We start from the raw sequence: 61762 nt of genomic DNA, 5'->3' as shown, positions 1-61762 counted from the left end.
TGAGAGTGCAGAGCAGAACAAAATCTGTTTGTGAGCTATTGTGAACTGTCGAAACAGGCAATAAAGAAGAAAAAAGCTGTCGCATGGTGGCCTAGTGGTTATGGCACTCGGCTGCTGACCCGAAAGACGTGGGTTCGATCTCGGCCACGGCGATCGAATTTCGATGGAAGCGAAATTCTTCGGAGCCGTGCACTGTGCGATGTCAGTGCACGTTAAAGAACCACAGGTGGTTGAAAATTCTGGAGCCCTTCACTTCGACGTCCCTCATAGCCTGGATCGCTTTGGGATGTTAAACTGCCGTAAAACAAATCAAACCATAGGCCGCACAGTCGCGCACTAAAACATACCAACACCATTACATTAGGGACTGATTTGGAGAGCGAAAAACGGGGGAGGCAGCGGTTTCATGATCGCTTGGCTTGGTTTGGTCGGTTTGGTTTGGTGGGGTTTAACGTCCCAAAGCGACTCAAGCTATGAGGGACGCCGTAGTGAAGGGCCCCGGAAATTTCGACCACCTGGTGTTCTTTAACGTGCACTGACATCGCACAGCACACGGGCCGCTAGAATTTCGCCTTCATCGAAATTCAGCCGCCGCGGCCGGGATCGAACCGGCGTCTTTCGGGCCATCAGCCGAGTGCCATGACCACTGAGCCACCGCGGCGGTGTAGTACTCGGCTTGAGAAGGCTGGTTACGTGACGTCACGCTCTCTCCTGGTTTTTTTTTTTTTCCCCCCGCTTCTTGTTATTGCCGATCGCTCCCTCCTGAGAACGAAGCCATACACTTCGATCTGCGATATGTCCAGTTCGTTGCTTGCGAACACGCCGAAGGGGTTCACTTCTGGCGTCGGAAAAACTGCAATGAATAAAGAAGAACAGTGAAACAATTCGCCGTAAATGCAAATCCAAACAAGAACGACAGCGTGAGAACCGCACTGAAGAGCATCAGGTAAGCACGTACTGTCAACGAGCAGCAAACTGCTATGTCGCCTGGGACGTGCAGGGATATGGTGGGCTGTTAATACACAGCCTGGTGTTTTTTTTTTCCATTTTTGACACTATTTCATGCAATAAAGAAACAGAGAAGCTGTGGCATAATAAAAAAAAGTGGCATGGTCTAGGGGTTAGCTCTCGCTCAGGAGGCCGGGGTTCAAGCCCCGGTGTGAGAGCTGTGCTTTTCTTTTTTTTCTAACGACGTGGCATTGCATTAAGCTCAATATAAGGATATGCTACTTCCTCTCGATACAAGGGGGTTGGCTAGCGGTCTGAGGCGTTCCTTCCTCATTCCGCGCTATGCGCGCTATGCCGTATTACTGCCCAGCCACATGAACATCGCACAGAGGTAATTTCTCCTACTGCGAAGTTGTCGAAAATAATCTAGGGATTCTACGTTCGCAGTGCATCGACACTGCACACGGTAGCACTTACTTTGGATGGCTTATGCTCGGTTTGTATGTACACGATTGAACGGGTACAGATACGAAATTTCGAACGCAAACGTCGAAGTGCACTTGCCCTCGCGTTGACAATATCCGCAAAAGAGAGAGAGAGGTTTAGTAATAGCGACGGTTAGCGAAGGGTGTCAAGGTGTAGTGACCGCTGTTGTTTCACAATAGAAGACGTCTGCAACGCCCTGATCACTCGTTTTTTCTTGTTCCGGGATCACCACATAGTGATGGCTTAAACTGCCATCTGAGTTTATCTGAGAGTAGGGTGCCTGGATGTCCGCTCCCCTCCGACGTTGGCCATCGAGGCAGCCTACCCTTTGGCATACAAACGCGCCATCTGGTAACTGAGGACGTCATCCGTGAGCGCGAAGCCTGTGCGCATCTTCAGACAAACACCTGCTCTATACGGAACAATCCTGCAGGTAACGAGTAAGGGTTCTCGGGAACCGATTCTTTCTGTCGCCTGTAACATGTCCTGCTGTTTTGTCCTTAACGTTCCGCAGCGTTCAGCCGTTTCTCTGATTCGTGCTGGGCAGCGCGCTAACCCACCCTCATTGCTTGACGCGTAGTAGACTCTGCCCGCTTTTCTTCAACCTTACCGGCAAATTCGGCTGCCTTAGCCGCTTTCTCACCTCTGTGGGTCAGCGACAAGTTCGGCTGCCCTGGCCGCTTTCTCACCTCTGTGGGCCAGCGACACGTTCGGCTGCCTTGGCCGCTTTCTCACCTCTGTGGGCCAGCGACAAGTTCGGCTGCCTTGGCCGCTTTCTCACCTCTGTGGGCCAGCGACAAGTTCGGCTGCCTTAGCCGCTTTCTCACCTCTGTGGGTCAGCGACAAGTTCGGCTGCCCTGGCCGCTTTCTCACCTCTGTGGGCCAGCGACACGTTCGGCTGCCTTGGCCGCTTTCTCACCTCTGTGGGCCAGCGACAAGTTCGGCTGCCTTGGCCGCTTTCTCACCTCTGTGGGCCAGCGACAAGTTCGGCTGCCTTAGCCGCTTTCTCACCTCTGTGGGCCAGCGACAAGTTCGGCTGCCCTGGCCGCTTTCTCACCTCTGTGGGCCAGCGACACGTTCGGCTGCCTTGGCCGCTTTCTCACCTCTGTGGGCCAGCGACAAGTTCGGCTGCCCTGGCCGCTTTCTCACCTCTGTGGGCCAGCGACACGTTCGGCTGCCTTGGCCGCTTTCTCACCTCTGTGGGCCAGCGACAAGTTCGGCTGCCTTGGCCGCTTTCTCACCTCTGTGGGCCAGCGACAAGTTCGGCTGCCTTAGCCGCTTTCTCACCTCTGTGGGCCAGCGACAAGTTCGGCTGCCCTGGCCGCTTTCTCACCTCTGTGGGCCAGCGACACGTTCGGCTGCATTGGCTGCTTTCTCACCTCTGTGGGCCAGCGACAAGTTCGGCTGCCTTGGCCGCTTTCTCACCTCTGTGGGCCAGCGACAAGTTCGGCTGCCTTAGCCGCTTTCTCACCTCTGTGGGCCAGCGACAAGTTCGGCTGCCCTGGCCGCTTTCTCACCTCTGTGGGCCAGCGACACGTTCGGCTGCCTTGGCCGCTTTCTCACCTCTGTGGGCCAGCGACAAGTTCGGCTGCCTTGGCCGCTTTCTCACCTCTGTGGGCCAGCGACAATTTCGGCTGCCTTGGCCGCTTTCTCACCTCTGTGGGCCCGCTGCAATGCAAAGGCCGCCACTGAGGCAGCACTACTGCCGCCGAGCACTAAGAAGCGTTGAACAAACGGATGAAATGCTATGAGGTCGCTAGCAAGCTTTATTTACTAAATACAACACATGGCACAAGCCGCTGCGCCAGTTGTCGTCCAGTGGCCTGGGTCGTCCGGTAACGAAGCTGCTCGATTTCCGGCGACGTTGATTGGAACGCCCCTCGCGGCACTGGAATGAAAAAGTCGCATATTTCTGCCAACTATACTATTCGGACAGAAAACTGCGGAATGGTTCGAAAAGCATCGACTTCACTTTCCCCTCCAGTTTTAAGACTCGTGCAAGCGTCGACGTCGGTGCGCTTTCTAGGCGACGTCCTCCCGAGTTTGTCGAAAACGAGCTACAAGCTTTAACGTTTAAAATAGGCGGTCTAATCTGTGCTACGTTTGGGTTACTCCAGTGCAGGGATGCGAGCACGCTGCACTGTACTTTGCTGCCGTGCATACACAGTACCGTTGTCATAAACACTCTTTTATGCTCTCGTTTCTTTGCGCCTGTCTTTAATGCTGTCGTGGAGGACGGTGACGAATTCAAAGTCAGATCGTATTAAAATATGCCCTACCCAACAAATGCGACTGAAACTTGCTACAAGGCATCTCCCTACGTCCGTGAAACAAATCACATCACTGAATGTCGCAGTTCAAACTCGACAGTTTGACCACGACGTTCACTGCAGGCTTGTGATAACAATGAACTAACACAGAATGATCCCTGTATTACGCTGCATAAAAGAGCCACTCCATTCCACAGAAGCATCACACTGCTTACTTCTTAACTAGGCGACCGACCTAGCATGATTGAGACCTCGCGTCTCCGACGCGAAAGGGGGCTTCTCTACGGAACCACCAAACGAACTGCAAAGCCTGCTTTCCAGGAGCGGGAGGATGACTATTACATTTTCAGAACGACTTTGATGGCAGAAAAGCGGACAAGCAAGCTGGTTGGTGTCATTTGTCGCCAACCTTCTCCTCCAGCCCGCACAAAGAAGAAAGAAAAGAATAGACGATGCCGACTGCAGCTATTCCTCCGGTGCATTCCACCCCCCCCCCCTCCCCTGCGTTGCGAAATAAACAGAAGTTGAAGCTAGTAGTTGGGGGGGGGGGGGGGGGGGATTGCACAAAGAAATCTATTTCCCTTGCAGACATTGAACGCGATGATTGTAGGATTGAAAAAAAATGTACCTCGTCGTTTCCTTGCCCAATTCCACGCCGTTTTCATTGTTGTTGGACTCACAAACACAGTCTCGCCTCGTTGCTTGGACGAAGAAGACGCGATAGCTTGAACGCGAACAAAACAGCTCAGTGCCATGTAAAGCAAGCAGTATTCAAGCAATACACACACGATCGATTCATTAAATTTTTATTTTTGTTTTAACAAATGTTCAGGTCGTCACTGAAGACCACTGCGTGGTCAGTTTGGCATCAAACATGAAAACTAAAACAATGTGCTACAGCGACAGCCCGTTAAATTAAAAGCACAAGGAAGAAAAAAAATCCTATAAAGATAACTACGTGAGCCATTTAAATATCAGATGGGGCGTTGTCATCGCCCCTTTAAAGCACAATGTTCATAACTAGCAGGTCCCCGAAAGAGAGTGTAATGAAAAAAATAAAAAATAAACGACACAGAACCGAAAACACAAATCTCGTGATCGCCTGCCCAGAGGAACGCAGGCGTTCATTTACAGAGAAAAATAGAGGAACTCTCTTGCATTGCCGGCCCGTGGTCTCGAGAAATGGCCCCGCCTCTGGACGGACTGAGTTTCATCAGCAAAATTGCTGCTGGTCTGAAGCAAGTAGCTCGTCGTTTTTGCTAAAATACGCGGTAGGAAGAGCTATCACACGAATCCTTCAGTGGAAAGAAAAGGCCTATACACAACACGAGCACAGTGCTGTCCGAATGAAAACTGCGAGGACGGATAAACTGCGCTAAATTTAGAGAACCACGCATTTACAAGAAGCCGTGAGGAAAGAACTGTACACTGTAAACAAAAGTATACCCAAAAGGGAGTAAAAATGGTGGCGGCCACCCTTTTTACTCCATTTGTGAAAACATTCGCTACATGAGTGGGGAGTAAAAGGTGGACTGTCCTTCATTTTACTCCTATAAGGGAATAAGGAAGTAAAAACGAGAATTTACCAGCATTTACTCCAGTCTAGAAAGGGAGTTAATTGTGCCAAATACTCCATCAGTGCCGAAATGGAGTAAAAAACACCATTTTGAGCAATCCGCCCCGCCGCCTAGCGTCTCGTCTGCTTCTGGTCATTTGTCGGATAATGGCGGTGAGTGACGACCGCTTGGTCACCATCGTCGCTGGATCTCTGCTGACTTCTGCTCTTTCACGGGCGCCTGTCGCGGTACAAGATATCGACTTGTCATCGTTTTCCGCTACAGTACGTTACATAATTGAATTGCTCCTGTGAAGCCTCCAGTGCTCTAACGATGCCTGACTTTCCTTTGTTTGTGTCGCCACCCCGTTACAGCCAACACTTAGGCCTAATTCTCACAGGCTTTTTACAGTGTTTTTCTCGCAATGTGTTGCAGCAGATTATGTGTTGCATGAACTGGAACTGTGATAGAACATATTGTCAACGCTGAGCTCTTGGTAGAGCTCATGAGGCTACATTTTTCCTTAGTCATTATGAAAATTCAAGCCTTAATGAAGTGAATATGAGAGAAAACACTGCCATTCCAAACTACCATCAGGTGTATTTTCATCTTTTCTGCTCTGGTATTGGGTTAAAAAATTACGAGGAACTTTAGCGGCTAAAGTGGTGAAAGGCGAAAGCCTGAGTGCTGCATTCTGCTACGCGATTGTTCACTTCCAATTTTGTTGGTGCATTAATTAACTGCTCATTTGTGACGCTTAAGCTTCGCCTTTAGGAGTGGAACGTGACAGCATGTTGCAGCGCTGCCAGGGAGTCCACGGAACGCCACCATCCGTTCGGCGCGATGCCTTGCCCTTTGAACGCAACGCTTTTTGAGGGAAATGGCGCTGTAATTCTCTGTCATCTCGGTGGACACCTGAGCCGCACCGTACAGGAAGGGAGGAAGTGTGAGTGGAAGAAGAAAGAGGGGCCGTAGTGAAGAAAATGAAAATTGTATTTGAGGAAAGGAAATTACGCATTAACTGTCTCACATATCTCAGTAGACACTAGTCGAAAATTGTATTTGAGGAAAAGAAGTTGCGCAGTAACTGTCTCACATATTTTGGTGTACACCCGTCAAAATTCGCGCGTGGTGACGTCACGAATATTTGGACCAATCAGAATCGCGGACAAATACGACTTGCTCGTCGGTAAATTGGTTTTTGAGGAAAGGAAATGTGTCTCGCATATCTCGGTGGACACCTAAACTTCGCCGTAACGGGAAGGGAGGAAGATGGGAGTGAACGAAGATACCGTATTCACTAGACGCACCTTTGTTCATTCCAAACCATCGAGCTGGCATGGCCGAGTGGTAGCGTGCTCGACTCGCACTGTGGAGACCGGGGTTCGATTCCCAAGCTCGACCGATTTCTTACTCAGTTTTATTTATTTATGTGGTCTGACTAGAAAGGTTAATTGGACTAATTGGTTACGTAAGCAATTAACTAAACTCAAACTTACTTGGAGCATCACTATACGATCCCTTTAATTGGTTGCATGGTTAGTAGCCGAAGTACAATTGGCCCCGTTTGAAATTCGCGCACTGTCTCGTCACGACCGTTTCGACCAACTGAAAAGCGTGACATTTCTGTCGACAGCTCCTGCTTACAACGATGAGGCATTAAAGGCTTCCGCCTTAATATAGCGTGGTGCATGACCGTGAAAACTACCCAGCGTCTCCTTTTCAGTTTGAACTACTGATTATAATGTTACATCCCTTTATCTACGAACATGGCCAACCAAACGAGCTCGTACAGCAAAAAGAGACGACAAGCAGACGACTCCTGCTGCGTACGCCGCCGCTGGGCTAGCAGACGGCGGAAAGAATGCGTCACGCGGGGTCACATTAGGGCAGCGCAGTTTCACAAGTTGGGTTGCCGGCGGCCCGCAGAGCTACTGCCCGTTTCCGCCAATGTCACTGCTGTAAGAATGAGCCTGAATGAGGATAAATAAACATGACGCCATTTTTGGGCTCCATCTCTGTGGGTAGTAAAAAATTTACTCCCTTTTCACTCCAAAATAACTCTCTTTATACTCCATAATAACTCCCTTATATAAGGGAGTAAATAAAAAGCACCATACATATGGAGTAAAAAAACCTCCTTTTCGGTGTGCATTAGAGGACAAGCCATTTACTCCCTTTTGGGTGTTTTTTTGCTAACAGTGTAGGAGGGAGTGAAAAGAGGAAAAGAGAGGAGCCCTGTAGTGTACGACTCCGGAATAATTTCAACCACCTAAGGTTTAACGTGCACTGATGTCAAACTTTTTTTCTTTCGTGACGTCTCAGACACGTGTCTCGCTGTACGTGGCCCATCTGCCACCTACACTGCATCTCTGGTGATTTTTGGTGAGTTTTTCAGTCACGCCCAACGACGCCGACACAGACGACTCCGCCGGCATTTCTGCAACACGGGCCCTTCGCGCTAATGCGGTATAATTCACAATTATTTTACCCGCGCCCAAGAACGATTGACATACGCACTATGCTCAGGTGCCTAGCAATAAATCAACAGCAAACTGGAAGACTTCCTTCAGTTGCCAATGCACCAGTATAACAAGACAATTGACGGTATTTTGCCGTTAGGGTTAGCTTTTTGCAACGAGGTCTTCCAGCAGGCCTACTGCGTCTCTGACGGCTGTCTCTTCGATTATATTTTAATAATAAAGTCGAAGTATTTATTTTGATGGTGTGAGGAAACGAAACACGCTTTAAACCCGCTAGCGTAAGCAAAAGAATATTCTATCGTACGCGACACACCGGGTGTCGTACAAGGCTAATATTCGAGTGTCACCATCCACTATTCCGCTCTGCTGGCACTTCTAGCCCTAAGCGCAGTTTCTGCACGGCCGAAGCAGCACTTTTGATCAATATATCGAGTGAGCTAACGAGAAATGTAAGCGGATCGAGAGAGACACACGTCCGTCCAGGGCGGAGGCATTCCTCAAAGTACAGACCGAAACCCAACAAGACATCTGCCCTTTATCCACAATTCACACCCACTTTTAAGTACGCCGAGACCAAATGAGACGCGCTCCTCGCGCGGTCTGGCGATCGAACAAAGCACAAGCACAACGCCTGCGAGAAGCAGACGCCCGCACACAGAACCCAGGGACACCATCACGATCTTCACCACCACTAGCACACTGCCCATTCACACAACATAGCAACCAAGCCGCACAAAGAAACTACGACCGCCGCAGTTATTCATTCTCGCTCGTTGCAAGCGTGCACTGTCGTCTGGCAACTCCGGCAACCGAGGTTCTTACATGCACCGCTGGACGACCAGTTTTTGCGTAATCGTCGTACTTTCACACCGGATCACTACCATTGCGCGAAACATTGCGGCACAACCCACAGGGATTCAATTATTGGCTATTGATTTTTAATGACGTTACGGCTCGAGCGCACACGAATCTGCCATTTCAGAAGAAAAAAAGACGCTTTTCTCAGCTTTACACAGTTTTTGTAAGCCGAGCTGCTCATCGCAAGTAAAAGGACACACATCTTTGTCTCTAAGGCTGCCATGGACGAGAGCAAACACAAAAGGCCCTAAGTTTTCAAGTAAAGTGGCTGCAGCAGCACGAACGTCAGTAATTCACTGGCAAACCTCACACGTTTGCGAAGCTGTGTGAACTGGCCTGTGCGCAACCCCACCACACTAACATGGAAGCAGCATTGAAGTGGTCACCCACAGGTGACCACCTGAATGCGCATAACAAATGACTAAAGCTGTCATTTCCTCTCCAAGCAAATGTTGAATTCCAATGGCAGATCGGGGTCAAGTTTTTATGATCGGTTTGGATCAGTCGTATTCCAATGGTAAAATGGGAGCGCGAGCTGTATGTTCCAATGGCAGATCGGGATCAGGCGCAAATCCCGGATCGCTCCATGGAGCAGCGATACTTGATCCGCCGAAATCGGCGGATTTGACCGGAACCTCGCGTGACGTTTTCTTTTCCGCCGCGTCTGCTTCTTGTCGCGACCGGCAGCGGCCGCTTCGTTTTTGTCGTCGCACTGTTGACTTTCCAGTCAACAGTGGACGGCAATGATCTTGCTTCGCGCCGTGCGGCACTAATTTTTCTTCATGGAAGTGACAGTTCCGGCTCGGGCACTGAAAGCTCAGAGTCCAGCATTGAAGATTCGTCTGAAACGGACAGCGAGTGTGAAGCTGCCGGCCTGTATGCCTGCCGCCGGCGTCAGAAAAATGCGCTAATATTCTTTGTTCGCGTTCATACCAAGCCCTGGTGTAGAGGAATGTAAAAAATGAATCATTTTTGAGGATCGTTGGCCAATACCGAGTTGCTGGTAGAAGTGATAACTGCGATACAAGCAAATTTCTTCCTGATGCCCAGTGCGGCTGGCCTGTCTGCTAGCTCCGCTGTTGAAGGCGTCGCAGAAATCGATCATGTCTTTATTTTATTATGAGACGAGGAACACAGTAAAACGGTGACGCGAGTAGCACCTTTACTGCAGCGCTGGCCAGTTCCGAAGCGCCCTCAGCTGCAGCCAGCTGCAGCATCGATGTGAAACAGTTAGGCTTAGCAACGACTACGGCAGCCAAGGTACTAGTGCACTGTAGCCAAGGAGCAGCGCAGTTCGTCGCTCGGCGAGTCCGCGGGCGGCGTCGTTGCCGAAAGCTCGACTGTCTCGCTGATTGGTTCAGCGGCTTGCGTCTCGCAGTCGCAAGGTTGCAAAATCGAGCAGTGAGCGACTTGCCTGCGCGTCGTCTGCCACTTCTTTCGTGAACGGTAGGGTCAGGCTCACTGGCACTCCGAAGAGCGCGACCGCATACTCGCGTGTTCGCGGTAAGAGTGCACCACCCTGTACATACGCTTTGGTTTTGTTTTTAAGGCGAAAGCCTTTAATGACTCATACTGTCGTTAGCAGACGCGTCGGCAGCCGTGTCGACAGACGCGTCGGCAGATTTGTCCGCCTTTCGGTGTCACTGCTTAAAAAGAAACTGCGCCGAGGGTGGGAATCGAACCAGGGCCTTTGGCATTTGAAGAGGAGACGCTACCACTACCACTCCGCCACGAAGGCTCAAGGTTCCAGCATGAATAAAGGCGCATCTAGTGAATGCATAGGTTTCATAAATAAAATAAAAGGAATAAAGTGAAGGAAAGGAAAAGAAAAATAAGAAAATAAGCGAAAATAAAAGCAAAATAGAATAGGATATGAAAATAAAAAACAATAAAAACAAGATAGGAGCAAAAATAAAAATATGAAAAATAAAACGTAAATAAAAACAAACAGTGCGCCAGGAAACGCTTTCGCCTTGCAGCACTTTAGAGAGCCAAAGTGCCCCTTGAATTTTTACATTACGGCCTTCGTACTACCTCCTTTTTGCTTCGCCAAGACGGCGTCTGCCAACGCGGCGCCTCGCGCAACTCCTGTCGCACTTGAACACGAAGCTAGCAGTACTAGCAGGGCGTCCGCTCGGCGGCGCCCCTAGTTTCCGCGGCTCGCCGCTGCGACGCTGGCGTCGCGCTCCCAAACTTGATGCACCAAGTGCTCCCAAGGGAGCACTCGCATTCCAATCGCAAAATGGGAGGTGGCGAAGCTACGGGCTCCGTACGCGATCCGACGGAGCGGTCCCGATCTGCCATTGAAATTCAGCAAAAATCATTTTACAGAGAGGGCTGGCAAAGGTGCATATCAACCTGCACATACAGAAAACTATGGGACCAGCAAGGCAATGATTCATGGCACGTCCAGCTGTGGGCAGCCGGGAGCAATTGCAACGGTCAAGAATGAATAATTGCAGCCTTTCATTACAAAAGAAATACAGAGGAAAGAAACAAAAAAGGCTCTAAGGAGCGAGGGAAACATGGGGAGATCTCAATACTGTACATACAACAAAGGCAGTCTGTACCAAAGTGGCTGAATGAACAGCTGAGCACACCATCTCAAGCCGTCCACTCACAACTGTCCACCGGTTCAATTTGATGGAAAACAAAAAATGAAATGTGTCGTGATAAAAACAGAAGAACGAAGACAGCCCCATTCTGCTGCAGTCAGGGGGTTTGTTTGGCCAGACGAGTGCGACCGCTTATAGAACCATACTTTTCATCTGTTTTTGCAAAAATATCTTGATGGTATATCCTTCCCTTTGCAAGGGAAAAATTTGCATATATGAAATATGTATATATATACAGGTATTTACACATGAAAAATGAGAGCTAAAACTGTACAGGGAGGTGTGAAACGCCGAGCAAGCAGCTCGCACCTATACAAACACGTGTTGCAGTCTGTTCAACTTGTACTGCGCACAATTCGATCCCTTTCACAATTTTTTCCACCAGCAGCCTATACAAACACATGTTGCAGCCTGTTCAACTTGTACTGCACACAATTCGATCCACTTCACAGTTTTTTCCCATCAGCAGAGAGTGCAGTCAAGCACCTGGCTCCTTATTCCTTCGAGGCAAACAAGAACCTGCTGCAATTCAAAAGCCATCTGTTGCATGCGTAAGTCACCTTGATTACATCCTAATGTGCACATGTTACACTGGAGGTGCAAGATGGGCCACAAGCGAGATTTGCACGCTGGTCACACTACAGCTGCACAAAAACACCAGCAGGGCACAGCAGCCGCTGATACGAGAAGGTCATGGGAGCTCGGCACCAACTTAGACTGATGACTTACTTCCGGTGCATGCACAAATCAGATGCTCAGGTTTAAGAGGTGATAAAAAAAAAAGATTTCTTTTCCTTCCCAGAACTGCCTGCTGACTGATGCCTACAAATGTAGCCTGCCTGCATGGGCAAGTACTTCCAGTGAGAACAGGGGCTTTAGTTCCTTGCATTTACACGAAAATGTAAGAGAGTTCACAGAGTGTCAACCATGTCTCGCTCCAACATGCAAGCATTCCTTCCGATGATCAAAAGCGAGCAGTAGACTGGAGTTTGCAAGGATTACCTACATTGTTTTACTGCCATTATAAACAGCACATTTTTGTTCTTGACAAGGACACAGATGAAAGCTTGGCCAATGGAACTTGAAAGCTCGAGTAGGCTAAGACTTCATAACAATCTCAGTGGAAATGCCTTTCTTTTTGTTCACATTACAATCAATGAGTTTCCAACAGCACACAAACTACTCAACCTTAATATGCTTAATAAGCAGGGAATATTGCTTTTGGGTAAAATCTGGTTACACACGATTGTTGTGCCCCAAACAGTTTTTATAGAAATTGGGTAAAACACTACTCCTAACAAAAAATGCATCTTCAAGCAAACACACTTGATGAACTGGTCGAAACGCACCTCATTAGCCCCTCAGTTCCTAGAGTCAATAAAGTTGTTGCCTCCTCCCCCTACCTAGAGTGGTGCTTTCAGTTACTTGTTGATACCGTAATTACTGAAATAATTTATTTCCCAAAATAACTCAGAAATTTGGCGGGTGCATTCATTAGGTAGGGCAAAATATCTTTGAAAAATTTTGAAGCGGTAAAAATGGGTCAGAAAGCAAGCTAGTAGAATAACCACATGTCTCACCCATTACAACTCACCTAAGTAAAACAAAATAAACGCTTAAGCATGGCTGCTGTGCTCAAGAGCATTTTCAACAATTTTTCTTGTATCAAGCTCATAGAACTCGTGTAGCAGCCCATAAGTCTGTCCTAAGAGAAAACAGAGTTCACTCTGGCACAACTCACTGCATTCAGATTTAAGCCCCATCACAATAAGTTGCTACAGTCACTAATTTGGCAAATCTAACAGAGACCCTTTCTGGCCAGGCATGGTTTCTATTATTTCTTGGATTCCTTGTGAAACATTCTTTTTACTGTTCGTCCTGTAGTGTTATGTTTAGTAGCCCTGACATTCAACAGATTGTGCTCCACATTACTGCATAATTGTTTCATCGTCCAAAAAAGGGTGCCTGCTAGCATTCACAATCATTATCAGCAAACAGTGCGGCCAAAGAGAAAGGCCAAGACCCCATTATTGACCAGGCATCTTAATAGCTACCTTGAGATGAGCCTTGGTTCAGGAAAAGAAGTGAAGACAGCAAAGGAAGTGCGAGAACCTAACTTTGCATTGAATCTGTGCTAGTCATTGCCACAGTACTGAGCCCCTGTTATTACATGGTGTGTAGCCCTTTTCTTTTTTCAGATCTAATAGATTCTCAGTGTAGGCAGGAAAAAGAGGCAGGGAAAGAACAACAAGAACCAATTTTCTTCAATATAGCTCAGTTTCTCAAGTAAAGAATCATTTTTGGATCCATCTGCAAAAGGATCCGGCTAGCTCAGCACAGTCAGTACCTGTCACGAAGAAATTTGCTATACCAAACATTACAACAAAACGTTGTGCACTGAACTACTCCTTAGAGTGCTTGAAAAACAAGGAATAGGAATGAGTGCCATTTTTCAAAGCAAAGTTAATGCAATACCCTAAGAGTTAGTAGAGGCATGAAGAAAAAATGTCGTCGCTTAAGGCAGATAAAAAGCTACAAAGTAAAAGTTTCTATCTTTAGTTTGTAGTATTTTCTTTTTGTAGTAAATAAAAGTCAGCATCGTCAAGTTGTAAACAGCCAAGACAATGTTCCTGACAACAGTTTGTAAATCGGAACTAGCACGCAGTACTGGCAGAACTCGTTCACAAAAAAAAAGATTGCACAATCTTTAAAACCTTTGTGCTCCTGCTTAAGGTTATGTAGGATGAGAAATCTGCCGCGTGAACGAACATTTCAATTCGAACAGTCTTGAGCTTGACAGCCTTCAAGTGTTAAAGACAATAATGTCAGTTGCTGCTTTGAGAGTACAATGAAACACAGACAATAATGTCCATTACTTTTCTGTTGGCAGTGTTCACATTATAAGCAAATGAACTCGACAAATCACAATAAGCTGCATTACACCTATCACGAAGGGCAAGTGCATGCATGTCTCACAAGGATGATTTTTTTAGACTTACACTGCACAAAAATGGACTTTAAACTAAATAATTACACCCATGTAAACGTTGATCTCTTTGTCTCAGGCAGTGTTAAATAATAACCATGATTTGCCTCTAATTACTGTCATGTTCAAGCGATAACACTGAGGCATTTCTAACACGATTCTAAAAGAACACTTAGGACATTTCTGACCCATCTTGCACCTCATATAAGGCACGCCAATTACCTCTGTAACACAGCACAACAGAAAACCGATTCATAACTAAGCAGGAACTGCATACAAATTCACTAAGGAACATCAAGCCACGATTATTACTCAATCATACCTCAGACTGAAGGCTTGCTACCAAAATATTTCCTTTTTGCACAATGTATTGGCTCAAAGCCACAAGTGAAGTGCTTTAGTGAACTTCCAAGTATCTCTTCTTACTTCTGCAGCGCTCATAATGCACAAAAAAAGCTTATTTAAGCAGCCTAGAGTAAACCTGGAGCAGTCTCTTAACCCGACACTCACTTTGGCACAAAGATAACTTGCTTTCCAGGGTGGCCTGAAGAATGGAATTATTGCTTTGCTCAACAGGCATATGGGCTGCACTTTGACCACAGAAAGGCAGATCATTGTAACAAACATAACCAAAACGTCTGAGCTTATCCCAAGTTTAGTACAAAGCTGTCAAAGGCGCCATACTTCAATACATGATAGCTCAAGGCACGTGACATAGAAGCACAAAAGGCGAGGCACCAAGAATGCAGGTGTAAATCATGCAGTAATTTTTCCTAAAAGCAGCTGCTGTTTTGCCCTCTTTTTCTATTTTTATTACAGTGCTACTGGCTCAAATGTTGTAGAAAAGAAAAAACAGCTGATGGTAAACACTGCTAAAGCACACGACACAAGTGTGCATAGTGAAGTTAGATGCTGCACGGTTATGAAGTTGTACTGTGAAAATTTGCCACACAAAGCCGTACTATTGCTTTACAAATTCTAAGTATGGGGAAAGCTTGAAAATTAACCATAAGATATGCAACTCATCGCAAATGACCGTCGGAAGTGTCGCAAGTTTCCTGGGTGGACTGTCTGTCATTATGAAGACTGGACGATCGAAAAAAAAAAAATTGAGCTCTGCAAGTTTGACTTCTGCCTGAGTTTTCTGGAACACCATCGTTCTCCTCATTACTCTTCTACGTCCTCCCTTCCTGATTCTGGCTCCCCCTCTCCGCTAACGACATATTCAGAAATATTGCAACATTTGCGCCTTGAAAGGCAGACACTCCCGAGGCCCGCTAAGGGTCTCAGTAAATCAGAGGAATGTCACCTTCGCAGGCTACAAACTATGTCTTTCAATAACCCAGCTACGCTTCACGCCATTGAGCCCGAGTCCTTTTCTGCACAGTGCAAATTTTGTGGCCAGAAGGCAAACTTGTACCACATGGTATGGGCTTGTCAGAAAAATGACAGCATTGAGATCATAAATCAGCCAACGCGGGAGGGCTGGGAGGCGGCCCTGTCCAGCTCGGACCTCGAGGAACAACGAGCCCTCGTCGCCAGAGCACGGGCAGCGGCTTTCACCGACGGCGTCCCGGACTAGGGACCCGATCAGCCTTCCCTTCAACTAAGGCTTTAATAAACGTTTTCATCATCATCACCCTCATTACTTTTTTCCCTTTTCCAATAGCTCTTCAGATATCATTGCTTGAAGAAAACAGGGAAAGCAATTATGCAAACTCTATTGAGCCTCCTACATTCGCACTCAGCAACTGTGGTGCCTCGCTTCTTTTATCCTTTGTGCCATAGCCTTCTGTGTTCAACCATGTGACAGCCCTGAAACTCCTGTGAGCACGCAGCCATATGCTTTGTTATCCGACACTATTGAAGTGGACTCCATGATGCGTAAGATTTGACGACGTCCGCCGAGCGGCCCGTGGCCACGACCGCCCGCGGTCCAGCTGGTCGCTGCGGCCAGAGTTTGCTGCCACATGCCCGGAACGGCCATCACGGAGGCCACCGCTGCGCAGATCCGCCATCTCCTCTCCGGCGAAAGAAGGCCAAACAGGCTCTGGTCCTCACTAGACATGGAACGAACGAAGAGAAAAACGGAAGAGATCCGCGACACAGGTCACTTGCGCTCCACCTGCAGGATGTGCACCACGTGTGTCCGTCCCTCGGGCGGCTGGCCGTCGGCGCCCGACTTGACCGACTCGTGGGCGCCCACCTGGAGGGCCTCGCCCCAGATCTGGGTGATCTTGTCGATGGGATTTCGGCACCCTTTGCAGCGGCACTGGGCGCAGCTGGAGCCGGCCACGTAGCACGGGCACCGCTGACCGCAGCACGTCAGCTTGCCCGGGTTGATGCTCGCCGCGCCGCACCGGCAGCCCCGGCGCCCCCCGGACGACACCGGTGGCCGCGGGTAGTGCAGAACCGTGGCCGGCGCCGCCGCCGATGTGGTGCCGTTGTACTCTGACGTGTCCGAGCCGTTGCTGCCCAGGTCCATTCCTGCACATAACACGTCGAACGTCAGTTGGCAATTCGGCCTGGACAATTCGCGCATCTATGGCTGTTGTTTCAATTCTTTCGCCTATTCAGCAGCTGCTTCCGCGCGCGAAACGGACGTGGCTGCAGGAAAGCCTACAGCCCCACCTCGATGGACACTTCCGAGGTGTACACGCGAAGCGCCTGCGCGCCCAGCACGCGCCGCGACGGGCGTCGAAAAGTGGCATGCACCTCCATGTTCCTGGTGCTGGCTCGCTCCCCCTCGCGAGCCGACTGAAAGAATGTCAAGCCGTGAACAGAATATGCTTGGGGAGCGTCAAGGATTCGAAGAAAACTTGGGGGGAATCTGAAAGAACTTCAAGCAGTGAAGAAAAGAGTCCCCGAGAGCCCCGCGGTCCTCCCATTGTTGTAAACCGGACCCCGCTTCCGACGCGCGCGAGCGCCGTGCTAGACAGTGGCATTTAGCATATGGTGTCTTCGGCTGACGGCACTCGTGGAGTTTTCTACGCACTCGTGCGGTGCCCCACGTTCGGCTGGATGCCACTCGTGCAGTGCCGTACATTCGGGTGGGACGAGCACGACACCCGTGCGCGCCACCGCGGAGACCGACGGTGGAGCGCGGTGCAATCCCGTCGTGCAGCGCGCGCTAGCAGACGACGCTGTTCACGCTCGTTGGTTGACCCAGCATCGACGAAGAGGAAAAACGGACGAAGCATTACAAGTGGGCACATTTTAAAGAAATGTTGAATATTATAGCCGCTGCAATACATTTATTCGCGCTGCAATCACGCAGCCACCGGCCGGCGAGCCATGTGCCTTCCTCATAACGGAAGAGCTCTCGCACAGTGGCCGCGAATCTTACGCACAACGATGGCTTACGCATACCGTCGACCGCGTGCTTAAGCGCAATGGTTAACTCATGCAGGATGTTTGTTCAACAATCGCACAAGGCTAGTTGAACCAGCCCAGAAACTTAGCGCAAGTTTCGGGAATGTGGAATAAAGAAGAGCCGATTGGCGCCGAATGTCCTCCGATGAAAACAATGAAAGCGCAGACTGCTGGCGACAAACCGATAGTGGTGAAAAGAGCGGTTTCCAGCTCCGATTATGCGCCAGGCGGCCCCCTTTCTCACCTTGCGAAGAGCCATGGTGCCGAGCTTCATTGGTTGAGAGCGCGTAAGTATGATCACCAGACATCGCCTTTCTTGCTAACAGTCACGGCCACGTGCATAAGCAAAGAGGGGTCCTAACCAAGTCTTGGGGTGTATTCTGCCGGTGTCGCCTTTTGCGACATGTCGCATATGGGCGGGGGCCTAAAAAAGTGCTTACAGGTGCTCGAAGAAACGGAAAAAGCCGCCGGCACTTTCGTCTGCGGTGCATTCATTCACTCCGAGAAGCGACAATTTACCACTGCTGATTCACTAGCAGCAGTAGTTTCGTATCTTTTATAGCAAGAATATTTGCCATCACATGACGTCTAATGTTCAAAAAAACATTTGCAAATTTAATATAAACTCGCTTTACTTCATTTAAGTCTATAAAACACCGCGAAAAAGCTCCAAATCTATTTTGTTTCGTTCCGGACGGTTGTGCTAGGTTTCGGCTGCGTTTCGGGCAGTTGCAGACGGTAGCAGTGTAGCTGGAGGTGCCATTAGGCTTGCGCGCTCCAGAATCGAGAGCGTATCTAAAAAACTAGGCTGAATTGCAGCTTAAACTTTATCGTCGAAGCAAGGTAAGTCATAGCGAAAAGTAACAACACCAGTAGTTGCCGGTAAACATGCCGACCGGAATCGCAAGGACTGCTGAATTGGCTGAAGCGGGCGGCTCTCGCTTGAAAGGACGTCGCCATGTTTTCACGCCAAGGGCGCAAAAGCATAGAGTTTCTTACTATTACCTAGAGGGAAAGCTGGCAAGCCGTCTATGGGAGTTTGCATGGAGACCCCACGTGACCACCTCAGCCACCATGGGCGCTCAAAGCATCATGGGGCGGTGAGCTACTTGTTGCGGAACTGCAACTTTTGGCCAAAAAATAATAAAAAAATAAAGCTGTTTGATAGCTACAAACGTCCTAACATTCAATATCTTGTCTAATGATTGCAACAAACGAGCAGAAAAGAATTTAAGTGCAAAGTTTGCCCAAAATAAGAGGTGACTAGCTTTCCTATTGGCCAAGTGATGAACACTAAAAAAACTAATATTTCGTAATTAACAGGCGCACTTTTAAAAGTAAATATGTTTTCAAAAAAAATGTTGTTGTTTAGATACTTTAAGAGGTTTTTTAATGGCATTTTGGAAGAGTAAAACCTTTTATTGGCGTCGTGTGTCGTCGCGTCTTCACTACTATGGCTTTTGCACACTGCGTTCGCGCGAAAGTCGTCTGCGCACACACGAACTACGTTTTCGGAATGAAACGCCTTAGTACTGCCACTCTGTGTTCCCGAAAAACTACGACTGTGCCGCAACAAGTAGCTCACCGCCCCATGATGCTTTGAGCGTCCATGTTGGCTGAAGTGCAGCGCCGCCAGCTTTCCCTCTAGGTAGTAGTAAGAAACTCTATGCGCAAAAGCCGCAACTGCCGATTGCGTTCGTACGCTAACGGTAGCCCGTCGCCCGCGCGAATCGCTTCAGCGCATTCCGTTGTTCGACTAAGCGTAGTAAATTGGGGCACGTCACGACGACGTAGCAGGAAGGCGGATCCGTGTTGTCACGCCGCCGTCACCGCGGCTCGAGCCAATCAGCGAAGTGCGACTGCGACATGTCGCAAAAGGCGACACCGGGAGAATAATACCACCCTTGGTCCTAACCATAGAGTTTCTTACTATTACCTAGAGGGAAAGCTGGCAAGCCGTCTATGGCAGTTTGCATGGAGACCCCACGTGACCACCTCAGCCACCATGGGCGCTCAAAGCATCATGGGGCGGTGAGCTACTTGTTGCGGAACTGCAACTTTTGGCCAAAAAATAATAAAAAAATAAAGCTGTTTGATAGCTACAAACGTCCTAACATTCAATATCTTGTCTAATGATTGCAACAAACGAGCAGAAAAGCATTTAAGTGAAAAGTTTGCCTAAAATAAGACATGACTAGTTTTCCTATTGGCCAAGTGATGAACACTAAAAAAACTAATATTTCGTAATTAACAGGCGCACTTTTAAAAGTAAATATGTTTTAAAAAAAAATGTTGTTGTTTAGATACTTTAAGAGGTTTTTTAATGGCATTTCGGAAGAGTAAAACCTTTTATTGGCGTCGTGTGTCGTCGCGTCTTCACTACTATGGCTTTTTCACACTGCGTTCGCGCGAAAGTCGTCTGCGCACACACGAACTATGTTCACTACGTTTTCGGAATGAAACACCTTAGTACTGCCACTCTGTGTTCCCGAAAAACTACGACTGTGCCGCAACAAGTAGCTCACCGCCCCATGATGCTTTGAGCGTCCATGTTGGCTGAAGTGCAGCGCCGCCAGCTTTCCCTCTAGGTAGTAGTAAGAAACTCTATGGTCCTAACCGCCAATGTCACGTGGATAGATGAATGGAAGCGACCCCTTCGAAAAATTGCCGCTGCCTGAGGCACCTGAGGTTCCTCGCGCTGGTCCATCTCTTCGTCTAGTTCACGGCGCCGCCACCCTGCGGCGGCGGCGCCGCGAACTAATCGAAGATGGCGTAGCTCTATGGAAAATGGAACGGCGCGCGGAGCCGCGTCGTTTGCTGTGCTGGTTCTCCGGCACATTCATACGCTGTCGTCAGAGTTTTGCTGCAAAAATACATCTTAAGAGCGCTGTTACGTGGATGCTTGCAAGCTAACAAAATAGAAGATCAGCTAAGTGCCACTGCGTGAGTTTTCTGGGGCCAGCGATACAAAAGGAGCACGGGAAGAGGAGGCTTCCTTGCTGTAGGGGAAGGAGACCATGACAGCCCTAGCAATTGTCAGGCACCCAGCCTGTATATCTCAAAAGATGACTCGCGTGGACTATAATGGCCTATGCAGAAACAAAGACTTAAAGAAACATCTCTGAGCAGAGACTCATTAACAGGTACATTTAAAGAGCGAAGGGTTTTCTGCACGACAACGTCTTAATTGAAGGCCTTGTTGTGGCATACGTGTGTGGTTATATGGTGCTTTGTTAGCCACAAACAAGGGGGGTGTGATAAAATGATATAATTTGAACTCCATTTTATCATGATTTTTTTTAGCGCTTCGGCTGACATGTGCAGTCCCTGTCGATCGAATGGAATCATACAAAACGAATCACGTATCATGGCGGCCTCAGATTCTTTATGTCTTTCATCCACTGCTTATGAAAAAACTGTGAGCACAAGGCGCAGTCAATTGCTCTGAGAAGACATGACACGCCAAAAGGTTATAACTTTTCATCTGAACATACAATCAGAAATATTTGCTCATTTAAAATAACACCCGGATAATCAAATTTATGAGCACGACAGAACGCAAAAGGGAGCAGCTTTATCCATAAAATTTTAGGCGACAGTGAATGGAAAACTTTTCCAGCTTGCTTTCTGCGAAGCAACATGATAAATTTAAAATCACTGGGTCATGCTCACGTGATCTAGTTTTGTCATGCGCCAGTTGTCTTTAATGTCGATATTATCGATTTTAAATTCTCTGAGAAGTCCGCATCGACTGTCCGTAGCTCTGTTTTCACACCGGCCGTTTTCAAACGCGATGAGGATTTCTCTCTCGTTTATTAATTGACACCCTCGAGAAGACAGACTGTCTGGCTCGCACAAGGTAGTCACTATCGGCAAAAAGCGCGTCTGTTGTGACATTTTGAAACAAGCGCGATTACACATACGCACATGGAGATTTAACTCTTTCCCTACCATGGGGAGAATGACCATTTTCTGAAGGTTTCAGTACATTTTTTTTTCTGTAAAAACTACTGCATTCAGTATTGATTGCAATACCTAAAAACAGAGCTGAATAAAGGTGCTTTCTATTAATATGCGTTTAACTCTTTCCCCACCGCGCCCATTGAGCATCCTTAGCCCGCTAACGATAATTTCATGTCCCGATTTCAGAACCTTCCGCGTTGCTAATGACCGCGCGGCAGATGTAGTTTGTAGGCCAGGAACCAAAGTTTTGTTTCCGATGTAGTTTTCTTTTGTCCCGCGAGGGGGCACTTTCTAACGTGCTGCGAAGATTCTGGAAAAAGCAGATCAGGAAAGAATTTTTCTATGATAACTCAAGAGGCAGTGCCCTACTTTTTGAAGCTAGATCAGGTTGTCTTAGAACGCGCAGCTACAAAAAAAAATTTAACGAAGAAGATGACACATGTGCAGTGTGTGGTAGATCTGTGGAAACAATTGAACACCTCATAATCAAATGTGATGGTATCCATCCGGATGTCGATGCAGGCACAGTCACTCTTTCTGAGGCCCTAGGGTTTAAAGATAACAATGGTCATGTAAATAAATCTGCAGTGGAAGTCAGCAAAAAGCGATTGGAGGATTGGTGGCTGAAAAGCAGAGATGTGGCATAAGGTTAGAATAGTAGGAAACCGTAGGAAAAGTTGATGGAGAATCTTAATGAGAATTGCCAACACAGTAAACAAAAAAAAAAATAAAGAAAAGCTGAGCATGGTGGCAATTGCCACCACCCCGTTTCAAAGGGGGCGCTCCTATCCATCCATCCATCCATCGAAGAAATGAAGATATTCTAGTACACTATAACGCGGACCTGCGCTCATTGCCCGCCATGTTGCCCGCAGATGACGCCTTTGCCGCTCGACTTCGGAGCCTTCCGTTTTGCTTACAGGCACGATGCGCATCGGGCTTGTTGCCGGAGAACTGAAGTTTTGTTTGCGATATAGTTTTTTTTTTTTGCCCCTACAAAACGGCATTTTTTGAACGCACTCTGAAGATGCGGTACCATCAAAGTCGCTTGGCAGCCTCCGCATGCGTGGCACACGCTCCAAGACATAGCAAATCTCAGGACTCCGTTTCGTCTGCGAGTGATTTAATCGACGTCCTGCGCCACAACCAGCCTGAAATTGTTGCAAGGTGCTGAAGATGATTCAGTTTTCACATCAGTGGTGATGGAAACCAGCCTGAAACACAGGCGACCGCACTCCGATGCACAACTATAGGGTTTTCAGTTATTGTTTTGTAGCAACAATACCATTCAAAATAGAAATGATTTTTTTTTTGCAGAGAGTGGCCAGTATAATAACAAACAATTTTGCATATTTCAGAAAATTTTTAACATTTTTTCTTTTTAAATACAAGCGTGTTTTTGCAAGTTTCGTAGAATTTTTTTCTAAAATCTCGTTTTTAGCAACTAAAATTTTTTGTTGCAACATGGAATTTGTTGTTTAAACGTATATTAATAGGAAGCACCTTTATTCAGCTCTGTTTTTGGGTATTGCAATCAATATTGAATGCAAGTTTTTACAGAAAAAAAAATTACTGAAACCTTCAGAAAATGGTCATTTTCTCCATGGTAGGGAAAGAGTTAAACAAATTGCATGTTGCAACAAAAAATTTTATTTGCTAAGAACGAGACTTAAGAAAAAAATTCAACAAAACTTGCAAAACCGCGCTTGTATATTAAAAGAAAAAAAATGTTAAAAATTTTCTGAAATATTCAAAATATTTGTTTGTCTATTGGCCACTCTCTGCAAAAAAAAAAAAATCATTTCTATCTTGAATAGTATTGTTGCCACAGAAGAATAACTGGAAACCCTATCATTGTGCATCAGAGCGCGGCCGCCTGTGTTTCAGGCTGGTTTCCATCATCACCGATGTGAAAACTGAATCATCTTCAGCACCTTGCAACATTTTCAGGCTCGTTGTTGCACAGGACGTCGATTAAATCACTCGCAGACGAAACAGAGTCCTGAGATTTGCTATGTCTTAGAGTGCGTGCCGCGCATGCGGAGGCTACCAAGCGACTTCGATGGTACCGCATCTTCGGAGTGGTTTCAAAAAATGCTGTTTTGTAGGGGTAAAAAAAAAACTACATCGAAAACAAAACTTCAGTTCTCCGGCAACAAGCCCGATGCGCATCGTGCCTGTAAGCAAAACGGAAGGCTCCGAAGTCGAGCGGCAAAGGCGTCATCTGCGGGCAACATGGCGGGCAATGAGCGCAGGTCCGCGTCTTCATTTCTTCGCAGCACGTTAGAAAGTGCCCCCTCGCGGGACAAAAGAAAACTACATCGGAAACAAAACTTTGGTTCCTGGCCTACAAACTACATCTGCAGCGTAGTCATCAGCAACGTAGAAGGTTCTGAAATCGGGACATGAAATTATCGTTAGCGGGCTAAGGATGCTCAATGGGCGCGGTGGGGAAAGAGTTAAACGTATGTTGTCAACTAAACTTTATATTTATCACGCCCCGTTTCAGCCAAATATTCGCTATTGCCACCTAAATGGGGAAGCGATACTCTGACTGACATTAACAAACCACTAGTGTTACAGAAAAATAAATTAGGAGTGATGGCTAATGTTTCACATCTATCGTCCTCAACACAGCTATTTTCTCGATATCATGTTCAAAGTGTTCTTAGGTTAATGATTATTATCAGTTTACAAGATTTAAATTCGTCGCAAAGTTTTCTTACTCACATATCTAACCTCACTGAAAACCCAGCACATCTCCTAACACGCCATCATGAGTATTTGGTACATACCACGACCAGACACAAATTACGGCCTCCTAGCACTAAGGTATGCGTAAGCTAAGCAGGAAACGATTAGCTTCAGTGCTCTTTCTACTTCACAAAGTGAAAAAAGGCATCACACACCGATCGTGACACAACTCGTTCGATCGCTAATCAGTCCTGAGCTCATATTGCAATGAGAATCCTGGAAAGCATTGCTGAGAGCCGGTCAATTGACACATGCAGAAACAAGCTGGCATGTTGTCTGTACAACTTAAAAAAAATTCTAAATGTGCCCACGTGAATGAAAAGAAAGTGGTAGCTAAGTACTTCGTAAAAGGCCACACACCCCACCTTCAGGGTAAACATAACATGATGTGGTAGTTGGTAAACTGGCTTACACCTCCTGGATGGCTTCTGTTAAAGGCTGGGAAAGAATACTTCATACATTCAGGGAAACAGGATACACTGACCATGTATAGTGGTTATCTGAAGCAGAAGTTATAGAAATATATTTACAGGGCGAAAGCTATATGTTATCGCAGAATACAATGCATTACAAAATAAGCATTTAAATGTGTGAGGGGCATAGATGCATACGTCCTCCCGTATACCTTTACAGTTATGTTAGGCTATTTTCTGACCAGCAAAAAAATGAAAGACTGTAACAGTGATTCTCGATCCCAAAACAGCAGACAAAAATGTGCATTATCTGCATCACTCGTGATACATAAAATTTCGGAGCACGCTATCTGTTGCTTATTAGCAATATCTTCAGCAGCAAAGTAAAGGTTATTTCAATAAAAGTGTAGTTTTCAAACTGCCAAAGTTCTCTTTAAGCATACCCTATGTTAAAATGACTTTGTCATTAACCTAAGTTGCTTGAAGACCTTTCCCTAGGCTATGCCTACTTTTCTGCTTCATACAAGGGGTCTAGAATGGCTGAATGCAATTAAGCAGACAAATGTCTTCTTTTGTGGCCTCCTCTTGCAGAACAATGCACCGAAATGATAATCCTGTTTGAGGCCTTACATGAAAACTCATGCTCTTAATGCAATGAAAACAGCAACTTTATAAATAAATTAGTATTTAGTACAGGTTTGTGCTTTTCCATGTGTTTCACTGCCGTCAATGTAAGGAAACTACAGCAGCTGTAATCTGACTCCATTCAGGATGACAGGAATGTATGTGGCCTCATTATCCATTTGGCTTTTTGTCTGCACTCCCGTCATCTGTACATGTATAGATGCAAATAAACTTGAATTGAATTGAATTATAGAGGAGGAGGCACTCTTTCATAAACGCTGTAAATGCTGGCCTGTAGCATACCTGGCTGGCCATTTTAGATGAGGCTAAGGATCAAATGACACACGCACAAAAAAGTCAGTTGCATAAACATGTGCATGTAGCATTTTAACCACCATCCCATAATTGAACTCACTGTGCTGCTTTGCTTGACAGAGGGTAGGATACAAGCACAAATGAAATACTGACACATATCGGCTCGTAATGGAGACGAGTATGGCTGAAAATAAAAACTATTAGTGCAGTCCTATTAAAGCGGCCCAGAAACACTATCTTAGTTCACTATTTTGCCTGTTGATCGCATACAGTAAGTTACAATGGTATTATTAGCGTCGGTAATACCACGTATATTCCGTTTTTTTATATTTTAATGTCCTCCAAAAAACCAATTCATGCCTCTGATGGTGTCCCCACACAGTGGCGGGTTTCAGCAGCGGATATGACATCACCTGGCGCGAGCTTGATGATTGTACAAACAGTAAATATACTGCAAATTGTGTGAATAAATAGAGAAACATTTTGTCACCTGTCTGCGTTTTATATTAGATCAACAAAAACAACTTTTTTGTCTTAGATAAAAGCCCTGCAAAGCAAGTAAAATAAAAATACACCACCAGGGGCTCTGGCATGGAAATGACGCTGCCAGTCTCAGCAAGAACGAGTTACAGAAAGCAGGCAACCGTGGGGTGCAAACTTCCGCGACGTGCTCTGGCAGGCTGTTTTGATTGGTTGCGCCAGGTGCCGTCATCGGGAGAGCGAAATAGGAGTGGGAAGCCCCGCCAAAATTGAGTTGAGGGCAACGTTTTGTTTGCTTGTATTTTGAAATTTCTTCATTGAATGACTCCTGTTCCTGTGCATCGATTCCTGTAATTCTTTTTAGGTCAGCATCTGTGCGACATAAAGAATCCACCTGAAGTATAGCCGGTATCCCCCCGAGCAGTGTTTCGCAGCCTCTTTAACATTGGCAAATAGGCCACCCTTGAGCACACAGACGGTTGTTCTGGAGGGTCTGAATGTTGGCATTGAAAGTAATGTACCTGACCACATAGTAATCAATGAAGACTAGTCAAATGAAACATTGAAAGGAAGGTCATCAATGAATGTAAGAAAAACTGAAAGCTCAAGTACACCAACATATGGACTGCCTGAGATTCCAAAAAAAGAAAGGCAGGATAAGTAACAGTTAGCATGGGCCAACTGCCAATAGCCAGCTAGGATCACTTAAATCCAGCTCAGAACAGTGGGACGCAAGGCATTTTTCTATAAAGGATTTTATCGCAAGCTTTCTCAAGGAGACCAAGGTGCAAGTGAATGTCACGAAGAATGACAAGCTGGCTATCCCAGGAATGCTTTTCAAGAAACGTGCAGATTTGAAAGGAACAATGTAATAGGCCACAACAATCCAGCCTTGTGAGAGCACATACTGTTTTTCATGATTACGGACCCATGCTAGCCATAGATGCGGTGCAATGATTTGGGGCTTGTGACAATATCAGGACTAAAAAATTTACCATAGTATGCAGCCATGCCTCAATAATATCCACCCTGTAATATGACGATTTGAATTATGAACAGTCTTTCTGGGGACGAAACTTTTTGAAAACATACATGCCTTGTTACCATGGAAACCTGCTGTTTGGACAATGGACATGGTGAAAATGCACAAACACCACTGCGACCCGCATATTTCTGTTGTGTAATATGCACTCTAATGCGAACATCTGAACTGTGGTAACCAGATACTATTACACAGCGCAAGGACTGTTACAAGTGTTTGGTGACAAATACAGAATGAATCATATGGCTGCCACACCCTGGAATTGCCATCATACCACTTGTAGCATAGCGTGCAGTTTTTTGTTAAACCTACAACTGCCAGACATGCCGACTCTCTCTGCTCACACTTTCTGATTGATAAAGCGCTTCCCTTTCTGGTGCCAAAATCATTGGCACTGCAAGGCTCGGTGACATTTCCTGGTGCACTTTGTTCACTGCACAAATTGAATTAAGCCACTTGCTTGCAATATAACCTTTCTGTTATAATCTCACAGATGCCTGCTTACAACATTAAGTTAGTTTTTTTTAAACAGAGCATGTGGCATGAAAAAAAAATACTACTCGAGTTCCAAGCATGTCTGGCTAGGAGAACTTAGCAGAGGTGCAAAGCAGGGAATCAGCAAATACAGTCCAAGCAGTAAGGAAATGGCTCCAAATTAAATCTGGTCTCAGCCTCGATAGGTCGATGGCTGCACCGGCAATGCCAGACTTTCAGAAATAGCTCAATGTCAGCATTGCAAAGCCAACCACAGTGCAATACCGCATAGCACATTGTGAAAAATCAAAACAAACCTTGTTAACATGGTTTGAAAATATGCACAAAAATGGCCTTGTCGCAGCCACATGACAAATATGCACAGATAAGTGTCCCAACAAACTGATAGCCAAGCATTGTTGCACTGATATATTAAAATGTAAAAATGAAAATAAGAAGACTGTCGGTTTGTCAACAACAATGGTTCCTGCTCTAAAAACCAGATGGCGCCACTAAGTCAAAGTTATCATTATGTCTCAGTTTGCATGCGCTGAACTAAATGCACTGATGTAACCCAGGATAAGGGCTCCACCTAGTATTCAGAGAGGAAGCAGCCAATAGGGCCCTACCCCAATCATCTCTCAGTAACTATTGAACGGATGATAAATGTTTTTCACCACCACCACACTGTACTGCGCCCGGAGGTGCTTAAGCATTTCAACACATTCTGACACCTTCCACATGGTTTGGGCGTGCCAATCAAACCCATCTATCGCCCCCAAACCCAACACTACGACAGAGGACTGATGGACGGCCCTGCTTGGCTGTCAAGACCTCAAGGCACAAACAGGCAGCGTTGCTTGCCAATGGTGCGTCTGAATACGGGCACCACCAAGTATTGTAAGGGGAAGGGGCCAATTGGGCCCTACCCCAATCACCTCTCTGTAACTATTTAATGGCAAGATAAATATTTTTCACCACCATCACCACAGTGAAAATTCTTGCAAAACACAATGACTGAAATATTGCTTAGGTGCAGGCTCTCTCATTTTATTTTTTCACCGTCGGCCTACAACAGCCCCCCCAAATATTTCTGGCTATGCCACTGATGTGCATTGATGACATATGTTTCTAAAGGCTTCAAGAATGTCTCACAGAAGCTGGTGCACCTTACCTAGGAAGCATTGCGTAACTACTGTTCGACACCAATAAAGCAGAGTTGTCGAGCAGCTCAGCGACAGAAGTGTAGTGCAAACAACAACAAATATGAAATCAGATGCTGATTCAGTGTGTACAGTTTCTATCCCGCCTATCATGGCTTGCAGAGCACTTCAAGACCGCTGTATTTTACCAGCGGCCATGGCAACCACGATAACGCACTTAATATTGCAAGCATTTGTCTAAAATCCAACTTTACTCCATGCTGCTAAGCAAAAGATAAATTTTAATCACACCAGTTTACTGAAAATGTTTTTCATTTTTAATCACGATTCGCTATTATGGAAAACTCTGTGTACAGTTCTGATCCAGAACCAAAGTGCTGATATAAATAAGGCACAATTGCATATGGGTTGCCTGTTATTTGAAGTACAAGCATCTGCTGGTCTTTTTTCTTTTTGGCATTGCATCAAATGAAATGCTCATGAAAAAGAGCTGCCCTAGTCAGCACATATTAGAGATTTTTGAATTGTGAAACACCCTTGAATGAGTTGCGACAATGATGCAGGGGATCATATGATCATATGCAGGAGAAGTTAGCAATTCAATTTGCCAAGCAAATATTCATTGCAGATATAGGCCCACAAGCCGGCAGAAAATTAAAAAAAAGGCACCCCAGATGCTATGCACACCGACACATTCACACAGATTACACAGTGTCGCCGGCACACCATCGTAATCCGTCCACTCATAGTCGCAAAATGCCCTTTAAGGAGCGTGATGCCGCACACAGAATGGTGGCCACGCTTCTCTAGTACCGGCAGAGAACAGCTCAACGGCCGTGCAGCCGAGGTCATCTCGCATACGTGAAACAGAGGTCAAGTCGCACTCACGGCGGTTCTCTAACGCAGTACACACGAATCACAATCAATGTCAGTGATGGCCGCGCCGCAGGAACAACGACTTGCGCTCACGATCACTGCAACCGCTGCAACGAATGCGTCTAGCAGCAGCGCTCGAAGTTCTTTTCGTCACGTCGCACTCACGGCAGCTCTCACAGCACAGAATCTACCATACAGCTCGAAGTTCATTTCAGCATTCGGAAAACAAGGCGTGTGCAGTGAGCTTTCCAAAACAAACAACAATACTTGCAGGCTGACACAAAATTACTCCTCCCGATCGCAATCACTTCCCCTACACACACACACTTGCCACTATGCTGTGAAGCTTGAGGAAATTCACCCTGGGGAGCTAGCTGCTTCTCGCTGCAAGTTCGTGAAGATCTTCACGCGAATAAAGAACACTTGTAACTATATCACAAACGGCACCAAATATACACTTCGCGACACCGGCACTGTGTAGGAGATCTTGCAGGAACCTTAGCGTAGATTTGAAGGCCGCTAAGTCAACTCAGTGTAGACGGCGACAAAACAACTTGGGTGGAAACTGTTGCTTGCCGCTGTTGCACATGGCGAAGTTCAAAGCCACCTACTAAGCAGCAGCCTGGTTTCCCACTCCCCTTCGCAGGCAGGTAAAATTGAGGGAGGCGCGGCCTGTCACATCACGGGACAGCAGCTAATAGCTGTTTGCTTTGGTTGGTTTATTAGGGTGTAACGTCCAAAAGCGACTCAGGCTATGAGGGACGCCGTAGTGAAGGGCTCCGGAAATTTCGACCACCTGGGGTTCTTTAACGCGCACTGACATCGCACAGCACACGGGCCTCTAGAATTTCGCCTCCTTCGAAATTCGGCCGCCGCGGCCGGGATCGAACCCGCGTCTTCCGGGCCAGCAGCCGAGAGCCGTAACCACTGAGCCACCGCGGCGGAGGCCAATAGCTGTGATGCGACCATCCCGACCATCCCCTCGTGCGCCCAACCACGGCCGGCCTCGAGGCGCGCGCTTGAGAGAGCCAGATCGCGCGCGTCGAGATCGGCCGCAGCTTTGGTGGTACGCCCGAGCCACGGTGGCCCGGGCGGATGCGTTCGTGCACCCCATTTATGGACCCTATTGTTCGGGTCGTGCGCACGGTCGCAACGACGCAACCGCATGCGGTTCAAATACGATCGTACAGCGGTTCACGACGACGGGCTTCGTACGATCGTTTTTTTGGGCGGATTCTGCAAGCGTGCGAACCGCACGCTTTCAGCCTCCGCCCGGGCGTGGGGCGGAACAGGGTTGTACGATCTTCTTCTTGGGGTTCTTGGTGATAGTGAGTTATATAGAAAAGGGGAACGCGGCGCGTTCGACATAGGGAATCACTTAGCAGCTTGCAGACGAGCCGGATGGTTCGAGCGATTGGCGCTCCCGGCAGTGCCTCCCGTCTAATCGCTACTTGCGGTAGAAATTGCCCGTATTAATTGCGGCGTATTCGAGACATATCCGTTGCGTCAACGTTTCTTTGCTACGGGATTTTCGTCGAAGGTAAAATAAAATCATGGTCGGCTGTGATGGCACGGATCTCGGTTCAGCCGACCATGACGGCCGCAAACCAATTCGCGAGAAAACTTCGCAACATCGAAAGCGAGTGTGATCATCTGAAGCGATGTCGTGGGAAACGATACGTGTTTGGACCGTTTCTACCCAAGAGACTGAAAAACTCGTCACATCGCAATCGAGTACTCTTCGTTGAACGCTACGTTCTCACAACGGTCTGTAATTTCTGCCCCCAAGTAACAGAACGCTGCCTGCTCTGAAAGTTACATTGCCTCGACGAATTCAGAACGACAACGCGATTCTTACTGCTAATTTTCGATCGGGCCAAGCTGCAGTGCAGGGTGCTAACAGCCATCCGTAATTAGAACCGGGATAACCACATTTTCTAAATGATTAAGGTTATATAATTAAAATTTTTAGTCGGTTATTCAAAATAGCATATTCTAGTTTTCTAAATTCGTGAAAGAAAAAATAATTGCACTTGCAGCCTTTCCCAAGCATTTGCACAGTAGTTGTCACTGCAATATGTACATGGCCTTCTCAATTGGCTCCCTACTGACTGTTGCTGCAAAATAATGCTTGAATTGTGCATGCATTAAACATTTACAGTTCAGCAAAACATTGCAGTCAAACACAAATACTAATGTACATGAGAAATTATGATGTTTCCAAATATTTGGAACAGGTAAAATCAGTTGTAATTAAAGCAGTTCTGCATTCCACAAAACAGTGACAATGCAACAATAGGGATTTATTTCCTGTCGTGTTTTTCAGGCCATTATTAAAGCCAAAATAGAAATAGCACTGTGTAGCTGCGGTTTTCGACGTGGCCTATCCACGGTTATGCAACTACTACACATTACTAATGATCTCATGGCAGCTCTGGATTGGGGTGGACAAACTGATATACTGTTCCTTGACTTCGAAAAGGCGTTTGACCGAGTCTGTCACAAAAGGTTATTGTTTAAGCTAAAAAGTGTATTGCAAAATGAACAAATTTTGAACTGGCTTGATTGTTACTTATCCAATCGACAACAGTATGTCTGCATTGAAAACCCGCATTCTTCATCTGCCCCTGTATTATTCGGAGTAGCACAAGGTTCTGTCCTTGGACCTCTTCTTTTTCTGATCTATTTAAATGACCTGTCTTTAGATTCCTCTGTACAATGCCGGTTCTTCGCCGATGACTGCATCGTGTACCAGGTCATCGAATCTGTGCAAGATCAAACTGTGCCATGTGATTACCTCTCTGCAATTAACAGTTGGTGCCAATCCTGGTGTATGAACCTAAATGTCTCTAAATGTACCCATATGATGGTCACAAGAAAGAAAAAACCGTTAATATATACTTACAAAATTCACAATGCAGATGTCAAGCGGGTTGACAACTTCAAATATCTGGGCGTTATAATTGACTCCAAATTAACATGGAACGCACAAGTTGAATATGTTGTGACAGCGTCACTAAAAAAGCTGTGGTTATTAAAGCACCGCATAAGGCACTGCACTAGTGCGACAAAACTTGCAGCATTCACGACACTCGTTAGGCCAATTCTTGATTACGCTGACACTGTTTGGGACCCTCATACTAAGAAAAACATCAAATACATTGAAGGGGTACGAAAGAAAGCACTTCGATTTCTTTTTAACGCTTACCATAGAGGTATCTCTGTTCCAGACCTGAGAACATGAGCTGGGCTCCCGTTGCTAGAAATGTGTTGTAAACTACATCGCCTACAAATGATGTACAATATTGTCAACCACCATGTCAAAATAAATTTTCATATTTACATGCGCTTCAACGAATCCAGGAAAACGAGAGGCAAGCACAGCAAAACAATTGTAATGCCGCAGGTTAAAACTAACACCTACCGTTCATAATTCTTTCCTCGAACCATAGCCGAGTGGAACGCCTTACCCTATGAGGTTGCTGACATGCCCACTGTTGAATCTTTTGTTATGGCCGTGTCACCTTATCTATGATGCAGCAAGTATTTCTTTACAACGCTTCTTGCTTTGCCGTCCGCCTTTCGAAGTGTATTTCTTCTTTCTTTTTTCTATTTTTTTTATTGTGCGCATTCCTTTGTGGCTGATTGTCAATAGCACGTTTTCTTTCTTTGCCGCTGTTAAACTCACCTTAGCAATTGTTCAAGAACAATGTATCCACTCCTGCTTTGACTGCCAAGAGGCAGTCGGCAGTATTTGATAAATAAAAAAAAATAAAATAAAAAGGGGCTTAGGCGTGCATCATTGGGCTAAAGTGCGTGGCTTTGTTCTGCACAGTGACAGTAGGCCGTCAGGTTGGCCTCTAGTATTCCTTCCTGAGCTCATATTGCAGTTGCACAAGCCAGAATGCAGCATTGAAAACAAGTATGGGAAGTTCTGTTGAATGCCATGTCACTGTTGCCATGTACAAAACAAGCTGGTGTATACTCTGTGCAGCTCCAAAGCATTCTCAAATGTTGCCGTGAATACAAAACAAAATGGGCGCCTTTGTATTGCATAAAAGTCTATAGATGCCATTCTCATTAATATAAATATGAGATGAGGAAGCCAGTAAACTGGATTACAGGTACGTAGAGGGAATGCAAGAACCAATTTGCAGGGTTTACATGCCTCTTGGCTTAGGCTGAGGAAGAATACTTCGTATAGTCAGAGAAACAGGATGCGATGGCCATATTGTCCGGTTATCTCGAGCAAACATTAACACTTCAAGCAGAATTTTCAAAATTGGATTTCCAGTACCAAAGCTATGATGTCGCACAATAAAATGAAACTAAAAATAAGCCTTTTAAGTATGTGACGCGCATATATGCATATTTTCTCTGACACAGCTTTAAAGCAACCGTTAAGAGTTATTTTCACTCATCAGTAAAATGTAGAATGACTGAATGCAAAGGTAACCAGTTCCCAAGCTAGCAAGAAAAAGTGAGCATTGCTGTTACCTGATGCTCATACCACTGATGCTCATACAGTCAAGTCCACTTATAACATTACTGGTTATAACAATATATCGGATATAACAATGGTCGGTCATGGCACCATCAGCTTTGCCATGTGTTCTATGGTAAAATAAACTGCTTATAGCAATGCTGTCAAGGCACATTATTGGTTATAACAATTAAATCTGGTAATTGAGTGTCAACCATTACAGAAAAAGAAAAGAAATGCTACAACCACACAGCAAAACCATGCTTACAACACAAAAGCATGCATGTGTGGGGCCGACCAATGGACTAAGCTGGCGCAGCAACGCCACGAAAGCAAAAGAGGCAGGCGTCATCGCGTCAGGAGAGCTGCTGCATTGCTGCATTGGCTACGCACGCCATGCGTACCCCTAATCAGTCAGTGCAGCACGCGTGCATGCAGCCAGCGCGGTTTTTCTCTTGTCAGCTGTCGCCGCACCCTTGGTTCTGTATGCTTCTTGAATTTCCCATAAGAATAGCTTCCAAAAAGCCGGCTTGATTCCTGTGACGTGGAGGTGTGCAAAGCTCCCGGCGGCGCAGTGATGGCGGTGCTTTGGTCATCGGTGAACGGTGAACATTGTTCCGGTTCCCTGAAGTTTGATTTAACGGGCTTTTACAGGCATTAGAACAATCAAACCCCTCTGGGTATTTACTGTCAATAAATGCTCTGAAGTTTGTCATCCTTTCTTTTTTTTTCGGCACAGCCCTGTTATAACAATTATTGGTTATAACAATGGTATTTCCATGGCACTTGAATATTGTTATAAGTGGGCTTGACTGTACATTGAATTTTAGGGTGTGCTATTAGTTGCTGACCATCAACATCTTTAGCAAAATGTACCTATCACACTGCTAGTCTGGTTTAAAAGAAAGAAATTAACTGAGGCATCGACAGGCATCAGAAATTTGGAAAAGACAAATTCGAAGTTAGGCCAAAGAATGTCAAAGAAAAACAGAAAAGCAGTGGTGGCTTGTGTCGTTTCTGGTATCTCTTTGCTGCAACTTGGGGTAGACGGCTTTTGTGTTTAAGATGAACCAACAGCTCTGTTAACACTATCCAGAATATATAAAAGTAATTTGCATAAGCATGCGTGCATTGTAGCATTCTCATTAAGCCGCGTTATGAAGTGGATGTGTTGTGTTGCTTAGCTGAAGAGAAGCACCACTGTATACCGTCTGAGAAAACTATTGTGTAAATCTGCCCCCATATTACTTGGAATAGATGGTGAGGAAAACTCTTACACATAAGAGAGCATTGTACTGAGCTGAGCAAGTGACTAAGCACTTCATCAGAACAATTTATTTTAACATTTATTATACCTAAACAGTACTAAATGACAATACTTGAGTGGTGAGCTGACATGACGTGCTAAGTTGGAACTTGCAGAGTTTGTAATTTACTAATATGAAGTAATTAACCATTAGAATCCAAGCATAGCCATACGGCTACAAACTCTTTGTAGCCTAAGGGCTGCACTTTGGTGGATGCTATTGAGTAATTACTCCCTTATTACAAATCTTATTTCAAAGGCAGAGCAGAACGGTGGGGCTAAGAATTAACATGCAGAAAACCAAAGTAATGTTCAACAGCCTGGCAAGGGAACAGCAGTTCGCAATTGGTAGCGAGGTGCTGGAAGTAGTAAGAGAATATGTCTACTTAGGCCAGGTAGTGACCGCAGATCCGAATCATGAGAGGGAAATAACTAGAAAAATAAGAATGGGGTGGAGTACATATGGCAGGTTCTCTCAGATCATGAATGGTAGCTTACCAATATCCCTGAAGAGAAAAGTATACAACAGCTGTATCCTACCGGTACTCACCTATGGGGCAGAAACGTGGAGGCTAACAAAGAGGGTTCAGCTTAAGTTAAGAACAACGCAGCGAGCTATGGAAAGGAAAATGACAGGTGTAATGTTAAGAGATTGGAAGAGGGCGGAGTGGGTGAGAGAACAAACGCGGGTTAATGACATCTTAGTTGAAATCAAGAGGAAGAAATGGGCTTGGGCAGGGCATGTAATGTGAAGGCAAGATAACCGCTGGTCCTTAAGGGTAGCGGAGTGGATTCCAAGAGAAAGCAAACGTAGCAGGGGACGGCAGAAAGTTAGGTGGGCGGATGAGATTAAGAAGTTTGCGGGGATACAGTGGCGGCAACTGACAAAGGAGAGACATGGGAGAGGCCTTTGCCCTGCAGTGGGTGTAGTCAGGCTGATGATGATGATGACAAATCTTCTTGGGGAATTTACCTAAATCAGTGCATGAACACTATCACTTACTGCATGGATTTCTGTAGTTACTAGCTCAAAGGACAAGAGGTTAGTAAGCCATGTGAGGTGGAAGGCCATTCCAACCTTTCGTGGCAAAAACAGAAATGGATTTTGAAATGCAGTGGCATGAGCTAACTGAGGAACAACAGTGCTTGTGCAGCTAGTGCAGAAGGGACCATGAGTCGGAACAGATTAGTTGGTTGAGTGACAGTAAAGAGTTAAAAAAACCTGCAGTTTCTGCACAATATGAAGAAATTTGAAGATTCACCTTAAGTGCTGTGACACAGGAGCTTCAACAATAGTCTGAGAGAATAAAACAAGCGGCTCAGGTCCGAACTCAATGCAGGATTCTAGTTAAGTAAGATTTGTGCCGTGTGCCACTAGAATACCTAAGCTGATGCACACAGGGGATTTGAACGCAAGTAACTTGGCAGACAGTGATACTAAGTACACGTCATGGGGTAAATATCCCAGGTTACGGGTGAGTGTATAAGGATTATTAGGAGAGTACTGGAACCAGCATACACTCAATGTACCTTTTTCGAAAGTATAAGTTGCCAAAATGTAATGCTGACAATAAAAAAAATATTGGTGAATTCCTAATAACATTAGCAAACAGGCCGTTCTACAGCACGCAAAATGTTGTTTTGGAGAACTGAAATGCTGGTATTGATAGCAAGATGGCAGACCCCATATAGCTGTGAGTGGAGGCATGTGATAAAACACTGAAGGGAAGGTAATAAAAAGCCGAGACTGAAAGGAAATGCCTTGGGGGAGGTCTAAGATTGCAGGAAAAGGCAGGATGCATAAGAAAGGGCAAGGGAAATCTGCCGACGGCTGGCTGTTTAAGCTTGGATCCAGTTTAGAGCTATTGGATGCAAGTTAAAGCACTAGGAAATCAGCCTTACGCAAAAAAGGGAATCACGTGCTTTTTCAAAGCAAAGAAAAAAGCATCCTGGGGGATGTTGCAGTCAAGGGTGCATGTCGTGTAGAATGAGAGCAAGTTGGCTATTGCAGAAATGTTTTCTAAAAGCTTGCCGATTTGGATGAAACAACTTAATAGATCAAAACAACCTAGCAGGCAAGAGTACGAAATGTGTTTGGTGATTTGCAGCGCATGCCAATGGCACAAATAGGGCCATAGGTGCTAGGTGATGAAGGGTGACAAACATAGAGAGGCCAAGCTATGATGAGGCAGGAAATTATCTGCACAGCATGCACTAGATATATGTATACTCTGCTTCCTGTCCTGTTGCTGCTTTCTGTAAATTTCATAGAACTTGATCCGAGTGCTGAACCGGTGGCAAGTTGGCATGTCGAAATTGTGCTACGGGATGACGACAGAGCAGGAATTGCTACCCTGTGCAGTGTTGTTGTTCCTGTCGTCTTCATTCCTAACGTAGCTTTACCAGCTCCACAGGGCTCATTTTGCAGTCTGCTGTTTAAAAGTGGTGTCAGGTAAAGCTAATCGTTATTCTTCAACCAACAAACTGCTGTGCCATACAACACATCCCCAGCAAACCACAAACCTCCCTGAGATCTCCAAATTAAGTCTAAACGTCTACATACCAAGGTATAATCTCTGAGACGTCTTATTTACCAACCTTTTTTCGTGGAAAAGGTGGAGACATACCCACGAAATTATATCTACCTTAACCTAGACTCCTTGTAGATATTACTTGTCACGTCCCGGGAATGTAAGATATAATTTAAGAATTCCACATTTTTCAATCATTTGATATTTTGTGTTGCCTTACTGCATTTTAAAGTTGGAAATTGCTGTTGATTACAAATTGTAGGTATGACCAGCGCTGCCTGTGTTTTTGTGTGTGCTTTCGTGCTTACTTTACGGCAACGTTATCCTACCTAAAAAGAAAAAAATATTGGAAGTAGTGAAGACAAATCTGAATGCACATCCATCAGGTTTCTGACTGAACTGTACGCAATTAGTTTAAAGTGCCAGTCACTTTTGGTCAAGATTCACATTGTTATTTCATTACTATTCTTACTTTCAATTTATACCTTGCGCTGCAGCCAATGAAATCTATTTCACCTTAAGATGTGAGGCCACGCTGAAAAACTTTTTTTAATCAGTAGCCAGGACTATAATAGCCATTTTTTTTCTGATTAAGCATGTTTTAATCAGCTTATCCAACTATTTAAAGTACAAAAATTGGTTCAACTCAATTTTTGGGAGTTAATTTTTCTCAAAAATATGTTAAATCTGCTAGTCGCACTAGCAATGATAACTACTTACTGGAATGCTGAACTGAGGAAAGCTTTGGCATTCATGCAGCTGAATGTGTGGCCTCATATTTCTTGACAAAAAACTTCTTGAGCCCCGCTTTTTATCATCACCAGCCTATGTCCACTGCTGGCCAAAAACTTCTCCAGTTAACCCTGTCAGGTGCCAGTGGCGGCCACCTTATTCCAGCAGACTTCCGAACCTCATCTGCCCACCTGACCTGATCCTCTCTGCTGTGCTTTCTTTCTCTCTGAATCCCGTTACCCGTAATGATAATAGGTTATTTTGCTTTGATGTTACATCCGCTGCCTATATGCCCGTTTTGTTATTTCGACTATGATGTTTTTAGTAGGGGTGTGCGAATATTCGAAATTTTCGAATATATTTAGAATATTATATTTTTAGTATTCGTATTCGATTCGAAATCCAAGTATTCGTGTTGTTTCGAATATTCGACCCGACGCGAATATTTGTATCTAGCCGAATATTCATTGTGAGCACCGGCGTTCAATTCAGTCCGCAAGCCCTATAGGCAGAGACATAACAACATGGCGGCGCCCAGAGCAATGCGCATGGATGAAGGAAAATTTTTCTTTTGAATTTTTCCAAGGGCCAAGCCGTAGCTAACTGCGCTGGTGAGCTTTTTTGTGGCCATACCTGCGAAGCTGGTATAATCAGAGCTGTGCACGAAGTACCTCGCAATAAGTGCCAGGTCAGTGCCAAGTCAGAGGGCATTTTCTGTGGCTGGAGGAGTCGTTTCAGCTAGAAGGGAACTGCTTCTGCCTGACCATGTGGAGCAGCTGGTTTTCCTTCACGACAAACTTTTATGTTCATCCCAGCAAAGCGCTTTTGTGCTGATGGCAAGCTAGCGTTAAACAATGCTGTGTACTAGCAATCCTCTCTGATATTTCCACTCTTCTAAGAATAATGTTCGAGACTTTGATACTTTTTGTGCACCCTTTTGTGTTCATTTAATCATCGATAGTTGAATTGTGATGTTCTTGGGTGCTCAAATAAATGTCTTGTAGTGGTTAAATGCATCTGTCCTTGATTATTCGATATTCGATTCGATATTTAGAATCAAGAATTCGTATTCGATTCGTATTCGAAAAATTTGATATTCGCACACCCCTAGTTTTTAGCTTAAGTTTATTTAATAGCATCGTATTTGAAATAACAAAGCCGAGATGGGTAAAGGAATAAACGCAACTCCGTTTTTTCGTAAAGCATGGGTTGCAAGCACCCAGGCTCTATGTGTTGCATTGCAAAGATATAAGGTTTTCATCCCACTGTCCCTCGGGCATTTCTTCCCGTGAGAGTCTGCTGGCATTGTGAACATAACGCTCTTTGCATTATAATGTTCTTGTAACATAATGCTCTTTGCGTTATGGTAGCATTATCATAGTACGCTATAGCAAAAGCCTCTAGGCAAGAGATGACCCAAGAAACAGTACGATGAGGGCGTCAATAATTTTTTTTCAATGCAGAATCTTTCAGCTATTACAACTGCAGTATTTAAGACTAATCTTCAACTCGAAATTGACCTGGGAGTAACTGGTTTCAAATGTGAGTAACATGCCAGTTGGGAGCCAAGTGGTTCCCGTTTGCCAGCGACTGGGAAACATCGTTTGCCAGTTAAGAGCCAAGTGGGAGGAGGGACTGCGAACCAACTGGGAAGTAAGTGGTTCTGTTTGTGGGTCAAGTGAGAAGCGAAAATTCCCAATTGAGGGCCAACTGGGCAGAACTAGTAGTGGGTAAAAACCAAATGGAAAGTTTTTTGCTGCTTGGAGGGACGACAAGAAGGAAATAAATGGTGCTGCGGCTCAGAACATCTCAGTCATTAGGCGCAGAAATGAATATACTGTGAAATTATATTGAAGCTGGCTTATCGGCGAACATCAATCTGATCGCACTGTGTGCACTGCATGCGAAAATACCCATAGACACTCTCCTGGCGAATAACGCCACTTCCCTCAAAACTCTGCATTGCGTGTTTAGCATGGGTTGCTAAACACGCAAAGCAGCGAATGTATCGTGTGACCACGTTATTAGCAATGCTATTTTTTTTCTTTTTATCAAGCCTGCTCTTTCTTTCTGCAGCCCGTTGTGACAAACGTTTCGGGCAGGCTAACATTCTAATTATTTATTTATAATTGCCTAACCATCGAAACGAGCTTCTATTTCTGAGACCGTGATTACCGAGACATGCCGCGGACTGGTGGCGGTGCTGAAAGCTTGGTGAAATTGTCTGCGCCGCCATCGTGCTGAAGTTCGTATCATATTTATCAATAACAGCGCAAACTGCACATGGCGATTACAGCTGTGAAAAAGTAATACGTTACAATTTAAAAATCATTAACTTATTTTTCGTGCCACAGCAAGCAGACTACTAAGTATAAAAAAGTGACGATACAAAGCATGGGTCAGTTTTGCACACTCCGCATGAGCTAGGTCAGCCATGCCGGCAATGGTTGAGCGCACGGCGTCTGCGATTTCTCATAGTGTTCCGTGGGAACGTTGTGTTCGGAGAACCTCGACACAGAATTAATTATTTGCTTACTATTGCCGGTGAGATTGTTCGACAGTTCTTTCCTTGATCGAGCTGAAGGAAGACAGTTTGTTTGCTTTTACTACTCAGCGAAGTAAACCTGTCGGTATGAATTAGGACTACAAGTTGCTTTCACCGGCTGGAATCGTGACCTTTCCAGGTACGCACTCAGTTCGCTCATTAAAGTGTATTTTATGCTATTTTTGCATTCATAATGAAAAAATTCTAATGCACTTATCGGCACGTTACATTTTGAGCTCACTCGTTTGGCTGTGTTGCCAAACTCGCTGTGCATTGAAACAAAGGATTGTGATGTATGCAACTGACCTCTACTACTGAAATGTGGGCATGCGTTCGGATGGTGTGCTGAAGTGCATGTGGAAGCACATTCCGCTCAGCACGACTGCTTTTTAGTGCCGCAAGGACATTGTTTGACGCGTCAGACTTGCGTCGGTAAAATGGCATAAATTACTGGGCTTGTCTGTAGTGGTTGCTCTGCTATTCTCGTTTGTCACCTATAAAAATGAACAATTATGCTTTGTTTTGCAGCAATCCTGACCTATTGGGCTCGGCAGAAGAGTTTTGATGCCTCCGCAGCTATAAACCTGACGATTATACTCAATGAGAAGATTCAAGGTTCAGTGAAAGCGGCGAGCGCAATAAAGCACTGACGCACTGAGAAGTCGTCTACACTGTTTTGGGCTCCCGTGGTGGCCATGTACTCGCTTACTGAAATGTATTTGAGCAAGCTACAGTGCTTGGACTTCCTGACGCCTCCATAGGGAAGTCACTGACTGGGATGCAGTAGGTCCCCATTGCATCTGGAACTGCAACAGCTGCCAGCTGAATCTGGGATTGCAACGGGTACCAGCTGCATCTGGGATTTCAACTGGTTCCAGTTGCAACTGGTTTAAGGAACAAATTTCCAGTAGCAACAACTGGAAATGTGTTCCTTAAACCAGATGGACTGGAATGAGTTAGAAACATTTCACGTGGGATATTGGTCAATGTGTAGACATATTCTCTTTATATAGATATCTAGACAACGGAGACTGTGTGTACTTACACCATGTACAAATATCTCGTAATCCTGCTGGATGTCGGCACGACGCACTATACCTCGGACTGGACACTAATTTTGGTGTTGTAAGTACGTAGATATTTGGTAAATGGTACTAAAATGGATGTCTGGTGGAGGTGTCCAATGTCCAGAGTAAATATCTCGTTGATGTCCATGTGACGTTTGATGGTTTACTGGGCCCTTCTAATCACCTTCATAATTTGCGAAGACAAATGTACCTCATTAGTCACATAGTTAATAACACAGATTAATTGCTTGTGTCAACACCAGAACTAAAAAATTAACTATAATTTCATACATACAGCCATGCCTAGACCATTAGCACAAGCCCTATTACAATATGGGTTCAAATTATTGAGTTTTTCGAGGCAAAAAACTTTTTCAATGCACCTACACTTGGTTAACATCGAAACTCACTGATCAGAGTGGACAAAGCAAAAATGCATGCAGCCCATTGTTGCATGTGTCCTTGTCACACTATTACGCAGAGTGGAAAGACACTTGTATTTGAGGAAATAAATAAAACACTGACTGAATCATATACCTTTCTTACACACTAGAAATGCCATCACACTGCTTGCCCCACTGTCTGAACAGAATTTTATGTTAACCGGTGAACTACCAGGCACACAAACTTCTCCAGCTCACACACTTTCTGGTTTCCCTTTCTGGTGTAAAAATCATTGTCAGGATTCGGAGGATCACATTCTGGAGTAGACTGCTCATTGCACAAAATGAATTAGGCTGCTTAAAAATAAAAGAACAGAGCCGCTTGCTTACATCACAATCCCACAAATGCCTACCCACAGCCCACAATGCTAGGTTAGCACTTTTTAAACAGAGTACACCGCAGAAGAAAATAAAAATGCAGTGCTCCTGTTTCAGGCATGGGCGGCGGGCAAGAACAGAACTAGGCAGCGGTGCAAAGCGGGGAATCTGCTAACGCAAGCAGCAACAGCCATTTCATTCAATCCTAGGAGTAAGGAGCAAGCACCAAGACGCAGAAGGAAGACGACGTTGCTGTTGTCGCCGCAGAAAACAGCCCGACGGCCGTGCAGCCAAGCTAGCGTCACGTTGCACACACGGCAATTCTCAAGCACAGTGCCCGCACGAATCGCGATCGAAATGTTAATGAATGCCACAGAAACAACGTCGTGTGATCGCTCCAGTCGCGATCACTGCAACCACCGCAACGCGTGCGACTAGCTGCACAACGGCACGTTCATTTCAGCATTCGGAAAGCATGGCGCGCGTAGCGAGTTTTCGCAGGTGCACATTTCGCTGCCTTGACTTGTAAAAGCACTCGCTCTGGTCGCAATCACTTTCACTACGCGGACACTTGTCACTGTGCTGTGCAGCTCATGCACGCATAAGAAATTCACCGTGAGCAGCTGTTACTCGCCGCTGTCCGCGATGATCCTCGCAGGAACGCTTGCAACAACCACAAACAGCTCCGTATAAACACCTCGCGACATCGCCAAAGCGCCGGTCTTGCGTCGGTTTCAAGAGGCGCTGTCAACTCCATCAGCGTCGATGATTACAGAGTTCAACTCGGGGAACTGTCGCTCGCTGCTGCTACACGCGGTGAAGTTCGCAGTCGCTCTGAACACGCGTAATATCAACATGCGGCCAATATAATATGTTTCGCGGCATAGCTGCCACCAGCTGTGCCTCGCTGCCAGATTCAATCGACGGACGGCCATCACGCCCCGGCAGAAGCGGAGGTGGAGTCGGGCCTGAGACGTCCCGTAAAAAGCAGCCAATCCGGCCGCCGGCCGGATCCGCACACGCGACAAAAGTTTTATGCTATCCGCACACGCGACAAAAAACTTTGACCAACTTTCCCGCCTCCGGTCGCCGGTCCGGCTGAACGCCTACTGCCTGGTCTGTGCGGTCTGTCGTCGGCATGCCGTGCAGAAGGCGCAAAGAAAACGGTCGTTGAGGGCGCTCAATGGGTGAGGTGCGTAGAGTTACTGTATATGCTTTGGTAGCATATACAGTAACTCTAGAGGTGCGTTTCCGCAGTCAACGCAAACAGTCATGGTATAGTCATGGGAAAATCGTCAGCTAGCTACTTCTAGTTCCAAATTGCTCAACTGATTGCTCAACATGTTTCGCCCTATTCACCGCGTAAGTTCGATCGTTTATGCGATAAATAACTCTTGGTACTAGTCACTAATTGCACTGAAGCATCGAAAGAGAAGCCCGTACTACGTATCTTCATGACCTGAGCGCTGAAATGGACAATCTAGAAGCGGTAAGCGTATTTTTTCATGGTTGATATATGCCGGCCGCCGTATAGTCCATGTCTCTTGTGCATAAGCGTTGAACATGATTTCGTGTGCGTTTCGACATGTTTAGCGCATAAGTCATTATACAGCCGTTTTTTTTTTTTTGCCGCACTTTGATAAACTGCAATCTGTGCAGCTGATTAGACGATGCTCGTATTTTCCTGACAGCGTGTAGAGCTGCTGCAGTGTGCTAGCAGACGACCCATATATGACACTGCACGCGGCGCGCGTCTCACCACATCCCATGGTGCAGTAATAAATCGCCTTGCCTCCTTTTTGTTATTCCAGATGCAGTGCAGGTGGCATTTCATGTGAGAATACGCAGGAACACGCCGCAAAGGAGAGTAGAGGCGCTAGATTATATATATGCCACGCTGTGTTGTACGAAGCTGCGTGTATAAAATGAAATGGCTTGCCCGCGTGTTCTGGAGCAGAAATATTTTATCGAGTACTTACTGCTTTCAGTGATCCGTTGGAAATAGGTTGCATGAAGTCAAAGTCACCACGTTACTTCAATCGCATGTGTGATTAGCCCTGTGCTGCGCAACGTACCATATTAGAGCGAAAAGTGCGTTAGGTACCAGGCTCCTTTCGTCATCCTAAAATCACAACTGCTGCACGCTACAAGGCGAATCAACTAGCAGACTGCGCATGAGGCGAAGGTGAATTTCTCTTTCGATGCTTCAGTGCAGTCAGTGACTAGTACCAAGAGTTATTTATCGTATAAACGATGTCAACTTACGCGGTGAATAGGGCGAAACATGCAATCAGTTGAACAATTGGGAACCGGAAGTAGCTAGCAGACGATTTTCCCATGACTCTTTGCGTTGACTGCGGAAACCATGGAGGAAAAAAACCGTCCGCTGTTATCATCATCGTCCTATATTGCGGGCCTACACGGCTTTAATCACTTCAAAATTACTAACGAAAACAGCCATAATAACTTTTTGTCCCCAGCAAAAGAAAAGCGAAAGGTTCATTGCGCATGCATTCGCGCGTTAGATCGCTGTCGTTTTTCATTATCGAGATAGCGCTTTTGTTTTGCGCTGAACGCGCTTTTGCAAGCGAGCGACCCTCACCCGGCCTCTTTCTTTTACATCGGCGCCGAGCTCAATGAATGTAACTATGGGCATTCATGATATAAGTGCTATCTTATAATAAAATTATAAATTGGAATTTTATTATGAATTATAATGTTTTAAATTATAATAGTGGATGAGGCCATTTGTCCCATGGATGGATGGATAGGAGCGCTCCCTTTGAAACGGGGTGGTAGCAATTGCCCCCATGCTCAGCTTTTTTTTCTTTAGCGCCACGCGGCGAAAGCGATGAACTAGGACATGCATGCTAGGGCCGTCTGGATTGGCTGCGTGTTGCCGAAGCACCGTTATCTGCGCTAATATCCCTCAAACTTCGTAAAGTTTACTAAGTTTAAGGGGCTTAATCTGTACTGGTCGTCAGCCCAGGCCCTGTGACGGAGGAGAGCGCTCGGAAGATCCATTCGAACGCATCACGTGCGCCGTATTTCGACCAGTCGAGTACGACGTTGCTCGTCAAGTCACGGCCGCTCGATGAAAGCACACTAGGTCAAGGTCAACGACCAGTCAAAGGTCAAGAAAATCAGCGCGCTTCGAACCACCAACTCCGCTCTATTCCTGTCTGCGCGTTTCACCTGAATGTTCATCTAGGCAGGGGATTTCCACACTTCGCGAAAATTTTGAAACCTATCATGGCTTTCGTTATAAATTGAAGGAATACTAGAATACTCCTCTTCGGCAGACTGGATGAGGAGCTGGCAAAAGACTGATTACGTTCCGAGGCCGCCTCGCTTGGCCGTTCATTCGCCACATGCCCGAACGATGACGCACCTCAACCCCCCCCCCCCCCCCCTTTTTTTTTCCTGTGTTGTTACCGACTGGAACTATCTTCCTGCGAACGGCACCAGTCACTTTAATCCTGCCAATTTCAATGCCGCCATGGATCAAATTTTCTCTTAACTTGCTTTCAGGTCATCCCTCATGGAAAAACCTCGTACCCTACGGTCTTTAATGGATTGGAAATAAATAAATGCTGTCGTTTCGAAACTTGCGAATGCTGGTCCGAACTGTGGCAAACGCGCGAATTTGTCTTAACTTGCTTTCAGGCCATCCCTCATGGAAAAACCTCGTACCCTACGGTCTTTAATGGATTGGAAATAAATAAATGCTGTCGTTTCGAAACTTGCGAATGCTGGTCCGAACTGTAGCAAACGCGCGAATTTGAACGGTAATTAACCCCCTCCCCCGGCATACTTAGCATCGTCACGCACAACTGCAGAGCAAGCACTGAGCCAGTATTAAACGCGAAACTGGACTTCAATCCTTCATTTAACATCTCCTGGGTTCCATTCCCTCATTCTCAACTTATGCCTCATGGCACACTTCTCGAATAGGGGGAAAAAAAAAAAAAACGCGGCTGCCTTCCACAAAGGCACCTTCGCACAAATCAGCTAAGTCGCTTCACTTAGCGCAGGCATTACCACATGGACAGCCAACTGGTGCTAGCGGCGCTAGGTGTAGCACCGGCAAGTCAAACTCGGAAACGATGTGAGGTTCCCCAATGCCAAACGATACTGCCCCACCAGTTAAACCTGGCTAAACTACCATAGCACACGCACACGAAAACGTTAACAAGGATCTTCATTATTTCTGCACGCGATTATGCTCCAAAACCCAAGCCTGCCTCTGTGTTAGTCAGTCTCCGAGATAGATATATATCTAAGAGTCATGGCTCTGCTACCCGATACGAAGAAAAGATCGGCAGATACGACGGTGCAAGCAACACTCTTGACTCTGCGGGGCCCCCTCTCCACCCGCTCCTGCATTCCACTCACCTGGGAAAGGGTAGAATTTCGTCGGCGGTTTTCGGCTTTTCGTGTCTCTTAAACATAATATTAATGTTACCTTTTCACGAAGACGAAGTAGTCACGCGAAGAAAGTTCCGCGCGACCAAAATCATTCCAGCTCGTCCAGGTCGCGACCGGCAGCTTTAACTCTCCCCACCAGGGGAAACATGCGGCGCTGCTGTCGCTACGCTAAACATAAGCTAGAGACAGTGAAAACTTTTAATTAGAGTAGACTAACTCGCAGGAGTCGGATGGTTGGTGCCCCTAGTCCAGGGCTCGGCTGGCGCCAGCTGACTTGCGGGCTAGCTGGATGATCCATGCTTGCTGGTCCAGGTTGTCGCTGGTCAGGCAGGGCCTCTTCCCACTGCTCGTGTGTCGGGTGTGGCACTATTAACTCTTTGTCCCGTTTGTCCTAGCATTCCCAAGATGTACGGGATAGAGTGGGGCTTGTAAGTACAGTAACTTGGGTATACTGTGGGTCTGGTCTTGTGTAAAATGTGAAGACTTGGATATGTATGTGTTTGTATTCTCCTCCAGTCAATGGCATCCGAGGAGGACAGTCGTTTGTGTGGCGGTGAGAAATCTTCTTTCTAGCCTAAGGTGTTCTAGCCTGTCACTATACGGTCCTATGAGGGGGGGTGGGGTAGGGATGGGGATCCGTCCGGTCTGCGAGAGCTCGGGCTAGATCATTCGCTACCTCGTTTTGAGCTGGGCCTTCGTGACCAGGTGTCCATGTTATTCTGTGTGAGTGTGAGAGTGTACTTAATAGTGTGATCGCCCTTCCATGGGGTTTTCCAACAAAGGTAGTCCCTGCAGGCTTGTTGGGGGTCCGTCACTACGTGCGATGACTTCCCCTGTTGGTCTTGATGGTGACGGCTATGGCCGGTGGTTCCGCTGCCCGGCTCGACATAGGCCCCGATGTCCACGTATACTGCTGTTTCGCATTCTTAGGCGTCCAGTAAACGGGCGTACGTCTCCGGTAAGCTTAAAGCGTCTAATGGCGAGAACTCAGCCAAGCGATACTTCCGAAAAGGTGGCCGAAGGGCGCGCCGCGTCGCAGAACGCCTAATTAGCACGTGCAAGAAGGAGGCGACAGATAGTAGATGTGTCCGATAAAGGAAGACTCCCCGCTCCACATAAGTACAGCGGGTGCAAGAAGGCGACATATGTTAAAAAAGGGGCTTCTAAAAAGAAATAAAAATAAAAGCACCCTGCCTGCACCGCCAGATGGATGGCACAACGGGCTCAAGAAGGCGACAAACGGAACTTGCTTACTTGGAGGCCACGTGGGGATCACTGTTTTTTTTTTCTTCTTAACTCGACGTCACATGTCACTCGAACATCCGCCAGAGGGGCAAGATGATATCACACATCACTCCCAAAGTACAAGCGTTGTGAGAACCGTGCTCCGTGATTGATACAGTGCGACAGCTGCTAAGCAAGCCATCCCTGGATGTACTAAGCACGACGAACCCGTTGCTCCCGCGGCTCAGACCATCGATGTCCTGTAAACTCTCTCGAGTATGCGCGTATCATAAAGCATATACCCCCCCCCCAATTTGGAATAGGTTGCCAGGCAAACCTCATATCACCATCAGCCTGACTACGCCCACTGCAAGGCAAAGGGCCTCTCCCATGTCTCTCCAATTAACCCTGTCCTTTGCCAGTTGCGGCCACCGTTTTCCCGCTAATTTCTTAATCTCATCCGCCCACCTAACTTTCTGCCGCCCCCTGCTACGCTTGCGTTCTCTTGGAATCCACTCCGTTACCTTTAATAAGGACCATCGGTTATCTTTTCTTCGCATTACGTGCAATGCCCAAGCCCGCTTTTATTTCGAATAGGGTGTAATTAACCAGCATTTGTTCCCTCGCCTACTCCGGCCGCTTCCGATCTCTTAACGTCACACCTACCATTTCTCTTTCCATAGCTCGCTGCGTTGCCCTTAACTAAAGCTGAACCCTTTTTGTTAGCCTCATAACAATACATTAAAGGGACATATATTAGGTTGGGGCAACCTAAAAAGATTGAAAAATAATAAGTCCCTGCCAGCACCACATAGCATTAAAGGGACAGTGAGGACAAACTCACGTTGGCTTGTAATTCAGGGGTCTTCTTTGGCACGAGCCGGTTGCTTACCGTGTACTTGCAAGCCAGCGGCTGGACGTACTCTTCGCGCAAATCCAGCGGTAGCAGTCTACCAACTTCTTCTCGTTGGAAGCGTTTGGACAGGCGTTATACGAAGGGGACGCGCTCCGTTCTTCACCTTTCTCGTCTTCTCACCTGTTTCGCACACACTCGCCCGTGGGAGGCAAAAGTTCGCCAATGCGGCCTGCGTGGCGAGGTGAGCGGGACACTGGCCCATTATTACCGTGTTGTAATGACAAGGCGACGACTCTCAGTGAAAAAAACGAAGGTTTTTATAAGATAGAACAGTTTGAAAAATGGAACGAACATATGGAACTCTGGTGCCACACGGCACCGCCGTCTATCTAATTTCATTCGTCTTTGACGGCCCACCGCAACTTGCGGCCCAAATTAGCTGAAAGAGAATACGACAGTAAGACCACCTCTAGCTGGAGACAACTTCGGACGACTTCTGCCGAATGTGCTGAAAGGAAGTGGTCCAACATATACGCGCACTCGTATGGCAAAGTGAATATGGATTAGCCTTATGTCGGCGCGCATCCCTTCCGCGCCCGGGGAAGGAAATGAAAATAAAAACAAACATATATAAATAACTAAACAACGTCCACCTTCAAAAATCTTACTTAGATTAAATGTGTACCGTGGGGAGCTCCCGGGAAAGGAAATAAAAATAAAAACAAACATATATAAATAACTAAACAACGTCCACCTTCAAAAATCTGACAGATTAAACGTGTGCCGTGGGGGTGATCTTGACACCCCACGGAGCTCCCGGGAAAGGAAATAAAAATAGAAACGAAAAAACATATATAAATGAACAAACACCGTCCACTTTCAAAAATCTGACTTAGAGTAAACGGCGCGTGATGCGCCGTGGGGGTGATCTTGACGCCCCACGGACGACGCGTCCGAAGCAAAATAAATAAAAGCAAAAAAAAAAAAGAGACAAGAAGACAACAATGAATGAGTGCGTCTCGAGCGCCGCTCGAGCGCCACACGCCAACGCGTGCTGATGGCGGGGCTGGTGGCAGCAGGACCGCTGGAAAGGAGCCGCGACCGGTGTCTTGGGAGGACCGAGGGCCAGGACCTTGAGCTACGCGTTCTTTCAATGCCGTGACCGCCGGGAGCCTTTGCGCCAACCTGCTGTGCCGACAAAAACCGTACGTGACACACCCCTAGAGACCCTGAGCCCAGGTGGCAGGTATGCGTGCGTGATCCCTTTCCTTCTTTCCCGTGTCCCTAAAGGCTTTTTGTGCACCCGCAGGAAACGTGGCCGTGCCGACTCCCGCCCACTGTCGGCGCATCACGCCGACAGGCTAGCATGCAGACTCCAAACGGCCAAGGGACAAAGATGGGGGACAGAATGTTTGAAATTTTAACTCTGGGACGTTACCGACCCCGACAGTGCAAAAATGCAAGACCCTGGAGGATTTATTGAAACAAATGATATACTGCTAAAATGGGCAAATTAGGCTGATTTCTGAAAGCCTGAAGACGACAAAACTGCGCACGCATACTAAAGAGCACAAAACAAATCATAACAACGGAGTAAATACTCATTTGCATCCACTTAAGCGCAGCCATATGGCTACAAAAGAGATCTATTTACAACAACTTACGGGGGGGTTTCCCCTATATACAGAAGAATAATGAAACAAATAAATAACAACATTCAAAGTAATTCTATCGTGCACTGAAGTCTTTCGCAGTTTCGCCGGGATGGTCGCCTTCTGAAGTGAAAGATCTTGTACTACGCCTTCTCTGGCAATTGACGCTTACATTCCGATCTGAGAAGTATGTTTAAAAATGCAGTTTCCAGTAACACTGCGATGACCAGACGGTTTTCTTTTTTGCGAGCAGGAACAAAATGGACTGGCTTGCATACAATCTGTACCGCGATACGCCGGGCGTTACAAGGTTAAAGGTGCACTGAAGAGGAATCTGAACTCGTCTTTTTGCCGCGGGAACTCGATCTACACGTTCCGAGCATTCTTAGAAACGTCGACTCATTGCCCTGTGTGGCCGATTTCCCTAATTAAATCGTATTAACGTCCGGCTCCCGCCTTTATTTTTTGAATTCTCCCCGTACGGTGGGCGGAGTCGACCAACGCGTGGAGTGCCTCTCAGCCAGCTCCGTGGACGCTTTGCTTTCGCTTTATTTTGTTTTTTAGGTTTCCGTGAATAGTTTCATTCGCAGATAAAATAGCCGCAAAATAAGCCCGCAGAAACAAAAATACGCGCGGACTATTTGCTGGATTACTACGTATTACTCCGCCGATGGCAGAGCGGCAAGCCGGCACGGGACTGGGTGAAAGGCACTCCACGCGTTGGTCAACTCCGCCCACCGTACGGGGAGAATTTAAAAAAAAAAAACAAAGGCGGGAGCCGGACGTTAATTCGATTTAATTAGGGAAATCGGCCACACAGGGCAATGCATCGAAGTTTTTAAGAATGCTCGGAACGTGTAGATCGAGTTCCCGCGGCAAAAAGACGAGTTCAGATTCCTCTTCACTGCACCTTTAACTCAAAATTTAAAGAAAGAAAAGAAGCAACTGGTTGCGCATGCGTACATGCAGTGAGTACAACGGTCTTCCTCACGCCGAGCGATCTGTGAAGCAACGCAGCAGCCGCGGCAGCCCCGATGACGCTACCACCGTCTTCGCTTCTCATCAGATCGATCTGCCCACGGCACACCGAATCCCAGATCTCGAGGATGAACCTCGCATAACTTGACACGACGGCACGGATTCAGGCCTACAAGCTCTAAATAGACTCTCATGTCCGCGGACGGAAAAGGGAGGGCGCTTTTTTCGCATTGGGATCTGCTGTTTTCATCCGCCGTGTGACTGAGTTACTGAGTCCATCACTCGGACGGCCCCCTGACTTGGCGTGACGTCACGGATTCGGCCGTGACCTAATCCGTCGTGTGAGCCCACCTTCAGGTACCGCCTTCCGCGGCTATTAGCAGTACTTCTATCCCAAACAATCCCTTTGCTTTGGTGCTCTCTCGTATCTCTCCTCCTCGGTGCCCCCTCCCGTTCTCTTTCCCGCTCTCAGCAGCAGTCGCGTGAGGAGCACCCCAAACGACCTCACAAGGCGGCCGCGTACAGAGGCGAAGACTCATATATTGCACGTCTAGCGCTTTCAGCAGCATGCCCTCATGTTTACCCCGGAGAAAAGTGCAGGAGCTGAGAAGTTTTCGCGGGAAACTGTGTAAAGGAGCTACGCTGCTTCGCGACAGCGACGCTCGTGCTGTGAGAACGATCCGTGAATGGCCGGTAATTTGGATTAATCCATCTATCGCAAACCGACCAACTTATGGGCACGGGCCCGTCGTTGACAGCGTCACCAAAGCTCAGGATTTTGCAGTACCGTCCAGACGTTACAGACGGAGTCCCGTGTACCGATGTGTCATATGGTGGGAACAGGAATTCGTCCAACATTTAGGTCTGGCGAAGGCCCACGCTCGCACAGACCGCATCGTATGTGAACGCGCCGCAAAAGGCTTCCTCCGCCATGGTGACTAACTCTGGCTGAAAGGGCCTCTGGCCAGTGCGGTACGCGGGTCATATAGGACTACGAGCGTCACTCGCCGGTGACTCACGTACATCTGCTTTCATATATGGTGGAAGAAGAGTGGATTCGCGAAGAGTGGTACAGCGCCTAGAAGAGCGTGCCTAGTCTGAGCGCCCAGTACTCAGCCGACGGCTGCAAGTATACAGTTCACGTACAGCCAGGGACAAAAGTCTGCGGGATGCGTATTGGCAGGAAAAAATTTAATGCGGGGAAGTCAAGCATTGCAGATCACTGAAACGCACAGGAACATACGGAGATATGCGTGCTCTATCTGCTATAAAAATACGAACTGCCTGTGTACTGAGGCGGCGCTGAAATAAACTTTTTCCCTCAAATCCGCATCCCGCAAACTTTTGTCCATGAATGTGCCATTTTAAAAGACGGCAAGAATAAGAGGCAGATGCTCCACGAAGACAAGTCTCGATCAAGGAAGCTCCTTTTGAAAGTTAGGAGCGGAAAGCGAATTGGTGTTTACTTTCTTAGTAAAAAACAACAACAAAAGGAAACAAAAAATTTCAAGGCCTTAGTGGTCTTGTTGATTTTTGTTTATGCCATTGTACTTATTACAATTTACACATTATTGTTTTTTTTTTAATTTTGCAGCTTCTCCGTCAACCCTTCGCAGGTATCGGCTTTCTTCGCTGGAAGGCTGTTAAAGCTACAGACAGGAAACGTTTTACGCGCAAGATGCTCCCGATCTGCTGCCGCGGGCTGCATTCCTTCCACTCGGCGCCAGGAAATCACCGAGACAAAAAGGAAAAGTAAAGCAGGCGGAGTGGGCCCGACTTGCTTTCGCGCGAATCTCTCGCACATTCTCGCCCAATGCAGGAGCCATCGCCGGTCGTGCAACGGAAGAGGATGCAACGGGACCTCGTCGGTAAATGCCACCGCGTTCTCAGTCTGCACCCCCTCCCTGCCGAAGGCTATCGTTTGACGTATCAGAGGAAAACAAAAAGAAAGGGAAGTGTAACCGCGCAGCAGGCAGAGATTCAGGTGGGAGCGGAATCGCGGACAGCTCAGACTAGGAGACCGGCGCGCTGCGACACCGCTGTATACCATTCGCGCAGAGCAGCCCGCACAAGATTGCAGCGTTGACGAATGAAATCGCCAGAAACGATCGTCGCGCGCGCGCTGTACAACTATGCAACGAACGATGAGACGTCTTTGGCTGCGTACCAGTTTTTCGTGACTGGCAGTTCGAGTGCCGCCGTTCCATGCCTATAGCTCTATTTCCTGTCACGGGACAGGTCACATCATCATCATCACCACCACCACCGTGATAACTGCTATCAGATGGAGGATGTGCTCGGTTTCTGTCGTCAAGATAGGTTGGTATACCACCCTGCCTGCACTTTAGCCGAAAAAAAAAAAAATCTCAACGAAGGTAGCAAGCCTCAAAAGTGACACTGCAACGGTTCTCGAAGGCGGCGAATACTGACCCGCCCAAGAATATTCCAACAAGAATCCTTAAAGGGGCTCTGAAACACCTTCAGAGGAGAGATTACCACCTTCGCTCGTCGTGAGCCAAACGATGCACTTCTGCACGCAGCAGAGAACCCACAACCGCGGGCCATTGTGCTAAGGTGCAATGGGCCAAGGTGCCACTGTGCTAGCGCACCTTCATCGCATTTAGTTTAACGTCGTAAATCGTTCATCATGATTTCTTCACGGTGGGGTTGTAATGCTAACGCATTAAAATTTAAACTACAAATTTAGCAGGTCCAGTCAAATTCCACGAGGTGGTCTACTCATAGCAATGACTACGTATTATTTCAACGAAAAACCAAGACTGCCGCCTTATTTCCTTAAGGGGGGACGCGGCTTTCAAATCATGAAAATCTCGAAAAAAAAAATCGATTTTTAGAAAACACCAGATTTCGTGTCTATAAGGTGTATTTAGTTATATCCCGAAAATAGCCCAGAACTGACTTTGAAAAATGTTTTTGCGACCCCAGGTAGCAAAAAAACTGGCTGAAATCTCCGTGAACATGTCAGTTTCCTCGAAAGTGTTTCTTTTTTTTATTTAACTGCCCTGCTGGCAGTAAGCAGAGCATGACAATGGCTTCGTGGATTTTCATGCGGGTTATTGCATTATCTTCCTTGATAACTTCTGCATGTACTGACTTTCCCATATATAATAACTCTCAAGTGACACCACTGCGCTTGCAAAAACGGCCAGTGGCTGCGGCATTTTTAGTATTAACTTTTCTATCTATAAAGGCACCCGATTTCATTCAAAGTAGCCTATTTGTCATTAGGACGCGGTAATCTGTTGAGGATGACTTTTACGAATAGGTAACCACTAAATAAAAAAGACAAGCCCTTTTCAGACAAGGCGATCCGGCGCGTATCAGCGCCCCACACCGTCCGAGAAATTCAAGGCACAGTAGTGAAGTAAAACGCGTAGGATTTCGGGCATCTCCATGATGACTTTAACTGGTGAAGAATCTTCCGCGGCGGCTGCAAATCGCAGCTCGGAGAGCGCTCGAAGCGACCAACGAAACGTGAAGGAGAAGTCCAGAATGCATGCGCTAGCGGACAACTTTCGGCATTTCTTCTCTGCTCTCATGCAACAGATTTCGGCGAAGATTCAGAAAAAAAAAAAAAATCCATTACGGGAGTATTCGAGACGCGATACTTTCTCGTAACCAAGTCATCCTGCACACTCGTTACTCAAGCAGTCTTAAAGGGGCACTCAGGACAACTGCACCGATCTCGTTTTAAGTCCGGAAACACTACTGGCTTCAAAACCTGGAAAATGCAGGTCACGTGATGCGAGAAATTGCGGGAATTAAACGATATTTTGAATGAGGGTGACCATGGCCAACCTGAAGAAATAAAATAATGCCACGACTGGGTTTCGAACCCGCGGAGGCGCAAACAGATCAGCCTCGCTGGCCACTGCACGAGAGCACTACGTTATCACCGCAGCCGGTCACGCTTCTTGTTAAACTGCCACACACTCTCACGCTGTGCAGTGCCCGTAGTCGGCTTTATCAATCATCAGCTTCCATCTGTGCGCAGCCGCCGCGGTGCGACAGTGGTTACGGCGTTCGGCTGCCGCGGTGAGACAGTGGTTACGGCGTTCGGCTGCCGACCCGAAAGACGCGGGTTCGACCCCGGTCGCGGCGGTCGCATTTATATGAAGGCAAAATGCTATAGAGGCCCGTGTACTGTGCGGTGTCAGTGCAAGTCAAAGAAACCCAGGTGTTCGAAATTTTTCGCAGCCCTCCACTTCGGCGTCTCTCACAGCCTGAATCGCTTAGGGACGTTAAACCCCATATACAAATCCAAACCATCTGTCTGTAAGTCACGAACGGAAAGGAGACGCCCTTTCAATCGCGCTTTCAAGTACGCGGCGTTGGTGTCCACCTGCGAAAACCCGCTTTCGCACCATATTTCTTGGTTAGCAATGCTAAACCGCCAGCAATTTTTTTTAGTAAAAATCGATTGTTTGCATTATTTGGCTCTGCTTAACATTTGCTCGGCAGCAAAGAACGCATTTACTGATCAGAAAATTTTCCCGCCACTCGATTCAAACTCGTGACGTCTACACCATAAACGACTCCGTGATCACCGTTTTGAAATTGAATGACGGGGTATCCCAGCCTCAGAGATCCACGTCTAAAATCTTTGCGGCGCTCGCAGTTTATTTGCTGCAACAGTCTGTGGTGGCGACACCTGTATTTAATTTTTTGGCCTCTCCTGGCTTACAGAAGCTCCGTTTTCGGTGAAAGTGGAGTCTTTGGCGTCAGAACGCGGTGATCCATCGAAGCAGGCCAACTTCAATGTCTCCTCAGTGTCCCTTTAAAGGAGAACTGCACAGGCTTTAGGATTCGACGGGTTTAAAGGGTTCGAAAGTGTAAATCTTGCACGTAAAGCACGAGAAGTCCTTTTGGGCTAGCATTTGAATTGCTAACGCAATCGCCGAATAAAATCGCGACGTCCTTTACGATTCTCCGCAGCGCAGAGCGCCAAGTGGCGGGCGCATAATGACGCCATCTACGGTACCGGTACATTTCCAACGCATAAACGCCTGCTTCGAAGGAAGAGAACCACCTCCACTGAAAGCAACGCGCGGCGAACGTCCATGACATCATGGAACGACGTTCCACACCGTCCATGACGTCAAACCGAGTTTCTCCGCACTTCCATAGTGCTGTGAGGAGAAGCCTAAATTTTCTCCTAAAATTTATTCGTCGATTACGCCACCATTTGAAATGGTAGCTTTAAAAAATTTCGCATGCTTTACCTGCAGCCAATATAAATTGTAATCCTTGAATATCGCGGAATTCTCAAAGAACGACACAGTTTACCTTTAAATAACGCATGACAGTGCAAGAAAGCCATCCAAGCTTCGTTCGTAGGGAAAAGAGGGCGCCATCAGTCACGCCTGTTCCCTTGTTTCGCCCAGCATGACCCAACAACGTGGGACACATCACACTGCAGTTCCCACTGAAAACGCCGTAGAAAAGCTGCAGCGGTTTTAGTGCAAAAACCTTCATACGGTTACCAACACAGACCAAGAATATTGTCTAGATCTTCCATGTGCCGTTGTCTAGCAACGGCGACGCAATGTTAAGGTAAAAAGAAATAAAATACCCACGACTGGGAGTCGAACTCGCGCCGGCGCGAACAGATCAGCTTCGCAGGGCACTGCGCGAGTGCACTGATGATAATGTGATGGCAGATTTTTTTGCTAAGTCTGTCCTTTGTGGATCTGTGGTACCATTCATTTCAAACACTGTGCATTTGGCAACCCACTTTCAATGTTTCTTGCAACCTCACTCCTTGCGTCACGAGCCTCTACTTGCTACAGCGGATTTTCAGCATTTGGCATTCCCTTAGAGTGCGCGCTTGTGCAGTTCACCGCAATTCAAGGTGTTCATGACACTTTCGCGGTGCAGAATACCGCAACTAAAATTTTATTTGTGCCGATCGGGGTTCTCTCTGTCGAACTATTATGAACCATGTGGCGAAATTGAATCACTTGATCACTTTCTCTTCTCCTGTTGGCAATTTGCTTCAATGCGAAAAGCTTATCTGCAGATTCCCCTGGCTCGATTTAGGGCTTCCTCTTTCTATTCTGGTTCTTCTCTCCTTTGGGGCAAGTGCCAGGACATGTGTCCTAAATCAGTGTGCGATTATTTTCATAACTTCGCGATTGCGTCGGGAACACTCCTTTGTTATTTATGATTTTTAAAATTATTTTCTTTAACACAAAATTCAACCACGTCTACCTTAAATGAGTCAATGTTTCACAACTCTTTGAATGTGCGAGGCACCTTGGCCAAACCCTCCTCTGGGTGTGTACCACTCCAACAGAGGACAACAATAACAACAACCAGGAGCGAAGACCCGTGTCTTCACAGGTCACTTCGCACTGAATGCAATGCCACGCTGCTTGTGCGAAGCACGCAACAACCACACTAGCGTGTGCGCACACAACACTCAAGTTGTCACCGAGTCGGATAACCGGCAAAATGAACCCCATCAGAGGTGCCCGTTATATGCGCAAAATGCGACGTGTAGCTTTAAGCGCTGGTCAGAAAGTACAAAACGTCCACAGCGAAGTACCAAAATAAAGCCAAAGCATTGTTTTCGCAGCACATCAATCGAGATTCTATTTTGATTTGCAAGAGTGAAGTAACCACCATAACGAGAGTAATCCATACAAAGCGTGTCCGTTAGTGCCTACTACTCGAAGTATCGCACTTGATTACACTCTTCAGTGCGGTACGATCCACATTGCAGCGACAAGCACTGCACAATTTAAACAACCCGCCACACGTGATGGTTGCGCCATCTGGCGACAAGTTCAGTAAACGCGCAAAGCGCGGGGCAGTAACCCGCGCCGCCGTACGAGAGGACGCGAAAGCTTAGGCACTCAAACCAGCCAGCCCTGGAAACAGCGGGGGCAGTACTATTCAAACTATTTGTCTCCCACCACCGTAAACTACACGCAAACCTGCATGAACTCCAAAGCGATTAAAAATAAACAACGTGGTGGCTCCCCAAGCATGCAGGTGCAGGGAAACGCATGCACGCAATGCTCGTCAGTCTGTCAACTGGAAACGGGGAAAACCGTTACAACTACACGAGTTGCTGAACCTCAGTCAAAACTCACAATGCGACAACAGCTCAGTTTAACGGTCGCAACTGCACCTCAGTTCATGCACAAGTGTGTCTGCGTTTCTAGCAAAGGCGGCAGACACGAATGCGTGCAAGATTACTGTCAATGAACAGCGATACCTGCTGCGAAACTGCACGCGGGAATGAATGCTAAGCTCTCTCCGTACGCGCATTTGTGAGCACTGGTAAACCAAACAGGTTGGTTCGATACCAAAACACCTACCTGGAGGTACTTTTATCAACTTGTACGGCGCAGAATTAGCACGGTCGTGCGCTAGTGCCATCACATCTCCGTTGAGTAGCGCGACGCGACGCGTCCTGTCACCATTGACACTTTTTGTCACTGCGGCCGCTGCCACGGCTGATGTCCGATTCACAACACGTGCTGCTTGAGGTGGTACTGTTGTTGATGATGCTGCAACACCTGCTGAGGCTAATGAGGAAGAAAACGATGATGAAGCTGCCAAGGAAGGCACTGCCGACGAGGTTGATGGTGTGCTTGTCGAGGTGGGCTCTGCATGCCGATAGTTATCCGCTAAGCGGGACCCTTCGACCACAATGTCCCTAAAAGTGATGTTCGTACCCCCATTTAAGCTCCCCCACTTCCTCTGAAAGCTCGGAGCACTCAAATATCGGCATATCTTCTTGTAGCACTGCAACACGATACGGAGATGCAGGTTCTCAGTGAAACCGGCGGTACTACTGTTGCAGTCTGCACACGGCGAATTCAACCGCATCGTCTGGCCGACACACATCTTGCACACTGTGTGCCGACACTTTGAAGAAGTGGACGACATGGGGACAACGAGTAGGCTGGAACACACACAACACGCTAGCGCCTGCCGAAGCAGGGACAGCAGGCGATATATGTCAGCCCAGGCACCGTGGTCTTCGGGGTCCGATTCGAACACTTTTCGGGTTACCTCTAGGTAGAGATTCAGAGCGCTCATTATTCACAATGCGGGCTGGCGCTGAAGGTCCTCCTCAGCCCGCACAACATGAAAAATACACTTTTCATGCGCATTCGCGCTCGACTCCGATCATGTTTTGTTTGTGGCGAGCGCGATGTCGCTGCCGCTTCGGCTGGCGGTTTCGCTTTGAGGCATGGCGAGTCAGCTGTTAGCGGAGCAGTGGCGCCGAATTTGACGGTCATTGCTCCTTAATCGGTTCCCATAACTGCTTCTAACAAAGCTGTTTTCGAATTAAATATTTCCAGTCTTATTTACGGAGAAAATATTTTGGTTGTTTCGGCATTTATTGCTTGAAATGATCGCGTCAACATACGCTCGTGATATGATGGTAATTGTTTAAAAAATAGCGTTGTATATAATTGGTGAAAATTTTTGTTTTATTATCTTAAAATTAAAATCACCTAAACAGAGGTTACAAAAACCGCTGTTCATGTCGTTGCATTTTACGAAACCCGAAGATGTAGACAAGTAGTAGACACTGTGCAAGTTGGCCGAGATGAGCAATGAACTTGAGAATAAAAAAAGAACTTTGCGCAAAAACACTACACTAGGCACTATAGATCTATCAAAAGAAGCCATCTGTTTTATAAAATCGCGCGTGTGTGTGTGCATCGTTTTTCTTTGTGCGCTGCAATAAACAGCCTAATTAACTAATTAATCAATCGTGCGTTTATTTAAAGTCGTGGTGTGAAAATGTTGCGGAATAGGCTTAGAAGCACCAATCTGAAACATTTTCGCTCAAACAGGCTTCACTTAGCTCTCATTTTCGGTAAAAGAAAGAGAAAAACTAGTGATAATTCATCTGCGCACAGCGATTGCAGCGGCCTCCAGCGGATGCCGAAACAACTCACTTACCTCATCTCAAGCGAGCTTTTCAAGACAAAATATTGCTTTCACATTGGCCTCGTTACACAACTTTATTTCTTAGATTTCGTAAACGACGTGTCCCGAATGCGAGACTGGGTGCCATTGGTTCATCTCCATATGCGTCAGCAGGTGCCAGCGCTTCACTCAGTCTCGACACTAACCGAAAGCATCATCTGTGAGAGCAGGCCAGCGATGAGGCCGACTGAATCGTTTCGGTTTGAGTTTGAGACGGCAGCGTCCGCTTTGTTTGTTGTCACATGGGTTTTCTTTTATTAATTTTCCCTAAATTTTTTTTCCTAGCACAAAAAAAAAGAAAAAGAAACGAAGGAGAAAATAAAACCAGGCAAAACCTGTTGTCATGAGAACGGTTCAGTTTAAACAGTTGATCTCTACAAAAGTCTGTTCAGTTCAATGAATGGGCAAAAATGCGCGGCGCGGCTGATGTTACTTATTAAATAAAAAAAACTACCACGGCTAAGGTACAAAAAAATTTTCGGCGCCATCTCCCATATGTGGCAAATGTCATTATCTGTTTACAGTCATTTCTTTCTTTCTTTCCT

The 61762-nt window shown here is 46.5% G+C and overlaps 1 protein-coding gene across 2 annotated transcripts; it reads right to left on the bottom strand.

Moving 5' to 3' along the window:
* Nucleotides 1–4493: 4493 nt before the first annotated feature.
* LOC149343707 (uncharacterized) lies at nt 4494–60430 on the bottom strand. Of its 2 annotated transcripts, none has more exons than XM_089546029.1 (2): nt 59588–60430; nt 4494–16689 (listed from the first exon to the last, which is right to left on the bottom strand). In XM_089546029.1, the coding sequence occupies exons 1-2, from the start codon at nt 60312–60314 to the stop codon at nt 16313–16315; spliced, it is 1104 nt and encodes a 367-aa protein (XP_089402155.1). In that variant the 5' UTR covers nt 60315–60430; the 3' UTR covers nt 4494–16312. The 2 variants fall into 2 exon arrangements, with proteins under 2 accessions (XP_089402155.1, XP_089402156.1); XM_089546030.1 differs by lacking the exon at nt 59588–60430 and adding an exon at nt 17819–17947.
* Nucleotides 60431–61762: the final 1332 nt, after the last annotated feature.

The sequence above is a fragment of the Amblyomma mixtum genome, chromosome 5 (genome assembly GCF_055824585.1).
Source record: "Amblyomma mixtum isolate Tamu chromosome 5, ASM5582458v1, whole genome shotgun sequence".
NCBI classification, from domain to species: Eukaryota; Metazoa; Arthropoda; class Arachnida; order Ixodida; family Ixodidae; genus Amblyomma; species Amblyomma mixtum.
Note: the sequence above shows the minus strand (reverse complement) of the source record. Positions and strands in the feature narration are given on the sequence as shown.

What these genes read in the sequence shown, in the direction of transcription:
- LOC149343707 (XM_089546029.1), bottom strand. Translation starts at nt 60,314, where the DNA reads ATGAGCGCTCTGAATCTCTACCTAGAGGTAACCCGAAAAGTGTTCGAA. An exon ending in GTTGATAAAAGTACCTCCAG is followed by an intron (nt 16,690 to 59,587) that starts GTAGGTGTTTTG and finishes TGTTATGTGCAG; the next exon opens with GAATGGACCTGGGCAGCAAC.